This window comes from Durio zibethinus, chromosome 17, assembly GCF_047325235.1.
Source record: "Durio zibethinus cultivar Kanyao isolate XHJ-2024 chromosome 17, ASM4732523v1, whole genome shotgun sequence".
Classification (NCBI taxonomy): Eukaryota; Viridiplantae; Streptophyta; class Magnoliopsida; order Malvales; family Malvaceae; genus Durio; species Durio zibethinus.
In genome coordinates, this window is record NC_143178.1 from 7,143,436 (window position 1) to 7,215,524 (window position 72,089).

Below are 72,089 nucleotides of genomic sequence, written 5' to 3' on the forward strand. Positions count from 1 at the left end.
AGATTCAACTACTACAATCTATATTTATAATGATAGGAGTTGCTTTGTGAAGTTAGAAGAGAATGAGAAATATGGGGATATTATGGTTGCCAACAATGAAAAGGTGCAAATTCAAGGCATTGGAAGTGTTCACCTTAAATCTCATGATGGTATTATTAAGATTCTTTGTCATGTAAGATGTGTATCGAGTTATAATTACAATTTGATTACTTTGGGTAAATTAGCTTATCATGGATATACATACTATGGATGAAATGATTGATGTAAAATGTACAAGAATGGTAGTGTCATTCTATAAGGAAATAAAGTAAAAAATCACTTGTATATGCTTGATGGAGGCTCAGTTATTGGGATTCCTGCATTGAAGGAAAAGAAAAAGGGCAAGTGTATCAGCTTTGCAAATACTGTTAAAATGTTTGGAGATTCAAGTCAATGAAAAATTTGTTGAAATGTGCCTTAAATCTTTTAATCCCATATTGAAAATTGAATGAAGTCATAAAAGTTAAAAATTTATCTTGTATCATACATTAGGAGTTTAATAAAGGTTTCACCCTTATAAATAAGATGCTTTAATTTTAGTTTGATACTCTCAGATAGTTAGACATTAAGAAAATAACTAAGTAAGTAGGCTATTAAAATGGTGTAATTAAGTTTTGAATTAACTTTTAAATAAGGAGCTTTTAGTGTCTTTTCTCATTTTAAAAGTCTTATAATTGTAAGATTTATTTGTTAGTAGATTGAGTTTGAAGTAAGGCATTTTGAGTTAGACTGGATATATTTGTGTGTTCTTGTTCTTGTTTTGGACTTACTCTATTATTTATGTGTGTTGGTGTTGCGCGTGCGTGTTGATTTTTCAACAATTAGGTATCATTATATATCATTTTAACTAAACTTAAAATTTATGAATTCTACCAAAAATTATACTATTTATATATTAATGCATTATTTTTATATTAATAGAAAAAAAAAACAAAGTACTACTACAATCGACATGACCCTTTCTTGTCAATTCCATAAAATTAGTTAGGTTTTAATTTTATGTATCAAAATTCGTTTTTTTTAGCCACTTTCATTTTATGTTTTATGTGTTATCCATTGAAATTCTTGCTAATTGGCTAATGAGTTTAGTTGGACTCTATTGACCAAAAAATAGTTGGATTGTGTTTTTTTCCACAGATTCTTATCATTATTATTTCCATAAGATCTTGTCTTAATGAATAAAAAAAAAGTTTCAAAATTGAAACTTTAAAGATTTCAAGGTAAAGATTTCAAGTTTAAACTCATCAAATTTGGATTTAATCTAATTTTATATTGATTGATTTATTTTATAAATATAATATTATATATAATTGTTGATTATAATAGATTTACTTGTAATGACTATGAAAAATAATTTGCTTTTAGTCTTTATATAAATAAAGATACAAGACACATGATTAGACATTGGAGCGTTTGAATAAGCTTACCCTTTCAAGCAATTAAGCTACATTTCTTTTTTGAACCAAATCTATTATTATCTAATGAAAAGAAAGGTCCTAGCCTAATTAAGCAGAAGATTCTAGGATACTAAAGAATTAGAGTGTGTTTGGTTTGCAAAATTTTAGATTTCAAAGAAAAGTGTAATCCTCAGGAATTTATGATATTCAAAGTTTCTTTCATTTTCAGCGCATCCCGTATTCATATTCACTCATTTGGTTAAGAGGAATTCATGTATATTAATTATCATAATATCTTTGATATATATGATGGTAATTTTTTATTTTGTTTTATTAATAATAAATACCAAAAATGACAAATGATGCCTTTAGCGGCAAAAGAAAACAAATATTTTAATTGATTTTTTTGTTATTCCTTTTATTTTTTTATGCCTTAATTGATCAATCATTTATGGTAATTTTATATACAAACACCTTAATTGAGATGTTCTTTTATAATTAATCATTTAAGGTGTTTTTCTACGAAAACGCCTTAAATGATCATTTTATTTTTTTATGCCTTAATTAAGACATTTTATTTTTTTATAATTAATCATTTAAGACATTTCTCTACAAAAACACCTTAAATGAATTTTTCATTTTTTTATGCTTTAATTGATTAATCATTTAAGGCATTTTTATGCACAAACACCTTAATTGAAACATTCTATTTTGTTTATAACAATACAGAAATGCCTTAAATGATGTTTTGATTTTTTTATGCCTTAATTGATCAATTATTTAATGCAAAAATGCCTTAATTGAGACATTTTATTTTTTTATAATTGATTATTTAAGGTGTTTTTTACCTTAAATGATTATTTTCTTCTTTTTTTACGCCTTAATTGATCGATCATTTAATATGTTTCTGTGTACAAACACCTTATTTGAGACAATTTTTTTATAACTAATAATTTAAGATATTTTTGTATAGAAACACCTTATATGATGCTTTTATCTTTTTTACGCTTTAATTTATCAATTATTTAAGGTGTTTTTCTATACGCAAATGCCATTTTTTTTTTTTTTATGCTTTAATTGATCAATCATTTAAGGTGTTTCTATACACAAACGTCTTAATTGAATTTTTCTTTTTATAATTGATCATTTAAGGTGTTTTTGTATAGAAACACCTTCAATGATCATTTTATTTTTTTTACGTCTTAATTGATCAATCATTAAAGACGTTTTTGTACACAAACGCCTTAATTAAGACTTTTTTTATAACTTATCATTTAAGAAATTTTTGTACATGAACGCCTTAAATGATAATCTTTTATAATATATAAAATGGATCAATCAAAGCATTTTTGTTCACAAACGCCTTAATTAACTTAAAAATTACTTTTAAAACTTATCAATTAAGACGTTTATGTTTACAAATGCTTTAATTAATCATTTTAAAATATTCATTCCTTATTCTTGAACCTTACAAAACCAAATGGCTAATATAGTTGAACGATAAAAAACTACAATGTGTGTATTTCCCTAAACTCATCAATCCATTTACTTTGTATTTTGGTTTTTTTCATCTCTCTCATCATTATCGATGGTCAACTGTTTAACATCGTCGTACCTTATTTTTATTGGTATGTACATATTTTTCCTTTTCGTACTATTTATATTCTTCTATATATGTAATTTTTGTCTTTCCTTACTATATATATTTATTTATTTTTATAACCATTTACCAATTTCACATACGTTTCACAACCTCCCTTGATTGCGTGGATGGTTTTTTCTTTGTCATTTAGATTGAGTATTGTGGTTTGCTGAATGTTTTTGTATAAAATAGTTATTATAATTGTATTCATTTGTTTTGCATGGAACTATTGCTTATGATGAAACACAATATAATTGCACCCGTATAATATTATTGGTTTTGTTATGTTTTATGTATATTTAGTGGATATTGGTTGTTTTAACTATGTGTGATATATAAAGAGACAATTTGATGTATTTTGTATAAATTTGATCAAAATCGCAAGTAATATGGAATCACCTGAACATATGTCTTCTTTTACTAAACATGAAGAAGACATACATGCAATGAAAAAAAGAAAAACAAGGAAACGTTTTAAACAAATTAAAGTGACTAAGACAAAAATTCACATCGAGTTCAATCAAAGTGGGCAGCTTATGTTGGATGGAGATGCAAAGTTGGCTAGCCACATCGATCATCCAATGTAATATTTCTATAACATACCATAATTTGTAGATGGTTCCTGATGATAAAAAGGATAGTATATATGAGTTAGTTATGGTATATTTATTCAACAATATCCAAATTTTAGTTAATTTGAATTTTGATTTGAATTAATGTGTTGATATTGATTGTTTTAAATTTGTTTGGAATATTTTGACATTGCAACTAAGTATAAAAGGCTTGTATTGCAATAGACTAGAAAAACATTTAAAGACTTTAAGAGCAGATTGACAACCAATATATTTGACTATTTATTAATAATTCTAAATTGTTGGCTAATCCTCTATCATCATATGCAGATGCTGTTAGTTATGAATAATGGTCGTAGTTTGTTCGAGATTGTCTATAAGATGAATTCTCGATATGCATACCTAATTTATTAATTATTTTTAATATTTTGTTTAATATATTCAATATCTTAATATCAAATTTACCTTATTTTTTTCCATAAAATTAAAAAATAAAAAAAAAACAATCAAGCCAAACAACTAAATCACCATTGAATATTGAAAAAGGGTTATGCAAATGTCATGTATGATTTTGTAAATATTCACATGCTTGTTTTATACTCGTATATGAATATTTATAAACATGTGAAGACATCAATTCTATTCTCTTATGTCGCCTTGATATTTTAGGAATCATCTAGCTCTGAAATCAAAATTTCTAGATGGGATGTATGGAAAAAAGGACATATGTGTAAAGATGCAGATGAAGCATTTGAAGAAATGACTAAAAAGATTGTGAGTATAATTCACGAATTTATCACGTATTATATAATTATTCTTGCATGCATAACTATTTATTGTATATGGTTCATTACGACCCATCTTGTTGTGTTTTAGGATGAATTTGCAATAAGATATGAATCCAGTTAACTACCAACCGGTTATGGTAAAAACCCATTATCTTTAGCATCAGGATCCATAAAAAGACATGATCAAGTTCAAGGATAGGTAGATTTGTATCATTATCACAATTCTTAAGTAATCAATCTAAACCTCTTTCAGTGAAAAATACAAAATATAAAGCAATCACTCAACACAGCAGCAAAAACTTGATGAGCAAGAGTAACGCCTGAATGATTAACAGTAACAACTCGTAACTTTGGAATTGATGTTGGCAGCAATGCATCCTAACATACTTCGATGGCAATCTATTACTGACATCTAGTACAGAAATGCTTTTGCAAATCAAGTCCATCAGCAAACCCAAACTCTGGTAATAATCATTATTTTCATTTTATTTATTCATTCAATATTTATTTGTATTTTATTTTATTTTTGAATTAGTTTTAATACTTATATTTTATAATTTATAAGTATTAAAATTATCATAAATTTCATATTATAACACGATCTTCGAGAGTAAAAAAAAAATTATCATAAAATTATCAATTAAGGCGTTTGATGAAGAAAATGCCTTAATTGATGCATTAATCAATTAAGGCATTTCATGTATGAAACGCCATGATGATCAATTAAGGCATTCTTTATGCCTTAATTGTAATATAAAAAAAAATTAAAATGCCACTGGCAAAAACCTATGATTGAGTTTCAATCACTTCCATACGTGTTTTTCAAAAGGGTAACGACTACATGATAATTTTTTATTTAGATCAAAATTGAAAATAAGGTAATTTTTCTTCCGAGAATCTTAAAATACTACAGGAAGATGTGAATTTTTTATTTTAGAACTTTAGATACTGTTGAAAATTTGATATTTTCTCTCGTAATCAAATTATTCATAACCAAACATAAGAATCAAATATCCACCATCAAAATTCCAAAAAAAAACTTGTGAATTCTCTTAAACTAAACGCACTCTTAGAGTAATTCCTTGTTCCACAAGAGATGCCTTGAGAGTATTTAGAGGAATCAGCTTATCAAATGTCATTTCTTGAACCTTTTTGATTGCAGGTTTTGCTGAACATGGTTTTCAACAATATTCTTTTCACTTATTTATTGGGATGCAAGCAGCAGGAGTGCAACCAAATTCTTTTGCCATCTCTAGCATTCTTGGTTCCTTCGATGCAGCAAAATCGCTTCTTCAGACACTAATGCTACGTGGACATGTTATTAAAAGAAATTTATATAAAGACAGAGTTGTTCAGAATGCTCTTGTAGATGTTTATGATGGATTCGGGATGCTAGATGACCATATTGACATATGATGAGTCAGAGATGCAATAACGTATACTAGTTTAGCCTCAATAATGAATCAAATGGGTCATAAGGTGTTAGCATTCCACATTATCACTGATATGTGTAACAATGACATCAAGATTGATGAATTCAGCAAGGGCAGCTTCTTGTCTGCGTCGGCCGGTTTGGGCACAGTGGTGACTGGAAAGCAGCTTCACTGTCATTCTGTAAAATCTGGTTTGGGCGGGTGGATTTCTTTATCCAATGGCGTAGTTGACTAGTATTGGCAAATGTGGATGCACTTGTGATGCACAAAGAGCTTTTGGGGAGAAAACAGTTGACAGATTTTTTCACGGAAAGGGTTGATTTCTGGATTGGCATCAAATGGGTGCATTTCTTCTCTCTCTGCTTTTGATGATGAGGCTAGCCGGGTTCGACCCGATGCTCTTACATTCTTGTTAGTGCTATTAACTTGCAATAATGGAAAATTAGATTACCGAGGCATCGAGTATTTTCAATCCATGAGAGAAATATATGCAGTGCCACAGCTGGATCACTATGTTCACTTTGATGATGTCTTGGGCCAGCTAGAGCAGGCTATGAGAGTGATACAAACTATGCGCCTTAGAGCAGATGCTTTTATGTACCAGACATTATGCCAGCCTGCAAAGAATATAGAAATATGGCAGCATTCTATATACCTCTGGCTGAAGATATGGCAAGACGAGGCCTTGAACTTGTCCCATTTGATCCAGCATTCTACATACTGCTAGCAAACTTGCATGTGGATTCTGGTCGGCATGACTTAGGTGAGAAGACTGTAAAGGTGATGAGAGAAAAACGTTGAGAAAAACGATCAGAGCTGGGTGGAGATCAGGAACAAAGTTCATCTCTTTGTTGCAGGTGAGAGATTACGTCCACAGATAAATAAAATTTATGAGTTTTATTTATGAGAAAATAGAATCGTTTGAGGATGAGTTCAAGAATTATGGTTATCTATATCAGGGCATGGGAACTGGAGGCTCATACTATCATAGTATTTGCAGAGTCTGCCATAATTAATCAGCAAAAACATTTCCAATAAATTTTCTTTTAATTTCATGTTTCAGTCAAAAAGTATCTATTAACGTCAAAAACTCTACATGGTGAAGATCATCGTAATCATGCCATTACCAGTATGAAGCTGAACAAGAAAAAAAATATTTATGTAAACGTTGAGGAATGGAGGAAACAGATCTGAGAGGACAACAAAACCTTTTTACCCCTGGCATTCAACGTTATTAGCAATTGAATGGTTCCAGCCTTTGTCTTGGGTTAAAAATCTATTCCATCAATGAAACAGGCACAATACAAGATTAACAAATATATACAAGAGAACGAGAAGAAAAATGCAACCTCAACTCTGAAACCCTAGGTGCCTTCAAGCCAAGTGCCTGTAGCATGCTACTCCTTTATCTGTAGCTCCCCAAAGGTGACTTTCGGCTCATCCTTTATAGAAACAGCTTCTAGAGTCTTGTAGAACTCCTCAGGAACAGGACCAGGTCGGTGTTGAGGAACACACTTGGGAATTGGAGCATCATTTTCGATAACTCACATTCATAGTCATCAGGAACACCCCAAGGATCCCACTCTAAGACCCAACACCATATGAGACGCACATCATTACTAAGAAAATGCAAAATATCATAATTTTTCTTGAAATTTACTTTTAATCAAAGCTAGCAGCAGAGGGAAACTTTACCGGACAAGAAAGAACAGCTTAAAGCACATCAATGATCAAACAACCATGAAAGTCTCAACTAATACCATAGTGAACAAATATGGCACCAAAATATTCAGAAAAATAAAAAACAACCTGACTTGGAGTAGACCAGAATCCTTGATGGCTATGACTAAAAACAATCACCTTGATAAATTACGAATAGTATGAGTTACCAGAAACTAACTCTAGGCAGGGGATAACCAAAGCAACCACCAAACGTTTAATGCAGAAGGACAAGCAACGCAACCAGAAAACCAGCGTGTCATTAACTCATAACATCACCGTAACACTAACAAAGTAAGAATTCATGTTTAAATGAAGCAATTTTTGAAGATGAATCATTTTTAAACTCAAGCAACCTCTTTTAGTTTTGCCTCCCACCTTAGTAGTCCCGGCTGGTATCAAGTTGATATGTATAGCAGTTTCACCATCAAATTCATCCCCATTCCAATTCCCATTGTGAATTATGGTCAAGCAATTTACGGACAAGTTTTCCTATTAAAAAGGTTTCTGAATTCCCGTATGCAGCCTTGGTCAAGCAATGCAATAACCAGATTTAATTGACCTAGATTTGCTTAAAGAAAGACTGAAACAATCATTAAGACAAATAACACATATGCCAAATGCCTGATATGACGATAAGCTTGAGCTTCTTCAGCCCCAAAGTTTCCAACTTCAAAGTTTTGGATCCTAAAACCCTAAAACGACAAATACCTTACAAAATATTTTACATGGAAGTGGAAAAAAGAGATCAAAAGATGGTACGAACCGATCATTTTCCCGATAAGAGTGAGCTCGTCACGCGCTTCCTTAATGAGCTCCTCGACCTGGCCGCATTCGAGGCGCTTCTCGATTGTTTCCCAGTCTTCTTCCTCTTGGCAGACCTTTAGACAGTGGAATGTGAAGCTCTCCAAGGCCTTAGGTAGCCCTCGTCCTCGGTTGCGGCCTGGATATCCTTCAGGGTCTTGGTGTAGAGACCAATCAGGACTTCCCTGGCGTTGAGGACCACGTCTAATCCTACGATCCCCGTCGTCTCTTTCACCTTGGCCATCAACGGCCGCGAGATCAATAGCAAGAACATTTTTAGTTTTCCCTGTCTGATTCAGCAGAGCACTGTACCAGTCCTCTTCTCTCGGGTGTTCTGTTTACTTTCCATCTGTCTCGCTGTTGCGATGCACAGGAACAGACTCCGAGGCTGAGAGGGAGACGGTTGCTGAATCGTGTGGCGAATTCATAGGTCTCAGCCAACTATTTTCGTATGGGCCAGCCCAACAATCGGAATCGGATGGTTTTGAATGTTGATTTAGGAGATGGAAAAGCCGACGTCGTTCCCATCCAGCTCTTAACTCTATTGGGCCGAAACACAAGACTAGCCCATAATGGTGAAAAGGAAATATGTAGGGCAGAAACCCAAAATGCCCAAATATTTATAACAAAGCCCTTTATATTTTTTCATCTCAGAAACATACGAAATACTCATTTTTAAGAATTAAATTCAAGAATTCTAAATTGAGGCTTACACAATTTTTTATTTTAGTTTGAGACACTCCTTTTTTTATTATTACAATCTCAAAATAATAATTAAAGTGAATTTCAATTTCAAGTCTCCTTTAGAATTAATGGATAAATCCAAATGCTTTTGTTTTCAAGTATCCCCCCCCAAATGATATTTCTCATATATATTCACATAACACTTAAAATTTTTTAATTTAGTTTGGTTGATATTGGTGTTTTACATTTTATTTTTTTTTAATTTTTGTTTTTAAATTTTATTTAAAAAAGGTAAAAAAATAAATAATAGAAATATTAACCAAACAAAATCTAAGTAATTAGTAGGTTAATTATACAATACTCAATCATATATGCATATTAATTATGACGGCTGTCGTATTATTCGGTTGAGTGTGTATTTGTTTATTTAAAGCAATACGTTATACCTTCTTCATCTATACTTACTTATTGTAGTATTATTTATAGTTAAAGCCTGGTAGAGTATTTTGAATTAAAATACTACACTCGTGCTAGGTTGAAACTTGAAAAAATATATTTTTTTTTAATTTTTAATTTATCATTCAATATCTAACTCCTCTTTTCTCAAAATACCCATGAAAGTATATTATGCTCTTAAGTTAAATAGTCTCAGATTCGTAATTCCTAAAAATCTATTAAAAATATGTAATCAATTTTAAAATTATGTATGGATCAAAACAAACAAAATTCAAGCTTTATCACTTGCGAATGGAAAATAAATATTCTTTTTGTTTCTCTTCGATGAAATTACTAATGCAAAGAAAAATAACAATTATAATAAAAATATAGATCATATGTAAGAAATAAATAAAATAAAATCAAACAAACAAACAAATCAATCAACTATCTAATATATAATTAGATCAATTCAACTTAAACTTGAATTGAATTTAGATGAAATTTAAATCTGAAATGTCTTAAAAAATCAGTATATATAAGATTTAAAGATGAATAAAAAATTGTTGCCCAAAGAAGATGACCCAATAGGGCAGCTACAAGGACAAGGGCTGCCTTTGGTCACATTCTTCCATTAAATTCATCGATTAAAATAAGATTGGCCTAACAACTTGCACCCCCCCCCCCCTTTTTTTTACGTCACTAGATTCTTGAGCGACATCACTCAATGACCTTGATATACAATTTCTAGAATGTTGAGAATTCAATAAATATAAACTACTGTACTCTTAACTCAGATACTACGACTTTATTTGCCTATTGAATTAAACTACTATCATATTATCTTTCATTTAAATATTAATTAAATAAATAAGTTTGACCAACTCTTATATCTATAAATAAAAATATTTGACCATTCAACCACTAGCGTGAATCGACAGGAAAGGGATCTGGCTTTTTGTCTCGTGAATCGGACGTGGCTTCACGGTCTGAAACTGTGAAGCGAAGCCCTTTCTTTGTTTCTTTTGCAGTTCTGACAACTGTCATTTACCACAACACTGTCCCAAATGCCTAGTTAATAATCCTACATTATTTTTTGGGTTACGAGTTAATTATCATAGCTTTCGGATTTATAGGATACATGGTTTTTTTTTTTTTTTGCTAATAATAGTAAAGGAGTTAGGCTGCCATGTGTATTGTTGCGATTATTGTAGTAGTAATTCTTCAGTGTTAGTCGATTTGTTTAAACAGTTTACATTATTGAATAACCACCCATATAGACTATTTTTATGTTAATTATTTTTACAGGAAAAATGCCTAATGAAAACCGTAAAAAATGGTAGTTAAATAGGTTCTTTTCCACTGTGCATTGGATCAAAGCTGGCCACGATCATGCAATTACAACCTAATCACCAACATGGGATTTTCTGATTGTGCTCATCATCGGGTCCAGAATCAGACATGGTGATCGATGAAACTCATCGATCAATGGTTGGTAATCAAAATATTACAGAACAAAAATCATATATCTTCATTATAACAGACTTAAAATATTAACTTATGGTATTAACTTTTGTCATCAAAATAAAACTTCATGAATAGTTATTCGTTACGATGTTATATACACGAAATTGAAGGTGGAAATATGCATTTATCTTGTTGGAGAGACCGAGAGAGAGATAATAAAAGGGAAATTGGGTTGCATAAAACTCTGAGTATTCTTAGTTTCTTTATACCCAACCAAAAAAATAAAAATTCATAGTACGTAGTAATAAGAAAAAAGTGAAATTTGGTCTAGCAGCCACCACCAGCAGTGGCTCCGGAGGCGGCGGAGTTATCTGTACCCCAAGAAGAGAAATTATCGCCGAAGGCTGGGCTGCGTCCCAATCGATTACTCGTATGACTGCCAGCGCCAGCACCACCTACGAGTTCTTCCAATCCCTTGAAGAGATCTTCATCTATATGCACGTTGGGGATCAGAAGATTATCTTCATCACTTTCTCCATCCCGAGCCGTTTCAGGAGTCATGTCAACGCTTTCTTCTTCACCTCCATTAACATCCATGTTGTGCACGGGGGCGGCGGTGTCTTCAGGAGCTGAAAGTGGGGTTGTGGAAGAGATGGGAGAGAGGCTTGTGGCTGAGCGAGGAGAGGAGTAAGAAGCAGTAGCACTAGGCAAGGCTTCCGGGACAGATTCTTTGCTTGCGGCCTTTTGAATGGTTGATAGCTTGTTTCGAGTACTGCCAGCAAGAGAGTTCCGGTGAGTGGGCCTAGGGTGCGTGTGGTCACCCGTGTAGGTAACAATAAAGATGTTGGGATCCAAATTGCTACGCTCCATTTGTTTTCTGGCTGGGCACCCTTTTGAGCTGCTGCACCGGTAGTAGTTTCTGAAGGAACCAAAATTCATCTTTTTTGTAGGCTATGTTTGGTATATATAATATGATTTTGATTAAAATGAAAAAGAACAGAGGAAAAGTAACGAAAGAAACATTAAAGGGTATGGAAGTTAATTAACCTTGGATAGGGGGAGCCTTTGATGGGCTTCTGTCCGTATTTACGCCATGCCCACGGATCTGATGACAAATTATCTGTTGTTACATGGCATACGTTTCTTTTCTGCTGGTTCTTCCTGCAAAACGAGAAAATGGACGATTTTAGCTAAGGAAAAGCTGCAAAGCTTCAATCTTCGAAAAAAAAAAAAGAACCCAAAAAACAAGGCCCAATCGTTTACCTCTTTCTTAATCTTGGTGCCTGAGATTGCAGGTTTCCTGAAGGAAGGATTGCAGTAGGCCTTGGAACCTCGCCCTGTGGAACAACTTGTTGCAGCTGCTGCTGTCGGTGTAATGGATTCATTTGCTGCTGCGATTGTGGTTGTTCCTGTACATGGTGTTGTTGGTGGTTTCCAGATTGGCCATAAGCAAAAATAGGAAGGAAGGTGGGAGTCAATGGGGAGCTAATCCTGATGATGCTGCTTGTGGTGGTGGGTTGTTCCTGCTGCTGTAGTAACGTTTGATGCTGATGATGTTGGCCACCAGAGCCTTCAACAACAAAACTTGAAGAGCTGGGATTGATGGTGGTGGGGTCGTCATACGGCAAAAATGACTTAAAAGAATCTCTCAAAGAATCACTTTTCCTAGGCCGTGAAAGATTAAGACATGAAAAAGGTTCATCTTTGGCCTTAAACGTAAAAGAAGCCAAGCAAGCCAAAGGGTCTTCATCCCAACTGCTACTATTCTCATTCGTGAAATCATTTTTTGGGAGATTATTGCTGGCTGTAGCGGTAGTGATATTGGCGGTAGAAGTACAACTCCTCACCACTGCATAAAGATCCCAGTCCTCACCCATTTTCAGTAGTCCAAAATCAACCTAGAAACTTGCAAACATCCAACTCTTAACTCAGCTTTTTTTTAAGTGAATTGGGCAGAAAGGAAACACGGGCAAAGAAGGCAGAAGGGACGACGCTGACTTTCTTTTGGGTGTGAAAAAAAAAGGAAAAAATAGTAGAGAGAAATGAAAAGAAAAAAAGCATAAGACAGAGTAAGAAGAGAGAGGAAATCATGGTGTACTGACTTGGTCATTGTTAATTTTTTATACTTGTGAGAAAGGAAAATAAAAAGTTTATTGGATTTTGCAAAAAAGAAAAGAATTTACATTCGATGCAATGATCATCAATTTATTTTTAAAGGTTTCTTAATTTTTAAATTTATTTGTTCATTATATGATAATAAGTAGTTAGATAATAATATATAAAATTGATATATTATAATTATATCAAATAAAAATTAAAAATAATAAAATTTTATTTTTTTCTATCGAGATTTATAAGTTTTAAAGTCTATTTGAACAAACAAAAATATTATATTTAATGAGATTAAAAATAATAATAATGGTGAAATTGAATAGTATAATAGTAATATTAAAATTAATAGTATAATATGTGTTTGATTGCAAATACAACACGAGATGAATTGTAATGCAAAAAAAAAAATCATTAAAAATGTTAAATAAAATTTATGTATAATGAAAATTTTAAATTATTTTAATTTATTAAATTAATAAATAATAATAAAAATAAAAATTTTATTTTTATATCAAATAATAGTTTTGTTAAAAATTTTGATTATAATATATTTACACAAATGAAAACTTAACAAAGTAATGTTAAATTAGTTTTTTTGTATTTATTTATATAATAATTGTATATTAAAATTTAACTATTTTTTCAAAGATAATAATACAAATGAAATTATATGATTTAGAAACTAAAAACTAAAAATAAAGTACTATGATAAAAAGGTCCATTGCAGTGGGTCATCGGACTTTTTTCTTTAATACAAAATTGTTGCTTCAATGCAGTTAAACCATTATACCGTAGACGTTGGCGAGCGTCCTATTATACATATTATTGATTTTTTATTAAATTTTATCGATCTTGATTTAAACTTTTATTAAATTATTTTTGAAAAACTTTATAAACTTTAATTAAAAAATGTCCAAATGAATTGTAACGGTGTGGCTACATATGTTTAAATTCCATCTTATCGGCGCTGCGTTTAAGACCAATCGGGGTCTTTAATCTCCTCAACTTTGCTTTTTCTTTGATTTTGTTAAAATGTCAAAAGGGCCAAGGCAATGTGGCACTTGTAAGGGCGGTGCTTCCTATGCTTCCAAATCATCCTACACGCCCTGCCTTTATACTAGAAATCTAATTGGATACAGGGTTTTCCTCAGCAAAAAGGTTTGGGAATCATCACGCTCTCTCCATGGGCGTGTCAACCACTCCAATGCACACTTGGGAATGTTGCCTTTTGCATGTCCTGCAATTGGACTACATTCCATAATTTCCATTTTTTAAGAGCTTCCAATTGGGGCAGTAAATAAATAAATACATGAATGAATAAATGTATTTTATTTATTTTTTGAAGTGTCTGGATTCAGTTTATATTCAATAAAAAATTATTTTATTCATTTAAATTTGATCCATTTAAATATTAAAATATTTACATTCCATTCATATTAAGTTTGATTAAATTAAATAAATTTATTTGTAAATACTAAACGTTTATAAACATATATAAATGAATATGTTTATGAATAATAAATAAATTATAATTAAATAAATTTAAATAAATAAACCATAAATAAGTATAAATAAATTCAAACAAATATAAACAAATATTAAAATAATATTAAGATTAAAAATAAAATATAGTTTTATTATTATTATAAAAAATAATAAATAAATGAATTTTAAATAAATTTTAAATAAATTTATTCATGAATATAAATAAATTAAATAAATATTTATTCATATTCAATTTATTTAATAAACAAACATAAAAAATACTATTTAAAATCATTTATTAAACTTAATAAACGAATAAAATTTGATTTTATTCATTAACAATTCTTTATTCATATTTGATTCATTTAAATTTTTTTTGGCCAATGATTCATTTAATAAACGAATGTAAACATATTATTTTAAGATCATTTATTATATTTAATAAACAAATATAAATGAATAAAAATCAATATAATCACAAACGATTCATTAAAAATTTTGTTCAATTATTCTCTTACATGAGAAAAAAAGTAATATTATAAACAAAATAGGTTTTGCATTAATATCCAATGATTTTGTTAAGATTTTCTTCTTGTTTTTTAACATTTTTCTGAATACGTTGTATTACATACCCTGAAGATAACATTAATGCCAATAAATTTCTACTCTACTTTTCCATAATAATTAGATCATTCTTTTTTTTAATAGAATAATTAGTTTATTCTGATTAAAATAGTATGGTTAATGTGAAATTAATAGTACCACCAGTTAAAGGAAAATTTAAGTGCATGGCAGGTGACTTTTTCTTGTTCCTCTTTATCTAAATTCAATATATTTTTAATACATAAATTTGGATAGTACCCTTTTTTTTTTTTTTTTCAAAGGTACAAAGTCTTATATTAATAGGAGAGAGGAAATGATTGAGTCGAACCTCAATCTTATATCTTCTTTAAGGTTTACTTAATCACTAAATTAAATAGTTGAAAATTTTTCTTTTACTTTTGGTACGATGGGTTGTACCCTGATCAAGAACAGAGAACATAACAATTGATTCGTCATTGTGGCCACAGAAAATTAAATACAATGAATGAATCAAACAATTAAAAATTAAGTATGAATTTTTAATTTAAAAAATTTTAAATATTGAATTTATGATATATTGTTGAAAATTAAACATTTAAATGAATATTGATTAATTTTCTCTAAAAATATAATTTTATAGTTTTTAAAATTTTTTGGCCAAAATAGTTATTTTAATTGTTAAAAGTTAAAAAAAGAATTAATAGTTAGAAGAAAATAATATATTAATATATAATTAAATAATTTTTTTCTTAAATAAGATTAAATTAATGTATTAAGTAAGTAAGTAACTAAAAAATACTTAGTATTTTTAGTAAAAAATTTTAATTAAATAAATTTTAAAAATGATTTATCAAATACATTGAAAAAATAAAATCATTGAAAATAAAATTTTCAAAGATTTAAAATTTTTTTTAGTTTATCAAACACACCGTAAGTAATATAAATAATCTTAGTAAATAGATAAAATTACTACTTAAATTTGGATTGTTATTTAACTTTTATAGGAATTGTATTAACGAGTTCATTTTTATATTCCCTCTTTTTTTTTTTAACGTCAAAAAATTAGGAATGCCAAGAATATGAAAAGAATAAAATATTTTTCATATCTATTATCAGATTTTTATAATATATTCATTATTGTATTCATATCTAATAGGTATTTAAATCAATTATTATTATTCTTATGGGTATTCGATGAATATAGATAATCATTATACTTATAGCTTTAAAAAAATAAAAATAAAATTTTATTTTTAAAATTTTTATTTTATATATTTAGGTATTTTTTTATAAATATATATTAAGATAAATTTTAATAAAAATACATTAATTCTAATTAATTTAAAATAATAATTATATTTTTTAATAAAAATATATCTAATAAATATATATGTAGAGTATGAGTATGGGATGAATGTTATATTACATGTCTCTATCCTTGTACCTAATCAAAATTTAAAATCATACTTATCCATTTTCTTATAATATAATACACATATCTCACAATCAACTGTTAGTTCAAGTGGCAAGAAATTCGATTCTCCTTAAACAAAATCTCGATTTTAATTTTTGTAAATTGAAAAAATAGATTTGAGAGAGCTTTTTTTTTTTTATGAGATTTGATTCGGCTCAACTTTGAATTAATAAGGATTTAAAGTAGTTATCGGACACCGAGAGATTTAAAAAAAAAACATATCTCTATTTCATTAGGGTAAAAAATCAAAATTTTCATTAGATATAAGTAAATTTGAAGTCTTTATACAAAATTATGTTTTTTTTTAATATCTAAAACTTTGATTTTTTATATTTTAAAATTATATTATATATTTTTTTTTTACTTTTTGACATTAAAAGTAATGAAATTTTAATTTTATAAAAAAATTTTAATTTTAATATTAAATATATTAAAATCAAAAATTTTTTTTGAACTTTGTAAAAGTCAATTGCGCATAAATAATTTGAAATGGAGGGAGTGATTCAATGAGATAAAATAGAGAACAAATCGATGGATATTATCATACTCGTAAATATGTTGAATGCAATTCACGCAAGGCCACTCTCTTAGCCGCCCGTGGGAAAGTGAGAATTTTTGAGGGGCGGCGGGGCGGGAGCGGGAGCGTGAATGCAACCTAGGGAGGGGTCCACCGGTCCACAGTCACGAACCGGCTCACCGCTTGGGCTTGGGGCCCTTTGTTTGGTTTTCGTATGGGAAATGGGAATTCAATGCAAAAGCAGATGTTTGGCACGCTGCATGCATCCTCATGGAAAGACTGGTCCACCTCCTCCGTCCATAGGCGAATAATGACCGTACGATCACCTCCTCCGTCCCATTTGGTGGACCCCCTCCCGAAGGAAAAAATATAACAAAAATTTGTTCCTCTGTTGCTTGCCTTCTATGTAACGTTCTTTTAGCAAGGGATCTTGCACCGTTAAATATTGGTTGGATCATATTTTGGTACGATGCTATGCTTTGTTCAGGTTGTGCTGGAATCTTTGCATTTTTTACGGTGGCTCATTCGGAGGTACTGTGTAAGTGAAAAGTACTGACATTTTTCTTTTTTTTTGGGGTCGGCTTCTTACGAAAATTGTTTTTCTAAGAGGGTAATGATCAGATGTGCGCAGGTTTCACATTACTAAATTACTAATGGAATCTTTGAGGCAATAAGGCTCGACATTTGTTTTTAGCAGCAAAGAGTGGCCCTTGCGTCATCCCATCTACGTGGCAGAGACTTGATTGGTTTTCCATTGCACGTGACATGCAATAATATTTTAATATCGTTTGTGAGGTGTAAAATTTCGTTAACAGTACACAAGATATTAAATTTATTTTTTATTCAAAATTAAAAATTTTTAAATGAATTGTACAAATGTTTATGTCGAAGTGTTAGACAAAAAAAAAAAAAAAATCTTTGATGATATTAGTAATTCTATTGTATCCTATTTGGTTCACTTTAAAAACTTAAGCATATTAAGAATATTAATTAAAAAAAAATTGTCAACTATCTATGGAGATTCTCATGCTCATAACTTTATAAAAGACAAATGTGATGATAAATATGGCATATAATGTGATTTTATGTAAATTAATTATGATACATAATTATCAAATTCTTGCATGTGAATGGTATATAAAATTGTAAACCTCTTAGTTTATCAACTAAGAAATGATTTGGATATTTTGAAAAAATATGCTCGAATTTTCATTAGCAACCTATAAAATAATTATTTGATGTTAGTTGTGGTGATGATTTTTCTCACAACATAGCATCTTGTGTTAAAGGGGCATTTAATTTAGGGGAAGATAAAGAATTTTAATTGAGATTTTCGTAATTTAATTAATAAAATGTGATTTTTGAAAATTTTTAAAATTTTTAATAGTGTTAAAAAAAAAAAGAAATAAAGGTATAAAAACTCTTCTTTCATTAAGTTTTTTTAGATTAAGAAAAAAAGTAAAATTTTTGTCTCAATTATCCTCATTTAATTGTATTTTCAAATTATATTATTCTTTATAGTTTCTTAAAATGACAAAATAAATGTAATTTTTGTTATTTATAATTTCTACAAATATTGCTTTTTAAGATAAAAATATAATGGTTGTTGAAACTATATTTTTAGAATTCTAAAATTTTAACTAATATCACGTTTTTAAGATAAAAAAAAATAATAAATATTGAAACTTTATTTTTAAAATTTTGGAATTTTAATAAAGATTAAGTTTTTAAAATAAAAAACATAATAAATGTTGAAACTTTATTTTCAAAATTTTGAAAATTTAATAAAATCATATTTTAAAAATAAAAATATATTGGATTTTAAAATTTTATTTTCAAAATTCTAGAATTTGAACAAAGATCATGTTTTTAAAATAAAAACATAGTGGATGTTGAAATTATATTTTTTGATATCTTGAATTTTAACAAAAATCACATTTTTTTTTTTTTAAATAGTGAATGTAGAAAGTATATTTTGGAAATTTTAAATTTTTAACAAAAATCACATTTTTTAGATAAAAAAAACGTAGTTAATGTTAAAAAAATTATGTTTTTAAAATAAAAATATGATGGATGTTAAAACTATATTTTTAAAATTTCGAAACTTTAACAAAATATATATTTTTAAGATAAAAATATAATGGATCTCGAAACTCTATTTTTGAAAATTTAAAATTTTAACAAATATCACATTTTTAATATAAAAATGTAGTGATAGTTGAAATTTTATTTTTAAAATTTTAGAATTTTAATAAAAATCACATTTTTAATATAAAAATATATAGTGAATATCAAAACTTTTTTTTTAAGTTCTTGAATTTTAATAAAACTACATTTTTAAGATAATAAAGACCACATTTTAACAAAGGCCACTTATTATTATATATAAAATTTATTTTAAAGATTCTACTCCCTGAAACCATACGGAGAACGGTTAATCATCACTTTCTAACCCTTATGGTGACTTTATTGCGAAGGTTAATCCATGCATTTTTTCTCTATAAGATAATCAACGTAAGGATAATAATTAGGATTATAAATTTATTTTTATAAAAAATATTAAATTATTTTAAAAAATTATTTAATTTCAATAAAAATAATGTGTTATTCAAATATAACATGTTATAAATATTACATATTATTTATATATTATTAAAGATAATTTAATAAAAAATTTTATTAAGTAATATTATATTCTTTTAAATCAAATAAAAAAATCTTACATTTTTAAAGTTATTAGAATATATGAATCGCATATTTTATAAGTCAATAAAATTTAAAAACCACACATTCTTTTTTAATATCAATTTTTTTTCAAAATATAAGAATTTGTTAATCAAATGCCGGTAAATATAAAGGTTAGTAATTATAAATGAAGTAAATTATGGCTTAAACAAACTGAGAATAAAACCAACTAATCCAAGGTGAAACAAAAAAAAATGATTGCTAAAAGACAGAAACCATTATAATCTTCAGTTTTGATACTTAAGTAATGATTCCAATGAAAAAGGTTACTAGTCTTTTGCAGGAGAAGGACTTTTTTTTTTTGGGCCCATAGGAGAGGGACCTATAATACAAGATTATTCATCAATATCAGTAGTTAATTTTTATGCTGATTTCAAAGATTATTCATCAAGTTAATTTTTATGCTGATTTCATAATTAATTGGGCTTTTAATGGAAATGAGAATCATCATGTGATGATTAATCCATCGGTAGAAATTATGAAGTTTATATTAGAAATATAATTTAGAAGCAGTAAGACTTAAAGCTTACAGATTGAAAGCAATTCTGACCGCTTTAAAAAAAAAGTATAATGAATGAAAGGCTTATAATTAATAATCAATTTTAATTTTTATAAATTTCTTTTGATATTTTATTTGCATAAGATACTTTTTGCTTTATACAAATAGAGAATAACACCGTGCTAGCTCAAAAAAAAAAAAATGCTATCCACAATTATATTTTTAAGGCAGTTTTGTATGTAAGATATTTTATTTGTGTTGAATTTTATATAAAAAGATATATGTTATAATTTATATCGATACAAAAATATAAAATATAATTTATTGATTTAATTAAATTTAATTATAATTTTTTAAAAATTTTAAATTATATTATATTTATATTTTTTATTTATATCATTTTCATATCGTATCGTCATATTATATTTCAAATTATCAGGTTTATCTCTAAAGAATAAGGTATATCCGTATGCAATAATATTCTTATTCGCTTTCCCACTTTTTGGAAGGAAGGAAATAGGAAACAAAATAAATAAAAAAAAAAACCCTTTTGAGAGAAGGGTTTTGTCTGAAAAGATAAAAAAAAAAAAATTGTACTCAAATTAGATCTCTTTTAGTTATTGGCTCTGGCCAATGAATAGGAGTTGCCACTTTGTGATCTGCAAAGAAAATGGAGAGAAATGGAAGTTTTTATGAGAATAATCAACACAAGGGAAGACTTACAATTAATATATATATATATATATATATATATATATATTATACAGCAATGATCGATAAACTGTCAATTGAGTGATATTAAAATTAATTTTAAAATTAAAAATTTTGAATTTGAATCTCAATTATAATACAAATATATATATTTTTGATAATGTTAAGGGACCACATCCACTGTATTAACTTTGTAATGCAAACCCATTCATTGATTTCCCTCACCTAGCCTTGTAGAGAGAGGAAGAGGAGGTCCAGAACTCTTGTTTCTTTTTTGATGGAAGAGAGGTAAAAAAATCCTTAGTTTAGGGAATCAATGAATGAATTGATATTCCTGAAAGTTTTAATTATTGTTAGGTTGGTTGTTCGTTTGTCAATAAAAAACAATACTTCTCTTTCCCTTAAAACGTCTCTGTATCATGAAAAATATTTCAATAGAATGATTGACTAACAGTTTTTTATTTAGATTTTTATATATTTTCATGAATATTTGATCCTAATAATTAAGTGTTTTTCATTCTTCTACCATTTATTTAAGCAAATAATAATAATAATTAAAAAAAAAGACAGCTCATTTCCAATTGTCTCACCTAACTCTTGATTTTCTAAATGTATTAAACTATGAATGCTTTATTTTTTTTTTTATCAAGTGGTTCTAATGTCTATTTTAACAAGAAATTTATTTCAAAACATGAAAATATATGTGTAGACTTTGATGCAAGTGATTGAGGATGGGGGCTTTGAAAGAAAATAAATTGGAGATACACAAACAATTTTTCATTAGTCCTTATTCTTTAGACCTATCCTATAACTTTTACACGTGTAGTGTTATGTTCTCTAATTTGTAAGTATCACAGATCTAAGAAAGAGTCTTGAATTTTATATTAAATATAATAAGAAGATTATTGGGATATAAAAAGGTTCACACCACATCTTTCTTGTGAGGCATATTTTATAGGACAAAATCATGAGGCTAAGAGATCAAAGCAGATAAAACCTCAAAAGGGTGTGAACCATGATAGAAAGACTGATCTGAGACGTCGGATAAATAAATGTCTGGATCTCGAAACCGCGCGATTCGAAACTTAAATCTCGATCCGTGACATAAGCACTTATGGTTCTCATAACATGCAAAAGTATATTTAAAAGTGGATTATCATTTCTCAAACTAAAAATAGAACAGATTTTTGGTACATTAGTAGGATTGATATTTAATAGTAAGTTACCATTAATCATGTAGTCTATTAATAAAGTATTGAATTTTTAATTTTAATTATCAAAATTTAATTCTTAATAACTTTAAATATATAGAAATATTTTATGGTAAGTTTAAGTATATGAATTGACTAAAAAAATTCTTGCTCTGTATATCACTACATGGGCAAAGACTAACTGTTTGACAAAATTCTATTGGTCTAATTTCAGTTGGTTCTAGATTAAACTGGGGAAAAAAAAGAGAATATAGCTTTATAAGTGCCTTTTTATGGAGCTAGATAATAAGATAAATATTGATTATCATGGATCATGCAACCATAGAAGTCTTGTTGATGTGGGTTGCGTAGCTGATGAAAAAAAAGATGGTGGAAGAGATAGATTAAAGAGAAGATATAGGAACGAAAAATGGATATAGAGGGATCGTTAAGCTTTATGGGTTAGGCAGGAAGATCTTGAAATTGTCACTAAAAAAGGCAAAAGATCACAATTGTATGCAACTTATCCCCACTCTCCCCATTTTTCTATTTTGACCTTCTGCATTGTCTATCCCCTCTCCATTTTCTGAATCCTTGTTTGTTTTGACAGATAGAGGGAAAGGGGGAGTATGGGGGCACCCAAGGACAAGGAAAGAGAAGTCAACAATGTCACCACGTGTTGTCTTCTTCTTCTTCTTCTTCTTGTCTATGATTATATAACTGTGTGACAGGTAAAACACTTTGAAACATTTTTGGTCTTTGTTTGTGCATTTGTCCATCATGTTATATCATGCAGGTTTTTCTACCATAAATGAAACAGATTACGACTTGCGGTCACTATGGCACACATCATGTTACCAGAACTTTTCTCTTGCAGATCCAGTCCATGATAAAAAAAAAAAAAAAGTCAAAAAGAGAAGAAAATAAAGTTATTTTCTATTTTCATTTTTTTGAAAAATAAAAAATATGAATATAAACGTGATTGATAATTAAAAATGAAAACAAATTTTTAAAAAATAAAATGAAAATAGATTGAAATATAAAACCAAAAAAAAATGTTTTCATTATAAAAACAAGGAATATTCGTTATCTTTTTTATTTTTTTTAAGTTATCATATTTAAATATTTTTTAATGTTATAATTAATTAATATATATTATATTATAATTAGATGCCATTAATAATAATATCATTAAATATTTTATTTATTTTCTTATTTTTGCATTTCTAAAAACTAATTTTTATTTTTATTTACCAAATAAATTTGTAAAAAACAAAAATTAAAAATTAAAAATTAAAACAAAAAATATTTTCGTAAACCAGAGCCCTAGGTCCTGGCTTTGTGGGCTTTTTTTGTTTTTTTTTATTGGGTGGTGGTTGCAATTGTTTGTTGTCCCTCGTCATGTATGCTCTGGTGAAACATAGATATCTGCCTCGGATTTCGCAATTTCTTAGTCAGTTTACCCTCAAACATTTTTGGGCAAATAGTTTTCCTTGCAATTGCTGCTTGGGTACTTGGGTTTATCTGACAAGCAATAGGGATAAATCAGCCGTTGAGTGCATTAATTTGCTAAAAAATTTTCAATATGGTAAAAAAAAAAAAAAAAGAAATGCAGACAGGCTTCAGATTGAGTAATTTTGATTTACTACGCATTCACGGAAAATGCACGTCTTACCTAAATACAATTTTTGTAGAGAAACGATTTCGAAATGAAAAGATGCATTTCCATAATTAACAAAATACAAACGGCTCACCAAGCATTACATGAGAGTTTCCTGCAAATCACAACAAAATCACGACTTTTCACCTATTTTACATTGCAGGCTGAAGGTAAAACTGGAAGGAAAAGCTAATAATGGTTATTCTGTTATACAAGGAATCGATTTTCAAAATTACTACCAGCCAAACGGATGCTATATGCTCAATCAACTGATCACAAAGACCACTTTAACTTATTTCTTTACATATAGCCTTATGTGAATGCAACATGGCACATCTAGCTTCTTCGACTTGGAGGGAGATATGTCAAAAAAAAAAAAAAAAAACATTGCTAACTTTACAATTTTACCTGTTAGTAAATAAATTCACGCCAACTAAGCATCATCGAGGCTTTTTCAGTTGTTTCCTCCTCGAATCCATCGTGCCGAACTAGTCTTTGCCAAGCCTGAATAGTAATCACCCACATTTGCAACAAATAGTGGATCTCTATCTTCAATTTTTAACTCATTAATGTCACTACCAGTGCCATTTTCCTGATCTGTCCTCTCCAACTCCCTTGTTAGATCTTCCATAGTCTTCTTCAAACTAGATTTGCTCATCTGTCCATCTCCTGTTGAGATACCAACCATTGTAATCTTTGGAAGAAATGGGTTAGCTTGAAAGTTTTGCCTTTCCCATTCCTTTGATGAGCGTTCCATTCTGACAGAACAAAAGATCAGTTTAAAAGGTAAGAATGAAATAATGAAGACATTTATATGAACAATCATTATGGTGGTACCTTGCATCTGATCTCTGTTTAGGTTTCTCCTCTTGTTTCAACCATGGATGATTAAACCAATCTCCAAAAGGAAACCTGAAATCTTGTCTCTGTCCATTGTCAGCTTTCACATCATTGACTGATTTGAGCTCTGAAGTGCTGCTATCTGTTCCAGGGTTAGAAAGGCATCTGGCTGACTCAGAGGCTCTAAGAAAAGAAGCAGCACTCCTGCAACAGTGTAAACATTGCATTAAACCAGCAACAATAAGATCTGGCTCCAATGTATTTTTGACATTTCAACATTAAAAAAATGAAAATAAAATGATTAACCACCTCATTCTGATGTACTTAAGAGAACAAGTTTATTAATCAAGAAATGGAATATAAGAGCTGTTTCCAATTGCTGAGCAAATGAAAGATTGCAAATAGTGAAATGCTTTGTGAAAAGTCAACTCTATTTAACCATTCAGAAACCTCAACAAGGTACATGACAGGTTAATTTGGCAAACTGTAAAGACATTCTATTTTTAATGAAACTTTTTGGTTCAAGAAGTTAAGGCAAACATACATCACTGTTGTAAATGTTTAACATCAATGCATGACAATGAAAGTGGAAAGGATATATGGTTTACCTTCTCTCAAATGAATCAACCATATAAGGAAATTTTGGTTGAATGCCAGTGGCTTTTCGTAACCACCTATTACCCAGGAGTACTTTGTCAACAGCATAGAGAAGCTGAATCTCAGCAGCCTTTGAAATAACACTCAAAGGTATGGCAGTATGGCCAATCTCATCCAAAACTTCTTGAACCTATGAGATAAGGACATCACAGCAGTTAAACAAATAATAACCACACTTTTACCGTTAAGAACAAAAATAAGACAAGGTGCATCCAACATAGTCTCCTATCTCTCCTGAAAGTCTATTTTGATTGTCCTTAAGCTATGCTAACAAGGTATGGATTCTTTGACAAGTAAAAAAAACAAGGACAGAGAGTCCCACAAGATTTTCGCAAATACTACTCTAAATCCTACAAAGGCTCCGTCTTTTTCTCACAAGGCTCCAGAATTTGAACATAGGGTAAAAAGAGAATGATAACACCAGAAACATTTCATTATCTCACCTATCCCACAAGGTCTCTAAAATCCATAACACTTGAAATATTTCGTATTCAGTTTGCTTCAATTACTGCTTTTTAACTTTCAATATAATGCAAAACTTAAGGAGTAAGAAATCTGTACCTCTGGAGGCTCCCACATGCTATCTCCAATTTCTTCAATCACTTCAGCTGCCAAGTTATCATCAGTTACATCACGTCGGCGTTGCATGTGCCGAGTTTGAATTAAAGCATGGAAATGCTGATCAACAGACTCTTCGAGAATATTATCCAGTATGTTTTTATCAAAGAAGTACGGAGTATACCTGATGGAAGAAACAGTGAGCTACACAAGCATCATATAGACTAACAAAACTTAAAGCTTTTTGTGTTCCCAGATGAGAAGAAGATGGGAATTCTATTGAATAAAAATATACAAAACTCCTTCAATTAATAAAAGGAAAAACTGGAGAACACACCACTTAATCCCATCTGTAGTAGCTATTGCAATATCCAAGTTTTGAGCACCAAAAACAGGAACACCATCAACCTTTTTCCTTTCACCATTTTGTGGGATGGTCTTAAGAAGCTTGTTGGCTGCCTTTACCTGTGAGAGCAGTAAAAGTAAACGTTTTCTCCTTAAAAGAAAATGTGAACATACCATAAGAACTAATTGATTGAGAAGAATAAGAACAATTTTAATATAATAAATGCTAACAATTTGATGGTACCTGTTTCTCATTTGGAACAAACTGAAATAAGTGAGGCTTTTCCTGCAGAGAGTATCATGATGAAAGTTACAATTAGCATGTGGAACAACTCCATAAAATGTAAATTCACAAACAAGTGCAGTAAGTAAAAATTTTGGTTAGCAGATACAGCACAATAGGGAAGTCATACATTATATAATACAATACTCGTGGAGAAAGATAAGTTACTCCAATCAACCAAAGCATATTCAAACCATTCAAGTTGACTATATAAATTATATTCCCTATATACACTTCATTAAGTGTAAAATCTTTTTCAATTTCCCACAAGATCATTCATAGACCAGGATATTCTTATTTCACATACAGTAACTTTCAAGCATCATATATAACAAGGAACAACAGGAGAAATCAGAAGAAGAATGGTTCTTGCAACATCAATATGTTGTAGAGAAGGCTATAGAAATAGCATATATATGATTTATAACGTCCTCCAGCATGTTTAATATAATGAAAAGTAGGAAGAATGTTTTGCAGACCGTAACAAGTAACATGATTAGAAGCTTGATATCCATACTGTTAAAGTACTTATGTAGTAATCCAGCAACAATTCACATCCAATAGACATGAAGAGGGCTCCAGTTGAAAAAATTTTAACTTTACCTTGAAATGTTCATATGCCAAATCAAGACGACAAGCGCCTACCACCCCACTCGGAATATTAAGGTGTTTGACATAAGAAACTAAAACAAAATACATTATGTCAGATTGCAAGTTCTTTCCAACCAAAAGCAGCTTGACTAAATTGATTAATAAAAACTAAGCTCAGAGCCAAAAAAACGGTACCTGCATCACCTAAATCCATGAAAAAACGAAAAACAGGGCCATTCCTCTCACTCTTAGTAATGTTAGCAAATATCTTCTTAAGCCACTCCGGTGTTCTATACATCAATAGAGATAAAATGCATTAAATTTATGCAAAACAAAAAAACTCTCTTATGTGCATTTACCGTACTTAACAACGGCTTACATTTACAAAATAACATCCGAAATTCAAACAATTCGTTAAAAAACTGTTCTATTGAGCCAAAAAATGAACTATTTCTGAGATAATTTATCAAATTCTATCAATTGCAAAGCTAATATTAAAAAAAAAAAGGAAATGAAACAGATTAATTAAAGTAAAGACCTCTTAGAAATAAAGGGAATATCGAAGTGAGTTGAAACAGCCATAAGACCAGTCCCGGAAAGATCACACATGCTAAAGACTTGGCCGACGAAGGCGGGGCCACCGCTCTTTCCACAGGAAGTAAGTCCAGCAATCCTGACCGTTGATGGGAAGCCGGAGCTTGACTCGGCCGAAGACACGCCCTTGATTGTGGATTTAGAAGAGACGGAGTCGGGCTGAGTTGACTCGAAGGGCGAAGGAGTGAGGCGGAAGGGCGAGTCCGCAAATAGGAAAGGAGTGGATATTTTGGAAGATGGAAGGTTCGGTGTCGTTTTGGTAGTGGGGAGGAGAGAGAAGATAGACGTGGTGGTTGTGTGGAGGAAGTTGGTGAGGTTGCGGTGGAGTTGATGGTGCTGGTGGTCCGTTGGTGGGGCCATGCTTCTGTCTCGCTGGCGGTTGTTCGTCGATTGGCTCGGTCTGGTTCAAAGAGATAAATAAGAGCGCCCCTTGGACCTTGTTGAGACGAGAGAGTGAGAGAGAGCGAGAATGAAGGATATTGCACAGGGATTTTTATTAGGTTTAAATATAAAAATGCTTCTATGTTAGACATTTTTTTTGTCAATTTAGTATTTAAATATATAAAATTATCATATTGATATTAAAATTTTTATTTTATAATTTATTTTGATATCTTTTATTAATATCATTAATTAATTTATTAATATGATATAAATATCTAATAAGATATTCATATACATAAAAAATTTAGTTAATGTCACACCGTTAATTATCATGTCAGTATTACATAAATTTTCAAAATTTTAAAAAGTTTTAAGAAAATCTAAAATATTTTAAAAATTATAAAAAAAATTAAAAAGAAGAAATATTTTTAAAATTATAAAATTTAAAAAAATTATGAAAACTTAAAAAATATCAAAATTTTAATAAAAAATCCAAAAAATTCAAAAAAATTAAAAATTTTATTAAAAATCACAAAATTTTAAAAAAATTGAAAATTAAAAAATAATTTTTTTTAAATCTAAAAAATTTATAAAAAATACACAAAAATTTTCAAAAGTTGTGAAAATTAAAAAATTTTAAAATTTTAAAATATTCTAAAAAAATTTTTGAAAAATAAAAAACTTAAAAATTTAATAAAAATCCAAAAATATAAAAATTTTTGAGAAATTCATAAAAGATATAAAAATTAAAATTGTAAGATTAAATTTTTTTTTCAAAATTTTAAAAAAAATTACAAGTTTTAAAAAATTTTTATATTTTTTCAAAAAAGTTTTAAAATTTTTTACTTTCAATTAATTTAAGAAAATTTTATTTTTATTAAAATTTTATTTTTTAGGAATTTTTCATAAAGTTTTTTAATTTTTTGGATTTTTATTAAAATTTTGAGATTTTTTGAATTTTTTCAGTTTTCATATTTTTTGAAATTTTTAAATATTTTAGTTTTTTTTATAATTTTTTACAAATATTTTATTTTTTAAAATATTTTTTGAACTTTTGTAAATTTTTAAAAAAATTTTCTTTTAATGTGAATGTGTCAATTAATAATATGGTGTGCATTAAATTTTTTAAAATGTGCTAATATTTTATTAAATATTTATATCACATTAGTAAATTAATTATAAATATTAATTTTAAGTATCAAAATAGATGATAAAATAAAAATTAGAGTATCAAATTAAAAATTTTATATATTTAAGTACCCAACTGATTAAAATATATAATTAATAGGAAGTTTTTATATTTAACCTTTTTTTTTATTACAGGAATGCATTGGGAACTTCAAATGTTTAGCATTTGCTTGGTGTAGCGTTTGGAGAATTTTAATACTATCGAAATTCAAAAATAACATTTGAAAATTTTTTTAATTTATATTTACCCTTTTTAAAGGCAAAATAGTCTTTATGTTTTTTTGTACTGAGCAGAAATGGACCCTTTTGTAGCAAATAGTAGTATTTAATTTTTAAATTTATATTTATACATTATCAATAAATCATATAATGATATTTTATAAAAAAATAATTATATTTATTTTAATGATTTTAAAATTTTAAAATTATTTTTTCACGGTATTATTATATTATTCACTAATAATATAATATCTATATATTAAGATACATCAAATATAAATTTAATTTTTTTAGATTAATGAATAATTTGATACCTAAGTTCTTAACATCAAGTTGACATGACCTAAAAATGCAAATAAAATCATAAGACCAACAAATACCATATCAATCTTTTTTTTTTAATTTAATAAAAGAGAGAAAAGAGAGAAAGGGTGGAAAACGGTCAGTCAATGGCGTATTTGGCCTACTTATAGGCAGATCGATGTTAATCTAGCTTTTTTTGTCATTCTTTCTCTTTTCTATTCTTTTTCTTTTTTAGTTTTTTTTTTTCTTTTTTTAGTCTTCAAAAATAAAAATTAAAGAAAAAACATATTTTTTACTTTTTCCAAAGATAAAAAATTTAACACAAAATTGTTTTTTAAAAAGAATTTATGATTTTTTTATTTTTTAAATTAAAATTCTAAAAATATTATTCATTTTTTATTTACAAATAAATTTTTTAAAATTTAAAAATAAAATAAAATAACATGACACATTAGTCGTGGCCAATATTTTGATTAGTATTACTCAATGAAACAATGTGTTTAGTAAAATTTAAATTTGAATATTTAATTACAAATTTTTATTTTTATGCATAAATTTGACAGAAATTATATAGTTTTAATACAAATCACTCTTTAACTTTTTTTACAATAAAATATTTATGTCAATGAGGCTTTAACTCAGTAGCAAGAAGGGATTTTAAAATTATAAAATTTTAAGTCTAAGTTTCATTGTATATAAGTTTGATTATTTAGTTATATTATAGTTTGTTAATTGATTATTTAGTGAAAATTTTGATTATAATGTATCAATTGAGTATGATTGTAACTTAAGATAACATAAAATATTTATTTTCTTTGGCTGGCAATGAATTTTAATATGTTATTTTTGGGCATTTATTTTTTGGCCATTTTTTCATTTATTTGATAACATGAAAACTTGAGGTAAGTTAGTTAGAAATAAATCTTTCCTTTTTTTTTTTGGTCTATATATAAATCCATTTTTTTTTTACTTAAAAGAAGAAAAAATAAAGGAAGAAACACGAAATGATAATTTATTTCCATTAAAAAAGACCAACTAAAAAAGATTAAAATATTATAAGTTTATAATATAACTTATTTTTTAATTTTAACGAAAAGTAATCAAAAGTCTCTCGCTCCTGGAAGTCGGTTGTCGTGTCTGATGCAAGGAGTTCTTATCTAAGGCACTACTCTCGTGATCTTTGGGATTGGTTTTAGTTGATTTTTTGTTTTGGCCATGAAGATAGTTGGTAGGGGCATGAAGATAGTAATCAAATGTTATCAAGAATGCTACTGTTTAACATTTCACCTTCTAGCTGTCAATATAGGAGCTAGATCTCCATGATAGTCTATGTAGGAAATTTTATGTAATGAGCTTTGGTGCAGTCTTTTTTCTCTATGGTTGAGCTATTAAATACATGTTGGACTTGGGTATATAGCCCAAAATTTTGATAAAATCTTCTAGATCTAAGTTTCCTTCTTGATATGAATCCTACTTTGGTTTACAGTACAAACTACAGAGGAAACATTCTTGTCTTGTATCACTTGGATTACTTAGAGAAACCTATCTACATGTCCCTCAAAAACCAGGTTTTGACCGGTGCAAAATGATAAATATATAGGAAGATAAATATGTAGGAAGATACTGCTCATTTTGGGAGCTTCAAATGAACTATGCCACTTCTTTCCTTAAACTGGGAGTATCTGTTCGAACAAAATAGAGAGAGTTCCTTTGAGGTTTTATTTTTCTTAAACCCCTATTTACTTTTAGTTAATTCCATTTGATCTCACGGTTAAGAGTTTTTTTATTCTCCATTGCAGAAGGTGAGAACGTTTCAAGAACTTCGAGACATGACTGGAGGATTGTGCTGAACTTCTAACTCAAGCAGCTGGATTTTCTCCTGCCGAAGTACAAGATGTCGAAATGGTATTGGAAATGATGCCTTCCATAACAGTTGACATTACATGTGAGACTGAGGGTGAAGAGGGTATACAAGAGGGGGACATTGTGACAGTTCAAGCTTGGATAACATTCAAGCGTGGCAATGGCCTGATAGGTGCTCTTCCCCATGCCCTCTATTCCCCATTCCACAAAGAAGAAAGTTTCTGGTTTATGCTTGCGGATGCTGTATCAAACAATGTGTGGTTTTCGCAATAGGTGAGCTTCATGGATGAAGCTGCTGCAGCAATAACTGCTGCTTCGAAAACAATACAGGAGAAAATGGAGGTTTCAGGAGCAAGTGTTAAGGAGACAAGTGAAGCAGTTAAAAAAGCTGTAGAGAAGGTGCGAGGTGGCTCTAGATTGGTGATGGGCAAATTCCCAGCCCCAATGGAAGGGAATTACAACTTGACATGTTACTGTTTGTTGTTGCGCCTGAAGCAATAATCACAACAATACAGAAACAATAGACAACAATCAATAATTAAATACGCAAGAAAAATAAAGCACACCAAGATTTACGTGGAAAACTCTCCAGTGTAGAGAGAAAAAACCACGGGCCACCAAAAAAATCTTCACTATCAAATAATAGTTATACAAAGTTCTTCTCTAGCTAAAACTAGAGCTAATCAACAACTAGAGAAATAATTGAAAAAATCTCACAAAATAAGTGACTCAACAAATACACCCTGGATTTGTTCCTAGAGAGCTTCAAACCCGATCTTCACAGTTCAGAATGTAGAACTCTGAATCATAAACCTCCTGACAAGGTTCTAACTTAATCGGATCACGGATCGACTTCTGTTTAACCAACTCTCTCTTCTCTTTTTTCTCTCTCTGCTTTTCCTGGCTTTTTTTCTTTCTCTGCTTGGTTTTCGACACACACCTAAAACAACCCCACCTCTTTTTTATTAAGTAGCTAAGGCTCTGTGTAAAATAAAAGATCAAGGCCCATGACCTTTACTTGGTCCAAAACCACTTACATGGGACTGAACCCCATTTTCCTAACAATCTCCCCCTCCAGCCCCATTAGGAGGAGATTCATCACCATAGCAGTTTCATTTAGAACTTACCTTGGCCAGGAAACTCATTTCGATCAAGTTACTACAAAGCTCAAGCTTTTCCTTGGAAAGTTTAACAAGATCATAAGTATCATTCTTTCACAATGACTTCATCTCTTTTTTCATTGCTTTTAACCAGTGCTCTCTATCCGGAGTAGCCTGTACATCTTAAAAGCTTTCTGGCTCTCTTTCACTGGTAACTAAAATAAAATCTGAACTTGGATACCTGGTAGATGGCCTGCGCTCTCTAGTAGATCTCTTGGGCTGAGATTTTACATCACTTGATGTCGAAGGTAGTTCTCCCTGCTCAACACTCTCAGGTAGAGAGGATTACTCCCCATGCTCAAAACTAATAGCATCTGGTTCATCACCAATTGTAGCTGGCTCATTCATATCCCCAAGTTCTGTTTCTTGCTCATTTTCACCATCTGTGGCTATTTCCTGTGAAATCCCTGTCGGTGTTGAAGCATCACACTCAACAGTAACCTGTGTAGTCTTCTCATTTTTTTCAAAGTCTGCTATGGTTTTTTTTTCATGAAAGACCACATCCCTGCTTTTGACTGTCTTTCTCTTTACTGGATCCCATATCCTGTAGCCAAAATTTTCATCATCATATCTTACAAACACACACTGTGTAGCTTTACTGTCAAGCTTTGATCTCTGTTCTTTCGGTACATGCATGAATGTTTTACACCCAAAAACTTTTAAGTGAGAGTATCAAGTATCTTTTCCTGTCCATACTCTTTCTGGAATGTCAAAGCTCAAAGGAACTGATGGTGACCTGTTAAGTAAATAACAAGCTGTGTTGACTGCTTCACCCTAGAATGGCTTTAGTAATTTTGCCATCCTCAACATACATATGACTTTTTTCACAATGGTGTGATTCATTCTTTCAGTTATACCATTATGCTACGGTGTTCCAGGTTCTGTCTTTTCATGCCTGATCTCATGCTTTGAGCAATACTCTTCAAAGTCTTTAGATGTGTATTCCCCACCATTATCAGTTCGAATACACTTCAAGGGTAACCCTGTCATCCTCTCAACCATGACATGAAATTTTTAAAAATACTGCAATACCTGACTTTTGTATTTCAACATATACACCCAAGTCTTACATGAAGCATCATAAATAAAAGTAACAAAATATCTGTTACCACCTAATGACTCAACCTCAATGGGACCACATACGTCAGAATAAATTAATTTCAATATATTTTCTTTTCTCTGAAAACTTTTACGAAAAGAAACTCTATGATGCTTACCAAACAAACAATAATCACATGAATCGAGAGACATACTTTTGGTCAAGAAAATGAGAGACTGCCTTGCCAAAACCTGTAACCTTTTTTCACTCATGTGTGCCAGCCTCCTGTGCCACAAGTTTGCTGAAGCATCATTTTCAACGGTATTTACCTAGTTACCGTTCAATTGCATCCATGTCTTATACATTGTGCAGCATAGTTTTCTCCTTGCAACTATCATAGATCCTTTGAGAAGCTTTCATTGTTCATTCTTTTATCGACTTTCATATCCCTCCTTATCAAGGACATTAATAGCAAGCAAGTTTATTTTAATATCTGAAATGTGTCTGACATCCCTCAAAATCAACATGCAGCATGTACTAGTTTGTACAATAATATTATCAATCCCAACAATCTGTGACACACTCTTGTTTTCCATCTTAGTACAACCAAAGTCTCCTGCTTTGTAAGTTGTAAATAACTCTCTCTTAGGAACACAATGATATGCCGCTCCTGTGTCAACTATCCACTCAATGTCGGAATCATTAACATGATTACAATCACCATGTGTACAAATCAAAGTAACTGAATCACTATCTGAATTCACTGCTGCAACATTGCCATCATCTGAACTCTTGCCTTTTTCATCTTTTCGCTCTTACTTTAAGATTTTACAGTTTCGTTTTATATGACCCACCTTACCACAATGGAAACACTTCACTTTACCTCTAGACTTGGATCTATGTTTAGACTTACTACGACCTTTTGAGTCCTGACATCTGTCGATGTTTCTACCCCTGTTCTCTGTGACTAGAGCTTGATTCTCAAGGTCTACATCTTTTCGTCTTGCTTCTTCATTAAGCATACTGTCCTTTATCATCTCCAATGTTACCTTATAATCAGGAGCTGAATTAAGAACAGTCATAACTAGAGTATTCTAGCTGTCTGACAATGAACCCAAAAGAAATAACGCCTTCATTTCATTATCTATCTTAAGCTCCATAGTAGTCATTCGATTAAATATATCTTGAAAATCACTCAAGTGCTCTGTAACAGATCGTCCATCCCTGTACTGTAAAGTTACAATTTTTTTAACAAGCATAACTTTATTCATACCTATTTTTCTCTCATACAATGCTGCCAATTTTTCTCAAACAATGTGAGCATCTGACTCCTGCGCTACATGATGGAACATGCTGATATCAATTCATTTTCTGATTGTAGCCAGCGTCTTTCTACCTAGCTTCTTTTAGTTTTCATCTTTCATATCTGCTGGTTTAGCCGAATCACCCAATACTGGCTCATACAAATCTTTACAGTATAGATGATCCTCTATCGTAGGCTTCCAAATTGAATAATTCGATGCTGTCAATTTTATCATGAAACCTGTATCACCCTCCATGATCTCAAACAGAATTTACTTCTATCATGGGTTACTTCTGTATCGATGTCTCAAAATAACCCTCGCTCTGATACCACTTGTTGCGCCTGAAGCAATAATCACAACAATATAGAAGCAATAGACAGCATCAATAATCAAATACGCAGAAAAAATAAAGCACACCAAGATTTACGTGGAAAACCCTCTAGTGTAGAGGAAAAAAATCACGGGTCACCAGAAAAATCTTCACTATCAAATAATAGTTATACAAAGTTCTTCTCTAGCTAAAACTAGAGCTAATCAACAACTAGAGAAACAATTGGAGAAATCTCACCAAATAAGTGACTCAACAAATACACCATGGATTTGTTCCTAGAGGGCTTCAAACCCGATCTTCACCGTTCAGAATGTAGAACTCTGAATCATAAATCTCCTGACAAGGTTCTAACTCAATCGGACAACGGATCGACTTCCGGTTAACCAACTCTACCTTCTTTTTTTTCTCTTTCTGCTTTTCTTGATTTTTTTTCTTTTTCTGTTTGGTTTTCGACACACACCTAAAGCAATCCAACCTCTTTTTTATTAAGTAGCTATGGCTCTGTGTAAAATAAAAAATCAAGGCCCATGATCTTTACTTGATCCAAAATCACTTACATGGAACTGAACCCCATTTTCCTAACATTTGTGTGACTCCTGAATGGGTTGTGATAAAAAGACAAACTTGAAGGTTAAAATTCTCAAAATAACTCGAGCTGACTCCCGTGGTGGTCATTTAGCCGAAGAAGGATCTCTTGTGGAGGACGGAGTTGAAGAGGAAGAGGAGTATGATGATTAAGGGAGTGAGTACAGTGCAGATGAGGACGATGAGAAAGATACAAAAAAGAAGGGCCCTGCGGCTAATGGCACAGTGCGTAAGAAACGCTCAAGCTCTGAAGGTTCAGGCACAGATGAGGAATGAAGCAAATAATTCCATTTATCATTTAGAAGAATGGGCCTCCCCTCCCCTCCCTTTTCTTTTTTCTTTTTTCTTTTTCTGCGTTTTTAAAATTAGCGAATAACTTAACGACCATTACAAGGATACATATTATCAATAGTTGCTCTTCAATCGGCAGAGATTCATAGTTTTGATACTATGGACGTATGGGTATAGTTTTTCATTTCAAATGGCTAACAATGTAATTTCCTCATGCCGGGATTCTGTTCAATTTTAGATGCATAACATATTTAAATGACCTAAATTACTTAAATTTTCAGAAATAACAAAATAATGTAGATGTATAATTAACTAGTACCTAAAATTGAACTCATTATCATATTAGGTCAATAGAAGATGTAAAGAGGAAAATTATTTGATGCACTACTTTATATCCATATTGACCAGAAGGACAGCAAAAACTGCAAGAGCTTTCAGATTTGAAATTACTTGACTACCGGGTTTCTAGGCTAAGGTGTCCTATTACCACATCATTTCAGTAACCATCTCAATTGTGTTACATTTTTTTTAAGGAGACTTGGGATGGGAATTGGATTTAGATGAAGTATATTGCTTGGAAAGGCTTCCTGACATAACCCAAATCACAAAGAAATTTTGGTTACTTTTAGTATTCTTTAGTTAGCCTTAACAAAGCAATTTTCTTGCTTTGAAAAAGCTAAAAAAAAAATGCTTGAACTTATCTATTCCGGCAAACAAACTCAATCATTCAAAAAGAGAGAAACTGAGGTTACAGGTTTGAGAGTTTCAGGGCGTAAGAGACAACAAATTACAATGTTTGAGACCCAAGAGAGCCCGACAATGTGTTTGTCTTCTTTTCTTTTCTTCTGATTTCACGTTGTCCGTTTCCGTTTCTTGGAGATTATTTGTCTTTTTCTTCTCATATCACGTTATTTATATCCATTAATATTTCTCCACGTGTACGATTGCAGAAAATAGGAAATCTCATTTGCCACAGAGGAACTCCACCCTTTTACCTCATCTTCTCCCGTTAGCTCTTCAAAGAGGCTGGACGCCTGGGTATCACAAAGATCTCGCACTCATATTTACGAACAACCGAACTAATTTTAATATTTTTTTAATGATGATAATTGAATCAGCTATGGCCGTCCGATTTCCCGCCGGTGCAAATTTCCCCACTATCCATCTCCTTTCTCTTTTACCTTTTCGAAATTCATTAACTTTTTATGCTGTTTACGGCTTCTGAAAAGCTGACTGAGTTAATGAAGCAGCTCAACTCAAATGAGCTGCAATGAATGACTCGATAGGTTTTGTTTTTATTTTACAACTTTCTTGCATTTTCCCAGCAGCCACACAGAAACTTAGCCTTTTTGCTTGTGTGTGTACTGTTGAAGTAGATTATCGTCCTACGTGTACCTACGATGAGGTTACTAGTTGCAACGTCACTTCTCGCCCGCTGTTTCGCCATGGCGGCTTCGACGTAACTGGGTACTTGTTTAATTTGTATTTTCCTTTTTGAATAAGTGCTTGTAAGCAATTTCATTATTTGCTCTGATTTTTAAAACTTTGTCCCAAGTAACACATTTTTTAGTCAATAAATAAAATGGTAGACTGGCGCATTATCTCTAAAATATCATCATTTGATTAAATTCTAAACCTAAAAGGACAGAAATTAGTGTTTTTTATTCTAATTTTATTTTTTTGGGATAACTGAAATTAAGAATAGTGGTTACTAATGTTAAGGACTAAGAGTTGTATGCAGGAATAGATTTCAAAGACTACATAGTGCTTCCCTTTCGGGGAGGACTCTCATAAAGAATAAGATCCGAGCTACAGCAGAGTATTTAGATTCTGCATCCGATCCTGCCAAGCAGAATGGAAGGCCGCATTACCATCCTTTTGAGGAGATTGGTGAGGCGATGTCTAAAAATAACGATGACGCTACACTTACAGTTGCAGAAACCTCTAGGACCATCATTGAGGTATATTGCATTAATTGTTGATTATAGAACCAACTTTTAGAGGAATGGCTTTTAGTGTAATTAATATGTTTGTATCTGGTATTCTTGTGTCTTATTCTTGAAGAGAAGGAAATTATACGTGTTTGATGCATTTTTGTTGGGTTAAATTTCTGGAAGATGAACTAGCCTCTGATTCCCGCTTTTGAGCCAGTTGGTTTGGCTAATATTGACTGCAGTAGGTCATTTTCAGGTGAATAGTAATGCAACACTTATGTTTACGGGAATGATTAATGATGAAAGTCAAGAAAATATTATGTGGCCAGACTTGCCTTATGTAACCGATGGACATGGAAGTAAGTTGACTATTCTCATTTCTGTGATTTGAGCTGACATTCTCATTCATCAAATTGAAGTTTGCTCTGATGCCTTGCAGGTATATACTTTCAAGTGAAAAGTGATGAAGATATTTTGCAAAGTTCTACTACGGAAAATAACATTGTGGTACTTTCTGACAAACTTGCCAATGCATGACTTTCACATACGCAGAAACATCTGCATTCTCGTCTCAATATGGTGCTTAGATCTTCCTTGCAGTTTTCACTTTTCTAAATTGACTTTAGTCGTGTTTGTCCATGTAACCCATTCAGAAGTAAAATTTTCTTGAGATATGTGTTTCATATGGTATTAATATTATTGGTTCATGATAATGAACACATCATTCTAATTGCCAAAATGGGCTTCATTTTGGGTAAATTTGAATTATTATAAGAATCATAATCTTTAGGTAGAGTTGCATGTGAGAAAAGGTCAACTAACCATCCTCTTTTTTACTGCTGTGTTCCTGAAAGCTTACATAGTTCATATAATGTAGCAAGTCATTATAGGCTTTGACGCTACAGAAATCATGAAGGAAATCGAGTTATCAGGTCCATCAGAAGTTGATTTTGAAATTAAGGAAATTGAGGATGAAGATAGTGATATCGAAGATGAAGATGAAGATGAGGATGAGGAAGATGATGCTGAAGTAGATTATGATGAGGTTTGACCTTTTCCCCTTTTCTCCCTTTTCCTTTCGAATTTTACTTATGCATGAATTTAGCTTTACATTCGAGATATTGTCGCTAACCTGTCTACTACATATATTAATTTATTGTTGTAGGATGATTGGGTTGCTGCTCTTGAAGTTGAAGATGATCAAGATGACTCTGATTGGACACTTGGAGATGGGCAAGATTGGAGACTATGCGTTCCTCCCATCCAATGTACTTTGCCAAAAAGTTGACTGAGGTAATGACATTGTATGTTTGAAACTAGAGGCGAATCAATGTGGAAGACTGCTAGGAAGATGACAAGAAATAAAATTCATGTTATCCAAAAGAAAAAAAAAAATTCATGTTTATGGCCATATAGCATTTAATAACATGTATTAAGTTTCATTTTATGTACCATACCCCCTGGTAGCATCTATATGTTACAAGAAAATATCTTTGATGCTTTGTTTGTTTCAACAAACATTTTCCCAATTGTTTTTATCTTTATTTCTGTTTTTTAGGTTGCTTCAGATGATCCTATAGACTGGATGGAGCAACCTTCAGATGGTTTAGCTATCCAAGGCCTTCTAAGGCCTGCCTTCATTGAAGAACATTCTGAAATTCAGAAGCATATGTCTACCAATCTGTCATGTAGTTCTGATACAACTCAGGTTGAGAAAGTAGTGGGAGACAAAGTAGAAGATGTTGGCATAATTAATGGTAACAGAAATGAATTAGGGTCGTTGGGAGATAGTTCTACAACATCAGAAGAATCAAAGAAAAAGGAAATCTTAATAAATGGATCTTTGTTTTACAAGCTGGAGATGATTAAAATTCAACTAGTTACAGCACATGGACATCAGGTTTGTAAAAGGCTTTCATGTTCACTGGTTTTCATCCCTTTTGTCCTTAAATTTGGTTTGATTAATGTGTGCATATATAGCATATGTATATATATTTGCTTGCATGAGATATCATCCACAGGTATGGACTCTTAAATACTGGGTTAGCTCTCCGCTACAATAAATCAAGTTGCTGATTGATATGCATTATTTGTTGCTGTAATTAAGACACATTCTTTTGTAACTAGAGGTCTCCTTAGATATCATTACAATATAGAAAGACCATTCCATGTATAACTGAGTGCTAGGCCTAGAATTTTGCCAACAAAATTTTAGTTGAGACGGTATAGGCCTAATACCTTTTGGCAATATTAAAGGTTTTTCTAGGACGCAACCTCTTATTTTCATAGCACCTTTTTCAACTACCATGTGACAAACCAGATGCTTTTTTTGACCTGCCTTTGCTATTGCTATTAGGGGTAAGAATTTTTTTTTTCTTTTTTTTTATAATTTTCTTTTTGGCCTTTTTTCTTCATAGAAGATTTCAGGACAATAGTTGATTTCTTTTGCTTGTCCAGACAGATGTTGAATTAGAAGACTTTAACCAAGCTCAACCTGATGCTATCGCACACTCAGCAGCCAAAATTATATCTCGCCTGAAAGCTGGTGGAGAGAAGACCACAGAAGCGCTCAAATCACTCTGTTGGAGATGCAAGGGTATCCAAGTCAAGGTAAAAATGGAAAACAAGAAAATAAAGGTTATGAAATCAATTGGGTGTGTGAAAATCTGCTGTCTGGATGTTGAGCTATAGCCACCCTATTTGACTATACTTTGCAAAGCCTCTAAGTTGTGTAAATTGTGTAAGGTTCTGAAACATATTAGTCTATCATGTTTATTTTTTTAAAGAAAAAGAGTTTGGCTCTCCTGGAGCACCTGGACTATAAAGAGCCATTGCCTTGATATACCCCTATTACCTGTCCGTCACCATTTAAGTTGGAAGGCAAGATTATATCATGCAAAACCAGTCTAGTCTTTGATATTTGGTATCATTTTTTATGTTAGTTACTACTTTTTATTGATATTTTAAATGTTTATTATTTCCTTTGCAATTCATTGTAGGAGGTAGCTATTATCAGTGTAGATTCTTTGGGTTTAACTTGAGAGTTTGCTGTGGAACCCAAATCCAAACCTTGAGATTTGCATTTCACGCCCGGGTATGTCAGTTATATATCCTTTGCCTCTGCCTTTACCACATCGAATGCCCCACTTTTTTCTTGTTCATCTTTTTTAAGATCGCCATTGATGTGCAAAATGCTAGCTGTGCTTAAAATGAAGTTTCCACAACAAATAAATCTCGCCTCCTTTGTTTGAATTGAATTGCCCTTTTGCAGGCCACTTCAGAGTACAGTGCTGAGAGACAACTTAATGACTTATTGTTCCCAAGGAGCCAATCAAAAGCCACAAAAAACAAACGGGCTCATCAAAATGAATGCTAATTAAAGTCGTCAAATGGATCGTGTCCAGCGTAATTCTGGATGGTTTCTTCTACCCTTCCTCGAAGGTGTTGTATAGGGCAGGCTCAGAAAAGAAAATGAAAAATCCTTGCATGAATCTGCCATGAAATTTATATGTACTTACGTCAATGATTATTGGTGTATTCTTTTTTTTCCAATCATTTTTCCTAGATGAAATGCCATTTAATCTGCGGTCAAGCTAAAATGTGTATCAACAGAAAGTCCAATTTAAAAGTCTTAAAACTTTGGGCTTCAATCATTTTTAAATTCATCTTGCTTTATTTAGATAACAAAAATTTTTATGTTATATAAAATTTTTTAATATTTGTTTGTTAGATTAGTTTACTTCTCTGCTTGAAATAACTTACAGAGTTTATTATGTTTTAAAGAAAACTTTATGATACGATTGGTTAATAAAAATATTTTTTGTTTTTATTTTTATTTTTATTTTCTGAAAAAGGTTTTTAATTTTTAATTTTTAAATATTAAAAAACATGTTTAGTATACAAAATGAAAATTAAATTTATTTTCAAAAATGAAAATTGTGAAAATGTGTTTGGTATGTGTATTTATTTCATTGTTTTGCGGATGATTTGTTGATGTCAGAAATACTTGTTGAAAGAGAGAGGTGAGAAGGAAGTTATTTGAATGTGGCCAAAAGGTTGTGTGACGGGAGGAAAGGAAAAGGTATAGGTTGCAGCCAACAAACTGGCTTCATCGATGACGGTGACTGGTTCGATGGGCGCCCAAAGAAAGATGACGTTGACTGGTTCGATGGGCACCCAAATAAAGAGGGAAAATAGGAGAAGGAAGAAGGGGAGATTAAAGAAGAAAAGCCCGAAAACCAAGAAGGTATAAAAGAATAGAAGGAAAGATAAAAGGGCAACGAAAAATTATTATTATTATTTTTTTTGCAGATCAATTTATTCGAAACTGGGACTTTTGTCCCAAAATTGAAAAAAATTCTTAAATTCTCATGTTTTCATTGTCTCCGTTTCTTTCAAATGTTTTCATTAAAATACTAAAAACAGTTTTTTTTTTTTTTAATTCTCTAAATTTAGTCTTTTTTTATTTTTATTTTCTAAAAAACAGTTTTTATTTTTTCAACTAAACAAAAATTTTTTTACTCATTCTCTATTTTTTATAAAAATAAAAAAAAATAAAGATATTTTCAGGAATTAAATACATATTTAATTTTTAAAATTTAAAATATATTTCAATTGATTCATTCATGTGTAATAGATTTGAATTCAAATTTAAATATATATAATTATTTTTCTTCGAATTCAAAACTAAAAATATATAATATTTTTTTATCTTCAATCTCTCATGTATTATACAGGACCTTTGTCCTCAAATTAAAAGTGCCGATTCCGTTCTTGTCCTCAAAGCTTAGGATAAAATTTCTTTTTATTTGAGAAAGAGAAATTAAAATTTAATTTTTTTAAAAAAAATACAAATAATTGAGTCAAATGCTAGATACGACCATGCTCCTGGAGGATACCTTATAAGTGCGTATTAGAGGGGCAAAGTGCCATGCAATAACAAAGTGGCGACGGGTTACTGTCAATGTCAAATAGATAAAACTCAAATAAATAAAACCAAATATCTCATATTATACGAGAAAGCACTGCCATTCATTGTTTTCGGATAAGGTAAATCGAACATTAAACATTGCTTCGCGTAATTGAAAAAAAAAAAAAACCTCAAAGATGCAATTAAGACTCTGCTCACCGCAATGTTACCTTCCAAAGCCTTCTTAATGGGATCCCAGACCAACAATCCTCCGTACAATCATCAAAACTCAAAACCAAAACCGACCCTCATCAACATGGAAACTGCAGCTTAACGCCAGAAAGGATTTGCCAGCACACAACCAGCTCCTTGTTGGGATGATTCACGTGTCAGTAAAATTTTTACGTCATCAAATAATGTCATATATATATATATATATATATATATATATAAAAGCTCTCTCTCTAATATATTCTCGTGATTTTAAGTGTGATTTATCTGCTCGACACTATTAAAAAAGAAATCGCTGCCCAAAAAATTCCAACAACAAAAATAACAATAATGACGAGCAAGTTCCTCAGGTTGTGTCTGAGAGGATGATGGCGAGAATTTTGGTCTCTGTGGGAGTTCCTTTGGCTTCGGGTCTACTGCACCTTTTTGGTGTAGCCAAAGAGCAAAACTTGTGGAAGTGCCACTATGGCCGCCATTCTTGACTAAATTCATAACTTTGGGCGCATCAATTATTGGGATTACTTATGGGACTTTGTCTGCGAGTTGGGACCTAGAGAAGAAGGGCTCTTTTCTGGGATTGGAAGAAGCTCAACGCAATTGAATTGAAATGTGGAAAGAGGAAAACGGTGGGCAGTGGCGAAAGGTGAGTGAGTTCAGCCGATTGGATCAACATCAGGTCGTTTTACCTTAAGTAGGAGTAGAAGAGTAAGAATGGGCAGTGCTGAGTGGGTACCGCATATTAAAAAATTAGTGGAGGTATTAATGGGCCGTGTGGATTTAGTATTATTATTTAACTGTGTTACGTCGACGTCGATATAATTCATAAAAATTAAAAGTATAATAAGTACGACAAATGACTCATAATTTTTATGGGTCATTCAATGCCAGCATGATATTATTCTTCATGTTGTATCACATCAAGTTTACTTATTAATAGTTTTTTGAATTTTTATTAATTTTTAAAAAGTTATTTTTTTATTTTTTTAATTATTTTTAAAAATTAATATATAAAATTAATACGTGAAGTATATAATTCATATAATTAGATAAAATATTTATATTTATCTATAAATCTTAAAAGAATCCACCATAAGAATTTATAAAAATTAATAAATACTAATATTACATCTCCAAATTAAAAAAAAAAAGATATCACATTATTGTTTTATTTTTCAATTTTATCATATGATGATTCATTTATATTATGTGTTTTGTTTTATTCTTGATTTTTTTCATAATTAATCTTTAAATAATATAATTTCATTTCATACTTTTTTTTAGAAATTGATAAATTAAAATAAAAAATTATAATTTTATCTATTAATATTTAAATATTTTACAAGTAGATTTAATGATATAATTTAATTTTATAAACTACTAATATAAAGTATCAAAAGAATAATAAAATATTTATCGTATGATAAGAGTAACATAAAATATAAATAAAAATTAAAAATCAAACTTATTTATAACATTTATAACTGGCATAATATGATACATTAATATTCATGTGTGTCGTACAATATTAATTTATATGTCATGTGCGGACACTATTCTTTGATAAATCATATAATATCAATTTAATGAATCTTAAATTTTAATTCAACATAATATAAATATATAAAATATTTTTGATAAAATTTATTATTATAACAATAAATCGTGCCATCCTCAACTCATGATATCAAATCATACAGTGTAAGGACTGCTCAATTCATTTGACACCTCTAAGAGTATTAATTACTACTTCATAATGTCAAGCAAAGTCTCAACTTGAATTTTTATTTTATTTTTTTAACTCAAAAGAATAATTCTCTGCAATATTGTTATAGAATAAAGAAAATTGATCATGGTTTCCTTTTGATATATTTTATTAATTTCCCTTCTATTAATTAATTAATTAATACCACAAAGGCGGTCTTGGATTGACAATAGTGGAACTGGTTTATTGACGGAGTTCACAGCATCTTATTCCCGAGTTTGATCACCTGCCTGCGACTATTTGCGCCAAGCAGGCAGGAATAATTGGAGATAAGAGCTTCCATTTTCAATCTTTCATCACAAAACGTGTCGGATTTGCTTGCTTACTTCTTTTTCAACGGCTGAACCAATCAACTCATGATTGACGTACACTAAAAAAAAAAAAAAAAACGCCGACAGTTGGCAGCATTAATTCACATTGGTAGGTCCTCGTTTACTTTGTGGAAATTGCATTAATAATTTCCTTTACATTCTATGTTACCTAAGCAGAAAGTGACGAACTAAATTTCCTTATCAAAATGAAATTCTTAGATAAATACACCAACAATAATAAATTAAAATTTATATCTTATAATTTTGAGATTGGTTATATAAAAAATTAAAAAATAAATTATATTATATCATAATTTTAAATTTTTTTACATTATTTATTTTTATAAACTTTTAAATTAATCACGTCATAAAATTTTCATTAAAAATTTTCTTTCAACAAAACACACTTTTTTACTTGAAATTATCATAATTTAAGATTTGATCATTAAAAGTAAAAAAAAGGTTAATATGTAAAATGCACCATGTACTATACATATTATGTTAGTTTAGTACTTAAATTTTTTTTTTCACTTTAATATTTCAACTTTTATTTCATCTAATGCTTTAATACTTTACATTGTTATTTTTAATTAAATAACTGATATAATATAAATATCTAATAAAATTATATAATGTGTCATAAATATTTAATCATTTTCATATTAACTATTATTTTGTCAGCAAGAAGTTTAATTTTCTCTCTCCTTAATTCTTTTCCTTTCTTTTTATTTTAATTTTGAATTAAAAAAATAATTTTTAAAAATTTTTAAATTTTATTTAAATATTGACATAAAAAATATATAATATAATAATAATTAAATATTTATATCAAGTGTTATAATTTTATGAAATATTAATATCACGTCAATAAGTTGATTAATAATATTAGTTTAAAATTTCAAAATACTCGATAAAATGAAATTTTAGATATTAAAAGAAAAAAATTTATGTTTTTAAATATCATACTGATAAAAAATATATAATATAAGAATATTTTTATATTTAGCCCAATTAAAAATCTGATTCATGCTTCTGTTAGCTCAACAAAACCACTAATATTACAGGATCTATTACTTGCAAATAAAAACATACGCAAACCAAAATATTTACAAAAAGAAATTAAAAAAAAAGAACCACCAACCCAAAGGTGCTATTCTTCTTCTTCTTCTTCTTTATTAAGTACTGCTACTATATAACTTCAAAAAGAAGTACTGCTTTATTTTCATATATATATAAAAAAAAAAATTAGCAGATAACGCAACTAAATGGATTCTCGTAAACACATTGATAGTAATAGTCGGGTAGTGGAGTACAGTAATATGTGGGCATTGGAGGGTAATACACCACTACATGTTCTTGCTTGGGCGGCTCTGGCTTGGGCTTGGGCGTCTCTGGCTTGGGCTCTGGCTTGGGCTTGGGCTTGGGCGGCTCTCCAACCGAAACTAACTCTGTGCAACACAGCTTCTTTAGTTTCTTCACCGCCATCACTGGATCAACGTCTCCTGTCACAGTCAATTTTTGGTCGTCCATGGAAACTGAATGAACCCCTGCAGCGAAATATCAGTTGACTTACTTTTTGATAGCTTTAAGATCTCCTAATTGACGAGCAAATTTGGCTGAAGTAAAGGTCTTTCAATTCCCAAGTTCATTACCACTGAGCAGAGTCAAAACAACAACTAAAATACATTACCTTCAAGGCCAGAGGCTATCTTCAAGGCTTTTTGTCTGCACTTACCATCGTGCAAATCCAATTTCAACACAACTATCTGTCAAAAACAAAATCACTTTACTATTAATATTTAGATCAAAGTATGGCTATAAAGTCTCGCTAAAACCACTACAAGAAAAAAAAAAACTTAATTATATTCACTTTTCCTCGCACAAAAACAAAATAAATTTCATTTACAAGCAATTTTCCTGATCCTACGTACGTTTGTGCACTGAAACACAAAAAAAGAAAAAAAAAGAACGAGAAATAAAGATGGAAACCTAACCTTCATTTTGAGAATACTTGTGTTAAAAACTTGAGAACAGAAACAAAAATTGAAGAAAATGTGATTAGCAACAAAGGGAAAAAGCAGGAATAGAAGCACAAGGAACTCTTGACTCCTTTGGCTTTGATAGAAAGCTGAAGCTTCAGAAATTTTATAGTGAGCGGAGTCAGCCTACAGTGGGTCAACAAATGCAATTTTGGCACCTACTTCACGTTCGGGGAAGAAACCCCAAAAGTAGGGACCTCATTCGAGACAATCAACCTTTCGAAAAAAAGAAGGCTCCTCTCTTTTTCTCATTCAAATAAAACTAGAAAAGATTTATATCGAGAAATTTCTATTAGCCTTCCGATTTACTCCATCAAGTGGGACACTCACACTGTAAGTGTTTCTCTTCCTTCTCTTATTGCTTTTGTCTTTTCCTTAAATTTTTTTTTTCTGAAGTTTGTTTAAGCTTTTGCGGAGGTGGCCAGCTGGGGTTGAGCCCCATTCGCGAGGGTCGGGAAGCCCCACTAGAGGGTGGATGAACTGTGAGTCTTTGAGTCTAGCCCAGCTAGGTGCCACATTTAGGTGTTTAGGCCCCAGGTACTTTGACTAATCATTTTGATTTCGTCATTCACTTGAAACGAATCAAGGCTTACGTAGTTTGTCATCATTTTATCTCAATCACGTCTGAGAAGAAGAAATCAAGCAATGTAAAAATCGTTTTCAGCCGTGCATGCTTTACTTGGGCCACAAAAGTAGTTTTTATGAATATTATCCTGCCTCACCCTATTGGAAGGAGAGCTTTTCCTGGATGATGGATCTTCGAAGGTCGCATTGCAGGGTTTTTATTTGTGTGTGTGCGTGTGTTTTTGTTTTTTTTTTTAATATTGTAAAAATGGTATTCTCATATATTGATTGGAGGTAAAAAAATTAAACAAATTAAAAATTAATTTAAAATCATAATATTTAATTTATTTTGGATTAATTTTTTATTTAATTTGAATTAAATTTAGATATTAAAAATATATATTAATTTTTATATATTTTTAAATTTTTATAAAATAAAAAAAAATTTTATATCAAAATATATTAAAATATATTAAAATTTTATATCAAAATAATATATAAAAATTAAAAAAAATTAAATTTCAAAAAAAATAAATCAAACTAAATCAAATAAATAAAATTTGATTTGATTTTAATTATATAACAAATCGATTTAAATTTAAATTTAAATTAAATTTTAAAATTTATAATATAATATAATATTTAAAAAAATAAAATAAAATTTAATTCGAATCGTTATCACTTTTTATCGAGTCAAAACACACTTAAGATGACAGCCAATTTCTTTTTTTTTTTAATATATATGGAAGATGCTCTATTTTTTTATTTCTAATAAACAGCATTATCTTCCATCAATGCCCAATTTATATCGGTTAAAGCCTGTTATGTAGTACATTACTAAAGGTGTTGTATACTATTACTAGCATTTTCATTTTTTTTTTTTTTGACAGAGCTGTCAATATTCAAGACTTGAGACTACTAAAAATTGTTTTTTAATTTATAACTTAAATTCTAACCCTTTGCAACTTAATCGCTTAGAAAATTTTATTTTCTTTTCAATATTCTTTTATAGTAGTAACTAGCAACAAGTTCCAGCGAAACAACATAAAAAAAAAAAATGAAAAGAAAATGTCATGGTACAACCATCAGAGAAAGATGAAGTGGTGAAACTTTTAGAATATGCGATAAATGTACAAAAATAAAAAATAAAAAATAAAAAAATAGTGTTTTATGCAGCTAATTAAGTCAATAGTATATAGAAGTACATTACATGTATAATTTCGGCGTGCATATTTGCAAACAACTTTAAAAATGTGGATGAATATTCTTGATTCTTTGCTCTGACTGCTCATGAAAATGCATTCACAGATGAAACATATTGATCCCCAGCCATTTTCTGATATTTACTGTTTCGGTTTTCGTTGCTTAATTTCCCCTGTGCTCCGATAAAAAGAGGACATAGAGACGATGAAGGAAAGCCATTATACTACTATGATGTATGATGTTAAGTTCACTCACTAAAACAACTTGTTGTGAGGGGCAAGACAGTTGTCCTGTATAAAAGTAGCCAATTTCAGGCTTGGCTATGCAAGCAGTGCGATTACCCTCTCCAAAATGTTAATGCACTGTGCTTCTTACCGCATCTGTTGGGTAGACTTATCAATGTTCAAAGGTATATATTCAGAATCATGGGCTTTTGTCTAATGGTCATGAACCAATGCCTTTAAACCTGGGATGTTCATATATATATATAAATAAACCTAATGTTTTGATATATAGTCCCAACTTCGGATAATGATCTCAAGTCCTTATCATCCATAAAGTTCATCCCCAAAAAATTTATTTCATTTATAATATATCTTACTATTCAAATAAATCTTCGAATTTTATTTTAAAATATAAATAAATTCTCAATTTTTTATTACATGAAATTAAAATTATGAACTTTTATTCTATTGTAATTATTCTCATTAAATTTTAAAATTGAATGAATAAGATCATCCCCACTAAGCCTCTAATAAAAGAATTTATTTCACATATAATATAGTTTAGTATTTAAATAAACCCTTGAATTTTACTTTAAAATGTAAATAAGTTCTCAATCTTTTATTGTATGAAATTAAGATTATGAATATTTATTTTGTTGTAATTATACTCATTGAATCTTAAAATTGGATGAACAATATTATTCTATTGATAGAATTTTTAAGATAGTATTCTTTTAAATATTTGTCATTTAAGTTATCCAAATAAATCTAAGTTAAACATTTTTACAAATTAAATCATCCAATTAAAAAAATAAACAAAAGATTAAATATTTTATATCATAACGATAAAATAAAAGTTCATAACTTTAATTTCATACAATAAAAAATTAAAAATTTATTTGTATTTTAAGGTAGAGTTCGAGGACTTATTGGTTAATATCCCTATAATAATATAATATATATATATATATATATATATATATATATATATATATATATATATATATATAAACACAAGTGGCTGCCCTATTCCATCATGTACAAAAAATTTTAACTGATCAAGACGAAAGAGTGGAAGCATGCAGTTGCTTATTTACATAAATACAACCTCATGTAAAAGGGATCAAAACCAATGGTTAATTACATAACGAAACACTCTGATAAAGAAGATAAAAAAAAAAACAAAAAAAAAACCAAACAAGAAGACGCACTGATACATCGAAAGGCATGCAATTAACAGGAAGTTGCAGCTTGATCGTACCAATGAAGTGGGAAAACAAAAGTTATAGGTTATAACAACACCAAAAGAAAACTGATATATAGCAACCCAATTTTACAATGACTGAAAATATTGTTGTAAAATATTATTATATTTACAATGATTTTCTTATAATTGTTACTCAATTGAATTTTTTAATATTTATATAATGATAGATTTTATCATAGTAAATTCTTCTTTTATTCATAACGACAACAAAAAATTGTTATGAAAACTTATTTTATTTATAATGATTTTTCAATAGCATTGCTTAAGTTATTTTTTAATATTTTATACAATTACAAAATAATTATTAAGTAAATATTTATTATATATATTATTGTTATGAAAACTTATTTTATTTACAATAAATTTTTAATATTATTTATAGACATCTTATTTTGTCCGAACTCAAATCAATGGAACCTAAATCAATTAGGTCAATTTGATTGAGCCCAAACCAATTAGGCTCAAAATCAATTCTATCTGAATTTAATCCAAACTCAATTGTACAATTTTTCATTTTTTTGTGTATTATTATTATTGTTATTATTATTACTACTACTATTACTACTATTACTACTACTACTACTGTAAATACTCATTTTGTCTTGTTTTAACTTAAATGTAATTTTTCTTATTATTATTATTATTTCTTTTTTCTTTCTTATCTTTTGTGGTCTGTTTGCTAAAAGTCTTAGTGCATTAAATGCACTAACTCCCAGGTATCATATTTCAACCATTACCAGCCACATTGATAGCTGCCAGTAACCCCCTAACAACCGACTAACTTTGGGCAAATTTTCAATAAAAAATCTCAGATTTTCTAATTTCTTAGATCTTATTTGGCTCTATAAATAGAGCATTGATCCAACAAAAGAAGGGAGAACCCATAGAAACAGAAAAGACCTTACAAAAACAAAGAGTACCTAGAAAAAGAAAAGAAACCTTTGCCAAAAACCAAAAAAAAAAAAAAAAAAACTCTGACAAAAACCCAAAAACAAATTTTCCTAGCTTATTAGAAAACCAAAATACCACAACCAAACCCAAATAAACAACCTTTAGAAATATGGACCAAAAACACTAGAAAAAAAATTCTTTTGGTCAAAACTTCAAAGCTTGATCTATGCCAATTAAGGCAGTTTTTTACAAAAAAATGAGAACAAATTTGAGTTTAAAGGGTTGAAAAGAATTTTTGAGATTTTCTGAGAATTTTTCGATCACTGATGATGATCGCTATCGATTGACGATGGCAGCAACACGATGGTTTGCATGACATTGACTGATTGAAATTTGAAAAGAAAATACGGTTGATGAGGGATGTTCTTCTTCTAGAGAAAAAAGCTCTTTCTCTTATAGAGAGAAAAATATAAAAAAATAAAATAATTTTTTTTTTTTTAGGTTTTTATAGACAAAAACAATAAAAAATCAAAATGATGCCGTTTCAAACCCATTGAGGATCCACACGTGACTCGAATTCAACCCGAAATCCATGCCAATCGACCCATAACCCATGTTCTTCATTTGACCTAGATCGATTTAGCTGAACAGAAATTGAATTGGACTAGACCACCAAAAAGCCTCAAAATCGCCTTAGATTGTGAAAAACTGTTGAAAAATCGCTTGTTGAATTGATTGAATCAGCTTTGGATCGTTGACCGACTGTTTCAAGTATTATTTTAAATTTTTTTAAATTTTTAAATTTTGCTTTTATTTTTATTTATGTTTTATATATTGCTTAAATAATATGCATGTTTAAAATTTAAATTTGTTCAAATATAAAATATTTATAAAATAAAAACATTTAAATTAAAATTTAGATACATGCTTTTACCCTAAAATTTAACAAACTTTTAAGAAAATTTAATAAAAATAATAAAAGGAATAAATAAATAAAATTAAATATATAAAAAATAATAAAATAATAACAAAAAATTTTCAAAAAATTGCTAATGTGCAACTTATAAAAGAATTTTTTTTTATTTTCTACCAAAATGATGGTAAATTTAAAAGAAAATTCTAAAAATATTTATTTTAAAACAAAATACAAAATAAAAAATAAAAAAAAATGATAAAAAAAAAATTAACAATAAAAAAATCTAAAAAATTACGAACGAATAATTTTTTATAGAAGATTATTTTTAAATTCTATCAAAATGATGAAAAATTAAAAAATAAAATAAAATAAAATAAAAATAACACAATGAAGATCCTAGAATAATAAAACAAAAATTAAACTTGAAAATAATAAAAATCGTATAAATCATGGAATTACAAGAAATCACAAAAAAAATGATTTTTGAGTTCTTATGTGTGAAAATTTATCAAAATTTTATCATAATGTTAAAAAATTTGAAGAAAATGTTTACACCAACAATTTACATTTATTCTCAAGTAATATATATATATAAAATAAAATATATAAATGTTATAAAATTTCACAAAATCAAAATAAATAAAAACAATAATAGGATTCTAAAGAAAATTATGAACAAGTAATTTTTTGAAAAAAATAATAAAATAAAAATATTTTAATCTAAATTATTCTAGAATGATGGATAATTTATTATTTAAATCATTTTTAAAACAATAAAAAGTCTTCATAAGATTATGAACGAGTGATTTTTAGAAATTTTTTTTTAAAAAATATGTATATAAAATAAAATATTTCTAAATTTGGTCAGAATGATGAAAAATTTAGAATAAAAAATTTTAATAAAATTATAAGAAGTTTTTAAATAAAATTATAAAATTTTTTTATCAATCTAATGATAAAACCTTTCCAAAGAAATGAACGGTTTCTTCGTTTCTTGAATACTCTTAAAGTAGATAAATTTTCTAAAGATTTTACCATAATGATGAAAAAACCTTATGAAATTTTTTGATATTTAAATAATTAAATTAAATAACTAAAAAATAAATAAACAAAAAAAAGACCATTTAATTAAAGACCAATTTAGTGCGACACAAAGGTTTTTGGTACTGTATTCGAACAGGTGCTATGAGGCTGTTAATCCTTCTTTACAGGTAATCGTTCTTTCGAACTTAGCTCTGCAATGTAGATCGAAACTTATCTTTTTTATGAAGTCTTAATTTAACTTAAGATTTTTCAACAAAAAAGATTAGTGGTGACCTCTGATATTTAACGTCTAGTAATTGAGTTTTTCGAATCGATACGGTACAACAGTTTGGCGATTTCATAGAGGACTCGTGCCAAAAGAGTCGAGCCAAGAAGTAACTTTGTATTACCTTAGGAATTATTTGATGGTCTAATTTGTTATTATTTTTATTTTTCAAATTATCTTATTTTACTAATGTTATTATTTTTTTATTGACTTATTGTTGTGGAAAAATCAAATGTTTAATTTGGCATAAAATGATTTTATGCTCCTTCACACACATTACATATGCATATGCATGTTTAAGCTTTTATCTCGAGCTCAGCTCTTCTTAAAAGGAAGTAGAGTACCTACTACCTTCTTGAGGTGATAACCTTTACACAAGCTAGTGAAATACATTTACTCAGATTGAACTATTTTCATTTATAACTTATAATGGGTGAAGATTGTGATACCTTACTAATTCAGCATGGACGATAATGAGAAACAATCTAGGAGTCTTTTAGCTTGTTTAATACCCAAGCCTAATATATAAAAACTTGCCTTAAGATAGGGTTATACCAACCCGTTGTGTAGAGCTATGACTCAAACTAAGACACATGAAGGAGATCCTTTAACAATAAAATTTGACATTATAATTTGCATTGTTTTGTTTGATTCATCTCATTTTCATGCATTTGCATAAATTGATCTTCATATAGAGAGGTATTTGCTACATAGCAATTATTGACGAGCTAATTTCACTTGCATCCATGGAGAGTTCATTACAAGCCAATACTACACCCCCCAGTATAAGACTTTTGATAGTTTAAAAGTTAAATTTGAGAACACTCATCGCAAAAAGAGAAACTATTTGTCAAGAGATCAGGTGTCCACTATTTTAAAAAAAAATTGATTTGACCTTAAACAAAATGATTTCATTGAGTTGGCATTTGGGAATGTTGGAGTGAAACAAAACAAGAGGCTTTCTGCAGAAAGTATGAGGATATGGTATTACTCATTTTAGTGGTTGTCGACAGTAATTTGATCTCAACCATAATACAGTTTAGGGATCTTTCGTATAGATGCTTTGTGCTTAATGAAATGGTTATGGTGCCAACAATTGAGAAATATTCGATTTTGCTTCACCTCAATTATTTAAACCCAGATAAGATCTATTGAAAAAAAAAGTTAGACTATTGCAAAAAGCTTGCCAACATAATGGCAATGTGTAAAAAGTTGACAAATGTATGAGGTCAAAAAATAAAGGTACTTATATACCTTGTGATTTTTTATGAAACCGTCTTATTGAATGTTTGGAAAATGATCGAGGCATGAGCATGATGGTGTTAGCTCTTTATGGGATGGTGATATTTTTAAAATTTTTAGGGCACATTGAAGTCACGGTAGTAGATTTCTTTGACTATGTAGAGCATTAGATAATTGTGACATCGATAATTCTAGCCAAAACCATTTGGTCTTTGAATCATTATCGGTGGAAAGGTAATGGTAGCTTCATTGGATGTTTATAGTTGTTGTATATTTGGATGAGAAGCCACCTCAAAAGCAAAGAGGCTAAATTTCGTAAACCTTGTTTCACTACCTACATACCTATAAAAAAGTTTTATGAAAGTAAATGGCCAGAGCCAAAGTTAAAAAATGAATGGATTTCAACTTTACGCAAGTTTACAATTTAAAATGTTATTTGGAGAGCTCCATGGATGTCATATGACTCAGTACTATTCAATTACAAGAATTAACCTTAGGTCCTTTTTTTAGGTTTGTGGGGTGCTATCAATTATGCCCTGATAAAGGTGCGAAGACAATCAGGCTATGAACAATTTATTCTGATAATACATGGACTTAGCTAATTAGAATTTGCATTTACTGATATAGGTACTCTAAATAAGATATAGGATATCACCAAAGCTTAGAAGCAAATTGTCCAAGTGCATAAAGAGAGATGTACAGATGATACCACTTCAAGATATTTTGTTTGGCATACTAGGTGAGACAAAGACATTATGCTCTCTCCAAATGAAATTTTTGATGGCCCAGTTGAACATATGCCTTGAAATCCTTTGCTAGATGTGGAAATAGTCAAACAAAAACTTTAAGAAGAGAGGGATGAATTGAAAAGTGAGAGAAAAAGACTTCATCAAGATATAGAGAAATTAAAAGATGATTTGAAGAGATGAAATGATTAGATTCGAGAGATTGGTTAAGAACGAGATAGGTGGAAAAAAATGTTTAAAGATTCAAGCCATTCATTTTCATGTATTATCGTTGAGCTATGGTGCTTTTAAAAAGAAATTAGGCGATCACAAATTGGGATACAAAAATGGAAAAGGGAATGTTACAAAGTTAGAAGGGGAAAAACTCACTCTAGGCTTTTGTCAATGAATTAGAAAAATAGTTGTATTCCCAACAAATGTCAATGGAAAAATTAATTGATCAATGGAAAAAACTTGAAGTATATGCTCAGTTTCGGGATAAGGGTGAAAGATGAAGACAAGCGTTCTTGATAAAATAAGAGCATTTAAAGCATCTATTTAAACAAATCAGTAAAGCTATCTATAAAGCAATAGAAATGAAAGAAAGAGTGAAAGAACTGAAATAAGCAATTTATCTAATAGGAGAATAAGGGCAGCATTCGCTAAACTTTTTGGATGAAGTGTAAGACTAATACCGACAGATCAAAGATTTCCTTTAAAAACTATAGATGTTAAAACTCTTCATGGATGTAATTTCAAGTCTTATATAAGACAATCTATAATGGAGAATCTTTTTGTTAACATTTGCCATGTGATAAGTATTTTATTATGCATTCATGCAAGCCATTTAGTTTTACAAGCATGTTTCAGTTTCTTTTCAAAATTTTTCTTAAACAATGAGATGATTTTTTTGCACATAAAACATACATCTAGATATTATTTTGTATGGCACAAAAAATAATAATACAACATCTTAATTTTAAAATTATGTTAACAAAGTTTAAGGATAGCTTGACCTTCGAATGCCTCAAATCAACTTGTCCACCATTCATACAATACTTGTTCACGATTCATACAATACTTGGATAGATATGATCGAAAAAGCACAAGATGAGATATAATGATGAAAATGATGAAAAAGATGGACAAATGAAAAGAAGTGATAAGAGAAAAAGTTACTCAAGAAGGTCACCAATAACAAATGATAAAAATCTTTTGTATCTATCAAATTTTGCTCCACATCGAGCTCAGACCTCTCAAAAGATACAATCACAAACAATGCCAGTCATTGGAGGGTAACTATATGTTTATCCCAGCATACTATAATAGTTGAACCTAACCAATTTTAGGGGTAAGCTATTTCTGCCTCAGGAATGAAATCCGCAGATCTTATTCAAGTGCTAGATTTGGATGATCCTAAAAAGATAGAAAAGTTAGGAATGAAAGCACATAAGATAGTAAAAGACTCAAGGAATATGTATAAATATGGAGAGATGTAGCTGGATAACTATAGCCTTTTTTTACAAAAAAAGAAACAATTGTCCTATTTGTCAACACCTTAAAAACATCATATTATGAAAGATTGATTGAAAATGCAATCAAGAATTTTACAAAAATGGGGATATCAAGTAAGATTATAGAGAATGCCATAAAAAAATAGCAAACTTAACACATGAAAGATAAGTAATGTAAAGATAGGTAGAGCACCCAAAAAGAAAAAAAGAGAAGCATAAGTAATAAATTATGAAGGGCAATAGATTGGAAAATTTACCTCATACCCTGCACCAATGTACCAAACCCATTACCTTTACAGAAATAATGTGACATCCATCCCTTATCCTTATTAGCCAGTCCAACAATCAACTTATCTACCCTATTTTCAACCATTATTTCAAATACTCACCTATATGTATAATTATCATGTTACACTTATTAGACCATAATGGAAACCCAACCAGGGTAGTGGTCTAAGAACCTCTAAAAAAAAAAAGCCTATTTTGACCTTATTACCATGACATGCACCGCTTTGTTCTCATAGCTTATGAAAAATTAACTTTAGTTCTTTATGAACCATTAAAACCCCTGATCCTAAATAGTATGATTCGAATGTACATTATGATTATTATTATGAAAATACAAGCAATTTTATAGAGAACTACATTGCTTTAAAGCACAATGTGCAAAAGTTATTAAGAAATAAGTATTAAACTTTGATACTAGCTAGCAAGGGGTTTCAAATTTTAATGAAAATCCTCTACCAAATCATAATAGACTAATAATAAATGTTTTAGTTGATAGCTAGGAATGTTATGTTAAAAGAAGGATAAATGAAGTTAAAACTTCAATGGCTCAAATTTTTGAAACTTTAATTAAGGTTGATATGCCAAAACTATTAAAGCCTTATAATTGCCATGAAATGATTAAATTACCTAAGAGTTGTGATTATCATAAGAATGTTTTGGGGTATTCTATCAAGGATTGTGATCAATTCTATGAAGAGGTACAAAAGCTGATTTACATAGGTTAGATAGAGTTTAATAAAGAGAGAAAATATTTGGCAAAAGCTGAAGTGGCTACCCTTGATGCATCGACAAAGTTTGTGCGTAGACCTGTGACCATCTATTATAATAAAAAGCCAAACCCAATGTCAAAAAAGCTTGTCTTCCAACCAATAGTGATTATTAAATTCGCTAACCCTTTTTCATATCAGAGTGGCAAAACAGTATTATAGAAATATGATTTTGATGTTATGATTAATCTAGATACTGCAAACATAATAGGATAAGAGGTGTAACTCGAAGTGGGCAATATTACACTTTGAAAATGCTTGAGAAAGCTAAGAAAGAAAAAGTCAAAGTTGAATAGAAAGAAGAAAGTCAAACTAATCTTGTGATAGTCCCTGATAAGGAACACCAAAAGTTAGTCTTTAAAAATGAAGCTTGTAAAATTTTGAAGCTAATAAAACATAATGAATATAGTGTGGTAAAATAGTTGAATAAGATACCAGCTAGAATTTTATTATTGTCACCCTTGCTAAGTTCAAAGTTCCACCATAATGCTTTACTGAAAGTGTTGAATCAAGCATATATATCTCATAATGTATCTATTGAGTATGTAAAATAGTTTATCGATAATATGGTGGTTTTGAATTATATTTCTTTTAGTGATGAAGAGATTCTTTTAGAAAGATGAAAAAGTATCAAGACTCTTCACATTATTATTAAGTGCAAAAGTCATATAGTGACAAAAGTTTTAATTGACAATGGCTCTTTAATTAATGTCATGCCTATGACTATATTGGCAAAACTACTTTTCGTTTTATCGTACATGAAAACTAGTCATATGATTGTTTAGGCTTTTGATGAAATCTAATGATAGGTGCTTACAGACATAGAAATACCATTACATATTGGTTTTTGCACTGTAAATGTGAAATTTCAAGTTATGGATATCTTGCCCTCATACAACTGCTTGTTGGGTAGGCCATAGATTCATATAACAGGTGCTATTCCATCTTCGTTACATCAAAAAATTAAATTCATTGTTAATGGAAAGCTAACATGTGTAATAGGAGAAGAAAATATACTAATAACCTAACCTGTGAATACTTTTTATGTGAAAGCTATAGATGAAGCTTTGAAATGCACTTATAGATCTTTTGAGATTGCCAATGCTACATATGTGACTAAAAAATCTAAATTGTATTCACCACATCTATCTATTACTACTCAGATAATTGTCAAGCAGTTTACTGAAATGGGATGGCAACTTGGAATCGAGCTTGGAAAAAATTTGCAAGAAATCATGGAGCCACTAGTAATATAAGACAAAAAAGACAAATTTGGCTTGGGATATAAGTTAACAAGAGGGGATAAAATGAAAATGATGAATGAAAAGAAAGAAAAAAGAATGGCTATGCTCAATGGATGTGAGCTAAAGTCGAAGCCAATGGTTATTCCTTACCTCTATCATTTTTTTTTTAATTGAAATGATGTATCTACCTAGATTTACTTAAAACCCTAAATGCAAAATTAGTGGAAGCTTTTTTTGAACTGACTATTCAGATGGTGGGTGAAAAAAAAAAGCTAAAATGAAGATATGTTTGTATGCCTTTGTCCTTCAAATTTCAAGCTAAATAATTGAAAAGACATAGAGCTGCCTATTATATTTACAACTTTTGAAAAGTAATATGTTATGAAATTTTAAATCCTTAATTACTTATTCCATAAACATTAAGAGATATTTTATGTTATGTTTTAGGTTTGTTATTTTGATAAAAGACTTAGAAGGTGCATTTGCATTTCTTCTATCATTTTCATTTTTTTTGTTCTTTCATTTTTATTTTCTTGTCATACCAATATTGTGCACCAATATTCTCTTGATCTTACCCATTTGTAGGTTCTTAAATAATGAACATGAAGATAATCATGGCAATAATCTTAGATTTAATTTTAAAAATCTAATTCATGTTGATGAACTTAATAATAAAGAGGACTCAGATAATTACACTTTACCTCTTAATTTGTTAAAACTAATAGAGTATGAAGATAAGCCAATTGAGCCTCATCAAAAGGTTATTGAATTAGTGAATTTAGAAGATGAGGAAAACAAAATGAAAGTTAAGGTCGATATATTCCTTCTACCAATAGACAAACAAAGGTTAGAAGAATTACTCCGAGAATACATGAATGTGTTCACATGGTCTTATTAGAATATGCCAAGACTCAACACTGATATTGTGTAGCATAAATTACCTTTAAAACTGGAATGCAAGTCTGTACAACAAAAGATAAGACACATAAAACTAGAAATGCTATTGAAAATTAAAGAAGAAGTGAAACAACAATTTGATATTGAATTGTTAGATGTGGTGAAATATCTTGAATAGGTAGCCAATATAGTACTAGTTTTCAAAAAGATAAAAATGTGAGAATGTGTCGATTATCATAATTTGAACAAGATAAGTCTTAAGGATAATTTTTTTCCACCTCATATCGATACTTTAGTGGATAACACTACTCGGTATTTCATATTTTTCTTTATGGATGGCTTATCAGGCTACAATCAGATTAAGATAGCTTAAGATGATATGAAAAGGATAATATTTATAATAATGTGTGGTACATTTTGCTACAAAGTTATACTTTTTGGATTGAAAAATGCTGGTGCTGCTTATCAAAGAGCAACAGTGACTCTCTTTTATGACATGATGCATAAAGAGATAGAAGTATATGTGGATGATAGGATTGCAAAGTCTCGTGAAAGAAAGAATCATGTATTCAATCTTAGAAAGTTGTTTGATAGATTGAGAAAATTTTAGCTAAAGTTGAATCCTGTCAAATGTATATTCGATGCTAAATCAAGAAAATTGTTAGGTTTTATGGTTAGTGAAAGGGAAATTAAAATAGATTTAGATAAAATATATGTCATTCAGAACTTGTCCCCTCTTCGTCCCCCAAACGAAATGTGAAACTTTTAGGAAGATTAAACTATATTGCTTATTTCATCTCTCAACTCACCTGTAAATGCAATTCCATTTTCAAACTTAAAAAAAAAATGATCCAAAAGAATGGAATGATGAATGTCAATAAGCATTTGATAAAGTCAAAGAGTATTTGTCAAATCCACTTGTGTTGATGTCGCTAGTTACAAGAAAGCCTTTGATTTTGTACTTAACAGTACATGAAAATTCAATGAGATATGTACTAGGGTAAAGAGATGAAACCAACAAGAAAAATGAGTAATCTACTATTTGAGTAAAAAGTTCACTGATTATAGGTCAAAGTATTCGCCATTAGAGAAGATATGTTGTACATTGGCTTAGATAGCTCGAAACCTCAGACAATACATATTTTATTACACCATTTGGCTTATAGCAAAGTTAAATCTCATCAAGTATATCTTTAAAAAGTCTTCATTAATAAGAAAAATAACGTGATGAAAAGTTATGTTTTTAGAATATGATATTGTCTATGTAACTTAAAAGGCAATTAAAATAAGTGCAATAGTTGAGTTCTTTATTGATCGTGTAGCTAAAGATTATGAACCAATTAAGTTAGATTTTTTTTATAAAGATGTGATAGTTGTTTCTTAAATTAAAGAGAAAGAACCTGTTGAAAAGCCTTGAAAAATGTATTTTGATTGAGTAGCTAATACTCTAGGCCATGGTATCAAGGTAATTTTAATATTTTTCGATAGACATTATTATTCTATCACAGTTAGATTAAATTTCAATTGCATAAACAATGTGGCTAAATATAGGGCTTGTGTTATGGGTTTACAAGCTATAATTGAAAAGAAGATTAAAGTGTTGGATATATTTGAAGATTCAGCTTTAGTCATATATTAGTTATGAAGGGTGGGAAACAAGCGACCCGAAGTTGATTTAATATTATGAGTACATTTTTGAGCTGGTCAAACAATTTGAAAAAGCTCAATTTAAGCATCTGCCAAGATAAGAGAACTAAATTGCTGACACACTGGCTACTTTGGTTGCGATGATCAAAATAAATGCAAATACTGAGATCCAACCCATTAAGCTAGATGTGAAATATACACTAGCACATTACTTAAGCATTAAAGAAAAAGTAGATGGAAAGCCATGGTATCATGATATCCTACAATAAATCAAAAGTCAGTAATACCTAGAGTATGCAATAAAAAATGATAAAAAGATTATCAAAAGATTGGCTATGAGTTTCTTCATTGATGGGGATATCTTTTATAAAAGAAATCAAGATTAGGTGCTTTTAATGTGTGAATGCAGCTGAGGCAAAAAGAATTCTTGAAGAAATACATGATGAGGTTTGTGGGACATATTTGAATGGTCATATGATGGCTAGACAAATTATAAGGGCTGTCTATTATTGGATGACAATGAAAAGTGTTTGTAATAATTATGCCTAAAAATGTCATAAGTTTTAGATTTATGCTGATAAGATTCATGCTTATCCATTAGCTTTACATGTTTTGGCACCTCTATGGTCATTCTCTATGTGGGGTATAGATGTTATCAGTCCTATCATCCTAAAAGTTTCAAATGGGCATAGATTTATCTTTGTGATAATTTATTATTTCACAAAGTGGGTAGAAGCTATATCGTAAGCTAGTGTGACTTGATTGATGGTATACAAGTTTATAAAGAAGGAGATAAATATACAAATATAGGTTTTTAGAAAGAATTATTTTTTATAATGTCAAAAACTTGAACAACAAAATGATGAAAGTAGTGTACGCTCAGGTCAAGATACATCATCATAATTTGGCATCATATCGTCTAAAGATGAATGGGGTAGTAAAGGTTGCAAACAAAATATTAAAAGGATTCTAGAAAAAAATAATTGATACTTACAAAAATTGGCATGAAATGTTGTCTTTTGCCTTGCATGCTTATAGAACATAAGTTAGAACATCTACTGGGGCTATCCTATTTTCATTGGTTTATGAAATTAAAGCTATGTTATCAATTGAAGTAAAAATTCTCTCATTGAAAGTTTTAATGGAAGTTAAGCCAGAAAAAGCTAAATGGATCCAGAATCACTATGAGTAGTTAAATCTCATTAAAGAGAAAAAAGTTACAGCACTTTACCTTGGTCAACTATATTAGAAAAGGATGATGAGAGCTCATGATAAAAAAATCTGCCCTCGTTGCTTCTGAAAATGAGACTTAATACCAAAAATGATCCTTCCAAATCAACATGATAATCAAGAAAAATTGACACCAAATTGGAAAGTCCATATGTGGTGAAGAAAGCTTTTTCTGATAGGAAATTGATTTTGATAGAAATGGATGGAAATAATTTGCCTAATTTGATAAACTCAGATGCTGTGAAAAAATACGTTACCTAAAAAAAAGAAAAAAAAATGGGGATATATCTAAATTGAAAACTTAAAAAGGTAGCTCAGATATAAAGGAGAGATAGCATCATGAGATGACCTTATAACACAGGGACAAATGTGGATTGATGAGCTTTAAACAATTAAGGATAATATCTGGTTAAGTTTTGAAAAAAAAAATATGGGAATAACTTGTTCTTGATTATCTTGTAATCATTCTTTGGTTACTTTTGTGCCTACCTAAACACTTCTATTGTTATGCTCTTTGTCATCTATCTGATGAAATATGTTCCCTCTTTTTTCAAAAATAAAATTAATATATATCCATTCATTTATCTTTTTGTTATCCTTGTTCACCTTACAAATGAGTAGGAGAAACATGTGATACATTTTATTTATCTTGAAATTAAAATAATGAAAAACTATCCAATAACATAAAAGATTCCAACATTATTTTTTTTCAAAAAGTTGAGAGATTTTAATAATCTTTTACCACAATTGGAAATGAATAATTTGATTGCATTACATACATTACATTTAGAGCATTTGGTACATGTATTCATGAAGGGTTAAGATCACAAGTTATAGTAAGAATAAAGATTTTTCATTCCTTAATGAAAAATAGATTTATGGCCTTTGTAAAAAGGTAACGATTAAGATTAACTTCAATCCTCAAAAGAGAGAAATTTGTTTTTTTTCAAAGACAAGATTTCAATTTCAAAAGAATATTTTAAATTTTTAAAAGTTATGGAGTCTTTACTTAGAGAAGTTTTTTAAAGTTGTTGAACTTCTGCTTAGAGGAGCTTTCATTATCAAGATTCGTAAGTCTCCAGGTAGAATATTTTAAAATTTTAAAAGTTGTTGAGCATTTACTTAAAGAAGCCTTTTAAATTTTCAAAAAAGTTATTGAGCCTTTATATATATGAGCCTTTCAAATTTTGAAAAAATTAAAAAACTTTATGCTTAATGTTTTGTTTTTTCAAACAAAATGATTGTTTGTTTCTAGTTGCCTTATTCTTTATTTTCAGAAATAGGCAAAGAGGGGCAATTGTAAATACCCATTTTATCCAGTTTTAACTTAAATGTAATTTTGCTTATTTTTATAGTATTATTATTATTATTTTATTTGTTCTTTCTTTCTTATCTTTTCTAGTTTATTTGCCAAAAGTTTTTGTGCATTAATGCACCCACCCCTAGGTCCAATATTTGTCCACAGCCAGTTGCACTGACAGCCATCAACAACCCTCTTGACAACCGACCTAACTTTGAGAAATTTTTAACAAAAAATCTCATATTTTTCAAGATCTTAAATTTTATTTGGCTCTATAAATAGAGCATTGATCCAATAAGAGAAGCGAGAACCCACAGAAATGGAAAAGGCCTTACAAAAATAAAGAGTACTCGGACAAAGAAAAAAAAAGCTCTGCCAAAAACCAAAAAAAAAAAAAACTCTAGCAAAAACCAAAATTTTTTTCTAGCCTATTAGAAAACCAAAATACCAAAACCAAACCCAAACAAATAGCCCATGGAAATGGGAACCAATAATGCCAGAAAAAAATATTTTTGGCCAAAACTTCAAAGCTTGATCTACTTTGATTGAGGCTTTAAAAAAAAAGGAAACAGATTTGAGTTCAGAAGGTCAAAAAAATTTTTTAGGAACTTTTCAATCACTAACGACAATCACTAGCAATCGACAATGGTAGCAACACGGTGGCCAGCCAAAGTCTAAAAATGAGATACGGGCCAACGAAGGGTGTTTTTCTTATAAGAAGAGAAGCTCTAGCTCTTAAAGAGAGAAATCTGATAAAAATGAAATAAAAAAATTTAAGGCTTTTATAGAAAAAAATAAAAAAATCAAAATGATGTCATTTCAAGCCTAGGGAGAATCCATGCGAGACCTATATCTAACCTCGGATCCACGCTAACCGACCCATTACCTACATCTTTCTTCTAACTTAAATCGGGCCAGCTAAACCAAAATTGAACAGGACCAGATCATCGAAAAGCCTTGAAACTACCTTTAACCACAAAAAATTGCTAGAAAACCACTTGTTGGACTAGTTGAATCAGCATTGGACCGTTAATCGATCGTTTTCAGTATTATTTTTAATTTTTAATTTTTGTTTTTATTTTTATTTATGTTTTATATATTACTTAAATAATATTTATGTTTAAAATTTAAATTTGTTAAAATATAAAATATTTATGAAATAAAAATATTTAAATTAAAATTTATTTATATGATTTTACCTTAAAATTTAATAAACTTTAAGAAAATTTAAGAAAATAATAAAACCAATAAATAGAATAATATAATAATATAATAAAATAATAATAACAATAACAACAATAAATTTTCAAAAAAGTTGTGAACGCGTGACTTATAAAAGAAAATTGTTTTTATTTTTTTACCAAAATGATGGCAAATTTAAAAGAAATTTTTAAAAATATTTATTTTAAAACAAAATAAAAAATAGAACGAATGATAAAAAAATAAATAATAATAAAAACTTACTATAAAAAAATCTAGAAAATTACGAACGAGTAATTTTTTCCTGAAGATTATTTTTGAATTCTACTAGAATGATGAAAAATTTAACAAAATAAAATAAAACAACAAAGGCACTAAAATAATAAAACAAAAATTAAACTTGGGAATAATGAAAATCATCTAAATCATAGAATTACAAAAAATCACGAAAGAGTGATTTTTAGGTTCTTATGTGTGAAATTTATCCAAATTTTATCACAATGTTGAAAATTTTGAAGAAAATTTTTACACCAACATTTTACATTTATTCCTAATTAAAATATATATATTAAAATATATAAATGTTATCAAATTTCACAAAATCAAAATAAATAAAAACAATAATAGGATTCTAAAAAAATTACAAACAAGTAATTTTCTAAAAAAATAATAAAATAAAAATATTTTGATGTAAATTATTTCAAAATGTTCGATAATTTATGATTTAAATTGTTTTTAAAATAATAAAAAGTCTTCATAAAATTCTAAAGATCACAAATGAGTGATCCTTAGAAGAAACTTTTAAAAAATATATATCACATAAAATATTTCTAAATTTTGCCAGAAATGTGAAAAATTTAGAATAAAAAATTTTAATAAAATTATAAAAAAATTTTAAATAAAATTATAAAAATTTTTATTAATTCGACAATGAAACCTCTTTAAGGAAATGAATGGGGTTTCTTTAATATTTTTTAAGTAAGAAAAATTTTCTAAAGATTTTACTAGAATGATAGAAAAACCTTACAAAATTTTTTGATATTTAAATAATTAAATTAAATAAATAAAAATAAATAAACAAAATAAAACAAAAAGATCATTTAATTAAAGACCAATTTAGTGCAACACAAAATTACTTGGTACTATTTTTAGATGAGCGCTATGGGATGCTAATCCTTCTACACGCGTAATCGTACTCCCGAACTTAGTTACGCAATGTTCACTAAAACTTATCTTTTTTATGAAGTCTTAACTGAACTTAGGATTTATTTGAAATGTGTAATTTTAACTTGGTGGCAGTCGCACATTAACAAAAAAGATTAGTGATAACTTCCAATAATTAATATCTAGCGATCGAGTACCAGGATCAACACGTTATGGCAATTATTATTATTATTATTTGGTTTATTTATTTTATTTTTAGTCTTTTATTTATCTAGTTTTAAATCTTTATGGTTTATCTTTAGTTTTAATTATCTTTAAATATTTTTATTTTTATATGGTTAGCTTTTTTTTAAAAAAAATATTAATTAAAAACTAAAAAAAAAGGGATAATTGAGAATAGCTAAAGCTTTATTGGATGAGAGATTGGCCGGTTGAGATTAGATTGAATTTATGTTTTTAAATGATAATTTTTAATAGAAGTTTTTCTAAGATAAGATCCAATTTTAATCCAATGATAAGGTAGAGATTTGGAAGAATCCAATCCTAAATAGGATACCAATTGGGCTCAAATTTTTATTTATAAAAGGACCAATGATCAACAATTAGGAATAAAACATTTTGACAAAGAGAAAGATACCTAAAAAAAAGAAAGAACAGCAATCAGAGAGCACACAAGAAAACAAAAAAATTTCTAGGAAATTTTTCTAACAAAAAGTTTTTTTTTGAATTTTTGGAAATTATTTTTCTGGAAATTTCTAGAATCTGACAGAAGTTGAACACGAATCCCAGATTTCAGCTTGAATCCCAAATTTCAATGCCATTTTTTCAGAAATCGATAATAATTCAAACTAGTTTTAGAGAGAGAAGCAGCAAAATATAAAGAGGAAGAGAGAAAGAGCAGAGAAAATCTAAAAGGCCAAACAAAAAATTCAAGCTTTTATATCTGTTAAAAACGACATCATTTGGAACACTTCAGACACCTCAGATTTGCATGTCAACCCATCAGCTGACCCAACTAGGTTCAATCCACCCATTAACTCGCATGTTATTGAGCTAACCGAGTTGTTGAGCCAAGCTTTGAGCCACACTGTCCTAAGCTATTCTTAAGTTTGTAATTGAGCTGATTCTTTTTGGTATTTGTTTTATGTTTTATGATTTTTATCTATTTTTTTTTTTGAAATATTTTGCATGATCAAATTTTAGGAAAATTAAAAGAAATAATTATACAAATATAAAATAAAATTTTAAGAAGAAATAGTAATTATCCAATTATGAAATCTTTATAAATTACAAATAGTTAATTTTTAGAAAATTTCTAGGTAAGAAATTTTTTCTAAATTTTAGCCCAAATAGTGGAAAACTTAGATATATTTTCAATAAAATAAAAATTTAACAAAAAAGTAAATGATTAAGTTTTTTCGATGACAGGGCCTTTTTAAAAAGACAAATGGAATTCTAAAATACTCTTGATGTAATGATATATTTTTAAGATTTCAGTCAGATTGATGGAGAACTATTAGAAATTATTTCCAATATTTTAAACACTAAGATTTAATAAAAGACCATTATAACAAAAAATCTTTAGGATAATTTAAAATAAAATAGTATTGTTCTTTGAATGAAAATGTAGGGGTGTTATAACATTTTCCACCTGTAGTTAAGCTTAGGACATCTTTAAAATAATATATTCATTATGTGATCAATTGCACCTAGATAAAAAAGATTGGTGACAGCTCCAAGAAGTCTATATCTAGTTATTAGTCCATGAATTTATATGTTATGACAGTTTAGTGACACCACTGGGGATGCATAAAGAGTTAGGTCATTAAATTTTAAATCTATCCTAACCTTTGTTTTAATGGTCTTAAATTATAATGATTATGTTATTTATTTACTAACATTTTTCCTTTGTTGTCTTTTGTTTGATTTATGGAAATTTGGGGTTGAAAATATATATGTTCCTTTACACACACTATCACACGTATTTATATTACATAAGCTTTATACCCAGGCTCTGTCCCATTTATGAAGGAGTAAAATATCGACACTCTCATGAGATGATAATCTCTGCAATAGCTAGCAAAATGCTCCAACTCAAATTGAATCTTTTTTGTTGGTAGCTTGTGATGGGTGAGATTGGAATGCCTTACTAATCTATAATGGATAATGATGTAAGGATCAATTTGAGAACCTTTAGTGGTCAAAATCATTTAGCCCCATATATAATCCATACTTAAGAGGTCAGCCTAAAGATAGAGCCCTTCTTACCCATTGATAGACATAACCTAAAATTAGGACACAAGAAGGAATAATTTGTGTCATATATTGATTATCTAACCATTTTATTTGTTTGACGTTGTGTATTTGTATCATTATCATATTGTCCATTTAACTTTGTGCATCATTTTCATTGTCATATTTAACTTTGTGCATTTGCATTACTCTCATATAAGAATTACTTGTCACATATCTATTATTGATAAACCAAATCTCATGGCTATATCTATGAAAGGCTAAATGCAATCAAAGTCTACATCAGTTCATTATGAATCTTCTGATCAATTAAAAATTAAGTTAGATGAAGGTCAAAGAAAAGAGGGTGATTGTCTGTTTAAGGGTTTTGTCTCATTGTTACTCGAGAGAGTTTATCTCAATCTTTAACAAATGACTTGGTTGACCTAAACGATACTTAGAGATGCATGAGTAGAATAAGACATGAGTTATTTAAGAATAAATATGGGGACATAGCTTCACTGCTCCATGTAGATGTGGACTATAATCTAATTAAAACCATTTTGTAATTTTGGATCCATTTTATAGGTGATTTATCTTTAATGAAACAGATATGGTGCTAACAATTGAAGAGTACTTGGTCTTATTTTACCTTGACATGCCAAACCCAGATAAAATCTATTCGTCAAACAAGATGAGTTATCATAATAAGCTTGTGCAAATACTTGAACTCAATTTGCCTTAAGTTGACGCATACGTTAAGATAAAAGGCAAAGGCAAGGTATTTTATAAAGTTTTCTACAAAGTTTTATTAATAAACACTTGGGTAATAATCAGGGAATAACAGTGATGGTTATAGTTTTATACGGATTGGTGATCTTTTCAAAAGTCTTCAGATATTTTAATGTCACAATCGTAGATTTAATTGATTAGATAAAGCATAAGTCAATGCAGTACTGACTATTTTGGTAGAAATCATTCGATCCTTGAATTACTAACATAAAAATTACAAAAGACAATTCAATGGATATGTACAACAACTTTATTTATAGATGAAGAGTCATATCGAATGTAAAGAAAGCAAGTTTTGTAAACCATACCTTTATTCCATCTTTCTAATTAAGAAGTTTTGTTATAGCACGTGACCGAAAGCAAAGTTGAAAGATAAGTGGGTTTCATATCTTTGTAGGCTTGATAGCTAAGATATAATTTAGAAAACACCATGGATATGTTATTATTTAATGTTGTATAGCTGTAGGAATCAATCTTAGGTTTTCTTATTGGCCTTATAAGGTATTGTTACTTATACCCTAACTTTAGTGCAAAGACAGTCTGGATGTGAACAATTCATTCCAGAAACATGTGGACTCAATTCACATATGACGTTACTTTTAAATATTTTGTATGGTATGTAAGAAGGAGCAAGGACAATGTGTTTCCTCCTAAACGAAGAGTTGACAATTCTCCAAAGCTAACTCTCTAAGATCTTTCATTGAAGGTAAAAATTGCTAAAAAAAAACTTCACACTGAGAGAGATGAGTTAGAATAAGAAAATAAGTGATTAAAGAATGAAATAAGAGAAAGTTTGAAGCTGCAAGAGTAGAAAATGCAAAGCCTCAACAAATAAAAATATCAATGAAAGATTTTATTCAATGATTTAGACAAGACACATTCATTAATCACACCTGAGTTTACCTATTTTTTAAAAGAAAATGAGTTAATGAAAGCAAGGATGGAAAAAAGATAAAAGGCTAATACTAGTGCACAAAAACACAATCAGATGCTACAAGAGATAATGGATCAGCGCACAGCACAAGTAAGCATTTTGACTAATGAATGCAACAAGCATGCTAAGCAAAGTAAGTAATGAAAAAACATGTACATAGAGAAACATAAACATTTGAGGTACATGATTAATCAACTATGCACGGTTGCAAACAAAGTATTAAAAATGAAAGAAAAATGAAAAAATTAAAAGTAGTGGTGTAACTAGTAGGTGCTCATGGGTAGCGATTATTTAATTTCCTAGATGAGGCACATTACTATTACCAGCAAGCTAGAAAGTTCATAATGAGGCATTAGAATGATGTTTAAGAGACATTACCATTGATGTTTAGGACTTTAGAATATGGTTTTGGCTTTCTTAAGATGTAGTTTTGAGACTTTACTTTATAAATTTTCAAATTAAATTTTTTTTTTAATAATGATAGTTGTGTAACAAATATTATTAGTGCATTTCATTCATGCATTAAAATGCCATACATGAGCTTATCATTTCTAATTATAAAATTTTGGTATTAAAAGTTTAAAGATAGATTTTTCTTTCAAAAACTCTAAGCGCCACGAGTATAATACTCAGGTACAAGTAAAGATCATGAAGTAAAAAAATGTAAATTATCTTAAAAAGATAAAAAAGGCATAAGAAGAATTCATGAGGGGAGTTAAATAAAATCTTAGAAGCCTTGAATAAGTTAAATAAAGAAAAAAGGATGAAAGAAGCTCTAAGTCAACTAAAACATCTCATACAAGATGTAATTAACCCTTTGCACCCTCTTAGATTTAACCTTTATCAAGGCCAGCCTTCTGAAG

General features: G+C 29.5%; 3 protein-coding genes and 4 pseudogenes across 7 annotated transcripts; 3 read left to right on the forward strand and 4 right to left on the reverse strand.

The window, feature by feature from the left end:
* The first annotated feature begins 4,376 nt into the window (after window positions 1–4,376).
* LOC111274287 (pentatricopeptide repeat-containing protein At5g52850, chloroplastic pseudogene) lies at window positions 4,377–6,982 on the forward strand (annotated as a pseudogene).
* An 80-nt stretch (window positions 6,983–7,062) lies between these two features.
* On the reverse strand, window positions 7,063–8,838 carry LOC111280768 (putative NADH dehydrogenase [ubiquinone] 1 alpha subcomplex subunit 5, mitochondrial; annotated as a pseudogene). The gene is made up of 2 exons (XR_016329145.1): window positions 8,357–8,838; window positions 7,063–7,455 (listed from the first exon to the last, which is right to left on the reverse strand). The product of XR_016329145.1 is annotated as a putative NADH dehydrogenase [ubiquinone] 1 alpha subcomplex subunit 5, mitochondrial (transcript).
* Window positions 8,839–11,187: 2,349 nt separating this feature from the next.
* LOC111287928 (uncharacterized) lies at window positions 11,188–13,104 on the reverse strand. The gene is made up of 3 exons (XM_022878627.2): window positions 12,244–13,104; window positions 12,028–12,141; window positions 11,188–11,899 (listed from the first exon to the last, which is right to left on the reverse strand). The coding sequence occupies exons 1-3, from the start codon at window positions 12,855–12,857 to the stop codon at window positions 11,308–11,310; spliced, it is 1,320 nt and encodes a 439-aa protein (XP_022734362.2). The 5' UTR covers window positions 12,858–13,104; the 3' UTR covers window positions 11,188–11,307.
* Window positions 13,105–23,683: 10,579 nt separating this feature from the next.
* Window positions 23,684–28,316, reverse strand: LOC111280775 (uncharacterized). Of its 3 annotated transcripts, none has more exons than XM_022868257.2 (10): window positions 27,768–28,305; window positions 27,425–27,519; window positions 27,242–27,321; window positions 26,600–26,641; window positions 26,348–26,475; window positions 26,014–26,194; window positions 25,404–25,582; window positions 24,793–24,999; window positions 24,364–24,713; window positions 23,684–23,819 (listed from the first exon to the last, which is right to left on the reverse strand). In XM_022868257.2, the coding sequence occupies exons 1-9, from the start codon at window positions 28,181–28,183 to the stop codon at window positions 24,410–24,412; spliced, it is 1,632 nt and encodes a 543-aa protein (XP_022723992.2). In that variant the 5' UTR covers window positions 28,184–28,305; the 3' UTR covers window positions 23,684–23,819; window positions 24,364–24,409. The 3 variants fall into 3 exon arrangements, with proteins under 3 accessions (XP_022723992.2, XP_089602494.1, XP_022723982.2); XM_089746368.1 differs by lacking the exon at window positions 23,684–23,819 and adding an exon at window positions 23,998–24,070; XM_022868247.2 differs by lacking the exon at window positions 23,684–23,819 and having other exon boundaries at window positions 23,998–24,713; window positions 27,768–28,316.
* A 3,253-nt stretch (window positions 28,317–31,569) lies between these two features.
* On the forward strand, window positions 31,570–36,475 carry LOC111274296 (dnaJ protein ERDJ2A pseudogene; annotated as a pseudogene).
* A 1,136-nt stretch (window positions 36,476–37,611) lies between these two features.
* LOC111280793 (uncharacterized protein At3g49140-like) lies at window positions 37,612–42,153 on the forward strand (annotated as a pseudogene). Its single transcript, XR_016329146.1, has 11 exons — window positions 37,612–37,776; window positions 37,867–37,957; window positions 38,232–38,451; window positions 38,681–38,783; window positions 38,864–38,931; window positions 39,302–39,469; window positions 39,590–39,717; window positions 39,983–40,324; window positions 40,882–41,034; window positions 41,424–41,518; window positions 41,696–42,153. The product of XR_016329146.1 is annotated as an uncharacterized protein At3g49140-like (transcript).
* A 4,532-nt stretch (window positions 42,154–46,685) lies between these two features.
* LOC111287937 (heavy metal-associated isoprenylated plant protein 12-like) lies at window positions 46,686–47,790 on the reverse strand. Its single transcript, XM_089745806.1, has 3 exons — window positions 47,632–47,790; window positions 47,328–47,403; window positions 46,686–47,184 (listed from the first exon to the last, which is right to left on the reverse strand). The coding sequence occupies exons 1-3, from the start codon at window positions 47,635–47,637 to the stop codon at window positions 46,883–46,885; spliced, it is 384 nt and encodes a 127-aa protein (XP_089601932.1). The 5' UTR covers window positions 47,638–47,790; the 3' UTR covers window positions 46,686–46,882.
* Window positions 47,791–72,089: the final 24,299 nt, after the last annotated feature.

Bases quoted from the DNA above. Each gene is read 5' to 3' on its own strand.
- LOC111287928 (XM_022878627.2), bottom strand. From the start codon at position 12,857: ATGGGTGAGGACTGGGATCTTTATGCAGTGGTGAGGAGTTGTACTTCT. The intron at 12,142-12,243 runs GTAAACGATTGG...CTCGTTTTGCAG, and splicing joins GCACCAAGATTAAGAAAGAG to GAAGAACCAGCAGAAAAGAA. The intron at 11,900-12,027 runs GTTAATTAACTT...TGGTTCCTTCAG, and splicing joins AAAGGCTCCCCCTATCCAAG to AAACTACTACCGGTGCAGCA.
- LOC111280775 (XM_022868257.2), bottom strand. From the start codon at position 28,183: ATGGCCCCACCAACGGACCACCAGCACCATCAACTCCACCGCAACCTC. The intron at 26,642-27,241 runs GTAAAGTTAAAA...TACTCTCTGCAG, and splicing joins TGGCATATGAACATTTCAAG to GAAAAGCCTCACTTATTTCA. The intron at 25,000-25,403 runs GTAAACCATATA...ACACTGTTGCAG, and splicing joins GTTGATTCATTTGAGAGAAG to GAGTGCTGCTTCTTTTCTTA.
- LOC111287937 (XM_089745806.1), bottom strand. The intron at 47,185-47,327 runs GTAATGTATTTT...ATTTCGCTGCAG, and splicing joins GATAGCCTCTGGCCTTGAAG to GGGTTCATTCAGTTTCCATG.